Raw genomic sequence first — 62,069 nt, forward strand, 5'->3', positions numbered from 1 at the left:
TGATGGAATGTGTAAAAGGTTTTCAAAAATTATGTCTCAAGAATATGAGATGAGTTTAATGGGTGAATTAACATTTTTCTTAGGTTTACAAATTAAACAAACCATGGATGGTATTTTTATTAACCAAGAAAAATATGTCAGAGATTTGTTGAGAAAATACAAATTTGATTCAATCCCATCAAAAACCACACCTATTTCAGCTCCATTAAATTTGGACTCTGACCCAAATGGAAAACCAGTGGACCAAAAAGAATATCGTGGAATGGTTGGTTCACTGATGTATCTAACTGCCAGTCGACCAGATATAATGTTTGCAACATGTTTATGTGCCAGATTTCAGGCAAATCCAAAAGAATCACACTTGCATGCTGTTAAACGCATTTTCAGGTACCTGAAAGGGTGCCCTAGCCTTGGTCTTTGGTATCCCAAAGGCTCAGGGTTAGATCTAATGGGTTATTCAGATTCAGATCATGCAGGTTGTAAGATTGATAGAAAATCCACAACTGGTGGATGTCATTTCCTAGGGGAAAACTGGTGAGTTGGACAAGTAAGAAGCAGACTTCAGTCTCAATGTCTACTGCTGAGGCAGAATACATTTCTGCGGCCAGTTGCTGTGCCCAGATTCTCTGGATCAAAAACCAGTTACTTGATTATGGCATGAAATTTACAAGAACCCCAATCTTTTGTGACAACACCAGTGCTATTGCTATATCTCACAACCCAGTGATGCACTCAAAGACAAAGCATATTGATATCAGGTATCACTTCATTCGTGATCATGTTATGAAAGGAGATATTGAAATACATTTCATCCCCACTGATAAACAGTTAGCTGATGTTTTTACAAAACCTCTTGATGAAAGACTTTAAACATCTCATCAGTGAACTGGGTATGTTAAATCCTCATTAAACTGAAGAGGCCCTTCAGTTGAGGATGGTCCAGGTGATCCTTGATTGGTTGGAGATTGAACGCCTTGATGTACTCAAAGACTAGTCATTGATCAAATGGATCACATTTTTAGGGGGAAAAAGACTCAAAATATTTTTCAAATAAATTATTGAAAAATGCAACTGAAGGTTATCAGTTGAAACTGGCATCTAATTTTCTTTTGGTTGCTAGTTTGGTCTTGTCTCAAAATGGTGGTCAGCCAGATTTCATAACGTTGTGTTTTACTTGGTGGATACTTGTGACACGTGATGTTACTCGAGTACTAACCTCGCACTCACGAACGTCACCTGACATGTCTTACGTGTCAAGACTTTTGCCGAAATGTACTGCACTTTTTATGGGTATTGGTGAAGTTAGTGGGTAAATGTGAATACCAGCCGTCGTAGCATTAAATGCTTGATGGGAAGTATTAAATATTTTTGAATTCTCAAAATTTTGGAAAATAACTTTTTACAAATTATTTCAAACTTTTGGAGACTAAAATATCTTTTCGTATATATTTTGGCAATATTTTTACTGCCTATATATACCCCCCACCAATATATCCGTCTCATTTACTTCTCTCAAAATTCCTTCATTTACTCTTTCAATCATTCACAATTCGAGATCCTTTTCTCTCTTTCTTCTTTAAGTCCAAAACCCTAAATCTAAATTCACAAATGGCTCCTAAATCTTCTTCTTCTTCATCTCGTTCTCGTGATGTGAATCTACTCACTGCTGAGTACATTCCATCACAAAATGTTAATCGTGCCACTGGTGCTCCCATAAGCTCTAAGCTTATTAAACTAAATCCAAATAATCCAATGGCATCTCTTCAAGGGCTCCAGGCCGCTGACTCTCTTATCGGGAGAATCCAATCCTTTCTTCGGATTTCTCCCCTCAGCGATGCCTTCTCTTTGAATCCACACAAGCTATTCCATGATTACTTGTGTGAGTTCTGGTACACTGCCTCTCTTTCTGAGGACTGCTCATCCATCTCCTTTTCTCTAAAGGATGGGTCAGTCCCGTGTACCATCACCACTGGAACGTTGAGGGAAGCCCTTAACCTCAACTACTGGAGACATAATGAAACTCCAGTGGTGATTTCCTCCAATATCAATTTCCGCCAGGTCTTCCTTGATATGGGAAATAAGGAGATGGTGGAGGGGGATGTGTTGAAGACCAAGGGGTCCATTACAATGAAGGGGCTTTCACCATCCTGGAAGTTCTTTATGGTCCACTTGGTGGAAAGTTTGGGAGGGAGTTCTGGTGGATTGGACCAGATAAACTCCTTCCAGGCAGAAATGGCGTACTGCCTTTGGAATGGGCTGAGGGTGGATTTTGCAGGCATTTTGTTCAGAAGCCTGGTATTCAAGTTAAGGGTAACAGGGGTCCTTGTGTTCCCTTTTCAAGGTTTCTGTCCCTTTGTTTTATTCAGATTCTGGGCAGAGACGAGTACAACAACACGCAATCCTCGTTCTCTGTGCCAGAACTGTTGAGGAATCTGGACAACCTGGTGTCCACTTCTGATGAAGTCCAGATGTCCCCGAGAATGATTTTTGCATTCTCTAAAACTGATGCACCACAATCTGGTGAATCAGAAAGGCAACTGGGCGGGCCTCAAAATAATGAGGGACCCACCGGTTCGTCTACTGAAGTTGTAACTGTGGCAGAAGCAGGAGTCCAGGCAGTTCCTAAAGCAAGAAGATCCTCTAAAAGCAGGAGATCAAGATCTGGACTTGCTGCACCTGACCAGTCACAATCTGTGATAGTGGTCTCTGAAGCCGCTGCCGATGATATTGCAACTGAGGATAGAGCAGTTGTGGTTGAGGCACCAGTCACCTCTGTCCAGGGAGAAGATGCTTCGGCAACGGATCCTCAAACTGATGATACCATTGAGGCAACTCAAACTGGTCATCAGGAGTCTGAACAACTTGTTCAGCCACCCCCAACATTTATGGATCTTGGCATAAATGAGGGTGTGTTTCAGCTTGAGTCTTCGGACTCATCTGAGACAGAATCTGACCAGGAGATGGCTGATGCGACTATACTTGATCAGCTCCCTTCTCTCCTTGGTCAACCCCAAGAACCACATGTTTCAGTTTCCCCAACTCATGTACAAAGCTTAGAAATACCTCCAATATTCACCTCTCGCCAATCACCTTCTTCTATGGGTGTGCCTAGAAATAGACACATCCTAACCCCACCGTCGCCGTCGTTCACACCTGAGCATTCTCAGCATGAACGCCACATTGAATCTCTTCCTTTCATTTCTACAACCCCTCCTCTTCTCTCTACTGATGCTACTGCAACTGGAGAACCAGATATTGTCATACCTCGTCCAGTTGCACCTGTAGCTTTCTCAGCTGGTCCAGTGACACCTTCTCCTCCGTCATTGGACAGCCAGTTCGTGTCTTTTCAAACCGATCTCTCGAACCTTCTTGCGAGGGTGGAAGAGATTCAAAAGACACTGGAGAAGAACACCAAGTCCCTCTCCAGGTACCACAAGGATCATCTGCAAAATATTAAAGTGGTTGACCTGGGGATTAACAAGTTCTCTGCTAATGAGGACTTGGTGTTTGGCAAGCTGAACGAGTTAGTGGAATCCTCCAATCAATTGGCAATATCTTTAAGGGAGGCATTCGCACTGACTCAATCTGGAGTCACATCCTCAATATCCAACCTGCTGAACAATACTGTCAGATCTTCAGAGGTTGATATTAAGAATCTGGAAAGGCAGGTGCAAGAGCTGTGTAGCAAACCTGGCCTAGATGTGACAGAGCTTGGGAGTCGGTTGGCCTCTTCAGTGGGTCTCAAGATCGAAGAAACTTTGGCTGCCAGTGAGAGTAACTTGATAGAAAAGGTGATATCTGAGATCACCAAGATTGCAGTGCCCCAGGTCGATCTCACTCCAATAACATCTGAGATTGATCGGTTGAGGTGCAGTCTGGATACGCTGGCTAGCAAAGTGTCTGAACATTCAACTGCCATATCTGATCTGACCACTGAAGTTGGCAAAGGAAGGGCGGTTGAGCCTGACAGTGCTCAGGAAGTCCCTGCAACTGGGCTCTCTTCAGATGATCTCTCCATTCTCAAACAAATTTTAAAGAGTCAAGAGCAGACAAGTGGAAATGTAATGACTCAATCTCAAGAGATAAATCATCTTTGGAGGACAGTTCGCATGCTTTGTGGAGTCTTCAAAGAGTGTAAGACAATGCAATCATGGCAGCCTCTAGATCGCCTGCCCTCTAGTCATGCTGATTTTGAAGCCATCAGGCAGGGACTAGATGCTGCCAAGGGGAAAGGTCGGTACATGCCCCTCACACTCTTGTGAAGACTTCAAGTAAAGGGAAGGAGATTGTGATGGCTACCAGTACTGAGGCTGGTGAGCAAGGGTTTGAGGTGTTTGATGATGTGGTGGTAGGGAGTGTTGACAAGGGAAAGGCCATTGCTGATGAATCTTTGGAACCAGCCACCGATGCACCAATGTTGGAAACTGGCAATGTCGATTTGTTGCCTCCAGTTACTGAAAGCGAGAGCCAGAAATTAGCAAGAGTGGGATACCTGGTCAAGGAAAGGAAGAAACAAATGAAGGCAAACCAGTTTGAATCAAGAAAAAATCTTCCAACCCCTCTTGTTGATATCACTGATGCTCAACTCCTTGGCTTGACACTTGTTGAATACAAGAAGATCAAAGAAGATACAAGAATAGTCAATGCACTGAAGGAGATGCTTGAAGTAGAACTGGACAAACACTACCAGGATGATGAGGCTGAACTGGATGCAAAGTGTTTGAATGTATCGGTGGAAAAGGCCAGAGAGATCAGATCTGAAGGGATTCTCAAGAGAACTGAGCAGGTCAAGAAGGCGGTCACCAAAGTGTTGAATCCACCCAAGTCCAAAGGAAGAAAACAAAAGGCCTTACCAAGAGATGCAAATCTGAGGACTTGGGTAGAACCATGTGAACCCACAACAGATGATATTCGAGCTGCTACACAAAAGCTGAGCACGAGCAAAATCAAACTGACAAATGAATCTGAAGCTCGCACATATTTGTCAGATGTACAGCGTCGAAGGCACAATAGAGGCAGGATTACTGATGTTAAGGTTTCAATTAAGCCTGGTGCCAAGCATTTTGTTGTTGAGGTACAATACTTTGGTGGACCTAAAAGGACTACTGAGAACCCGGATGTCAATCAGTATGGTCATTCCGAGCATGTTGAGATGTTGAGGCTGTTGGAGGGGAGGCAGAGGAAGAATAAAGTTGAAAGAGGCTGGGAGTATGTATTGCAAAATCTCATCAAGTTCAAGGAAAACATTGAAGAAAGATTAGGCCTTGATCCTGAGGATACTCAGCCGATTTCATCAGTCTCAAAGAGAAGGAAAACTGGCGAAGGGCCATCTGTTTAAGTTTTCCTTCTAACTATTATCTGCTTGTAATTTTGTGTACTCTCTTGTAATTTATTTGAAATTGTATGTATATACAAGTTGCCAGATTGTAACCTACAAGTAAGATATCTGATAAGATCTACAAACACTTAAAACAAAATCCAAGACATTTGATGATCTATAAAAATGTCTTGGAAACTTAATAGGTCTTATCAAATTCAAGTATTTCAAACTTAAACTTGTATAGAAACAAGTTTGAAAATACTTGACAATATTTCAGGACAATTAGGGGGAATTTGTTAGGTCCAGTTTTAACTAAACTGGAGCTCTCCAGTGACATCTGGAGAGCATGAGGAATTGTCCGAAATATTAGAAGTCCAGTTGCATTGTACAGGTTTAGCAACTGATGACTTCCTCCAGTTGAGATCAGACGACTAGAATCTGAAGACCTTCCAGTTGAAGTCAAAGACAACAAATGGAAAATAGAGATTGGCAATGGCAGCGAAGCCCAGTTGACAATCTACCAGATCAATCAACTGGAGAATCCTCCAGTGTAAATGCTCTTACAAAGCTTTACACTGATTACGAGGAGGACCTTTTTTACTCTACATCCTTTTAACCGGACAATGATATTGTCTTTGGATAAAGATACAAAGATGTAGAGTGGTTGAATAAAGTAACCTTTTGTCTTACTTTATTTAACACACACAAAGGATTATTTAAACAATACTTTTGTGTGCTGTCAACCATATTTGTACATCGAAGTTGAGATCCCCATGCTCAATCTTCGACTATAAATAGAGGTCCTTGCACAAGCTGTTTCAATAACTTTGCAAATACAAATATTCTGCAATATTGGTGAACTTGTGCAATATTCTCTCAATCGCAAAAAGAAACATTTCACAACTCTAAGTGTTTCGATTGTTTAGGAGAATTTCCAAGTTTAGATCAATTGTAATTCATGGGTTGTTAGGATATTTACATTCTTGTATTATCTTGGTTCCGCAACAACCTTGTATTTTATTTAAACAGTAATAAATAAAATACACTTGAAAATTACATATTGTCTCACCAGTTTATATGCTCGTCATCTATATTATTGCATGTATTAACATTCTGTCACTTTAATACTTAATTCCAGTTAACCTGGTACACGATCAAACTAAACTGGTCACATCCAGATTAATTGATCGTGTTGCAAAGTTCACTCACCATCGACATAGAGGTGTCTTCAGCACCCATCTAGTGATAGTTGGGACTAATAAAGTGTATATTCAAAAGAAAACATAAGGAAAAACATAATCTTTTGATGAAACCTTTTTAATATGAACAAGAGCAAGATTAACCTAGTAAAGAGATGAAGGTATATACCCTCTTGAACACGTTTTTGAAGATGAAAATAGTGCAGAAAAATCGTGGCCTTTAACCTCCAATAAACCCTTATTCAAACCTTGAAACAACCCTTACTTTGTAGCTTAATGTAACCCTTGCTTAATCTAACCTAAATCCTTATTATTATTACAAGTTTAAGTTGATTTTTCTCCCCTCTTTCTTGGTATATGGCTGCCGAAATTTAGAAGAGAAAAGGGAGAGGAGAAGAGTTTCTTTGAGAGAGAATAAAGGCTAGTGTGTGTAAAGTGTGAGAAGTGTGTTTTGTATGAGTTTCAAGAGTAAATTGGAAGAAGTAAAATTCAAAATGTGGAGTGTGTATGTGTGTGAAGGGGGGACGGCCAAAAAGGGGGGTAATGAAGGGGTTTCTCTCTTTTTTTTTTATTTATATAAAAGTTGTGGGGATATATAAGTGTATAAGTATAAGTTGTATATAAAATATGGGTGCATGCTTATTATTTTTAACTAGCTTTAGTATCTTTAAACAATTTAGTGTTAGTGTATATGTGTATATATATGTCGTGTATATATATATATGTATGTATATATTTTTGGTGTTTTAATTTGTTACATGGCTCATTGGTTGTAAATCTTGTATTTATATTAAACATATATACATATACTTATTATTATTCAAGTATTTTATGTACATAAAGAACTTACAAATATTTCAAGATGTTCATACTATTTCCATGACCAAATATTAGTTATTTGGCTTGATGGTTAAATTGTTAGGTATTTACAAGTATTTTTAATCGCTAGCTCAACTTGTGAGACTTATATTATTATTTATAAGTTGGTTAAATATTAATTAAAATTTTTGTTCAATGGCATTTTTTTGAATTAAACTTAACACTAACAATCGCTTTAGATTATTAATTCTGGGGCATTATCTACTAGCTTCACGTATAACTATGGCTTGGGGGAACATAGACAACCTAACTAGCACGTATATAATATTTAAAAAGTAGGTTTGTTACAGGTTATGCTATCAATCATTGTTGTATGATGAATACGTTTCACATTTTCATCATAAGGGGGAGAAATGATTATATGTTTGATAGATGGAGTTCAAGGATATAGGTAGAATTTGATTGGTAGAATTTGTTCGAGGATGATTGTTGTGTTTGGATGTTCAAAGGATTGTTAGTTTAGGTGAAGAGAGTGAATATTTATCGTGCTAAGTTGAGAGATTGTTCATTTGAGGGGGAGCAAGAGTAAACTCATGAGTCGTTAAATATGCTCCGAAATGATTGTTTATTAGAGGGGGGGGGGGCAAGAGATTAAAGATTTGTTATTGAATAATTTGCTCTGAGATAGTTGTTTGATTGAGGGGGAGCAAATATTAATTGATCAAAGAATCAAGTGCTCCATGATGATTGTGATTCAGAGACAAGTCGATAAAGAAATGAAGTGTTAAAGTCAAACCAAGCTTCCGCAATGCCAAGAGAATTTAAAGATAACCAAGCTTTCGCATCCAAAAGAACTCCAAGAATTCAAAGTCAAAATCAAGCTTCCGTATGCTACTCATAGATTCAAGTTACTTCTCCAAGCAACATCAAATTGAAATCAACACTAAAAAGTTCAAGTTGTGAAAACTCAAATGCTACAAAGATTTCAAAGATGCTTTGATGTGACTAAATTATACCCATTTCCCACATTGTTATTGGCCATTTTACTATATGTTTTAAGTCATTTTTGTATCCATTTGGCGCGTTTATGGTGTTTGTTAGTGTTTACAGGCTCTAAACAGGATACGCGTTCATTTGGTACATTTTCGGATGATTATTGGCCCGGAAGTGCGTTATGATAATGAGAGTTGATTTGAGTGGAAGAGACGGCAGAGTTTGGCAAGTAATCGAGATCAAAAGAAGTTGGTTCTGTACAAGCATTGACTGCGCCGTAGTGGGGTTGCATTAGCCCACTTCGCCGCAGTCCTGATCGACGGAAAAATATGGAAAACACCCCACTGCGCCGCAGTGGGGGTCGCATTAGGATGACTGCGCCGCAGTCAGGGAAGGAAGAAATGAGGCTATGGATTCATACTGCGCCGCAATGGTGGTTGCTAAAGCCACTGCGCCGCAGTCCCCCTGAAGTCAAAGTCAACAACACCTCACTGCGCCGCAGTGGGTGCACCGCATTGTTATTGACCATTCCCTCACTGCGCCTTTAATCATAATTCCATACATCTTTCTCTCTAAAATTATAATTTCTTTCTCTAACTTCATCTTTAACCTCTCAACTCCCACACACACATAACCCTAATTCCACTATTAAACCTTCAATTAATCTCAAATCTATTCTTTACATACTTTTACTATCTCTATGCTAAATCACGAAGTTAGAAATTAATGTCTAAGTACAATCACCGATTTACATTACCTTTACAAAAAATTTATAAAAATCACATATTCAATAGTTGTTCAAACTTATACCACATAATTATGATGATTTCAAGTATATTGCACACTATCACTTATAACTAAAACTAATCACATTGCATATTGTATAATAAAAATAAATACTATAATCACATTGCATACTGTATAATAAAAATAAATACTTTTAATTATATTGCTACATCATATGATTTCAACTGTATACATGCATCAAATGCAAACTATTGAAAAATATATTTCAAACCAACATCAAGATATTCTTAATATAATATATGGAGGCTGACATTGTTGTGAATTGTTGTGAAGAATTCATGTTATATGTTGTCAGAGTATTTGTTTTTTATTCTATATTCTTTAGCAAATAATCTTTTATTGATGTTCATCATGAATCAAGAATGATAAATGATTATTTATTTGATGAAAATAATAAGGTGTGAGGGATTTCACACAAAAACTTAAATGTAGGATTAACCTTCTCCATTATATATTATATAACTAGATTATTGTCCCGCGTAATACGCGAAAAAAATACATAGTTAATGAGAAGTGAGAAGTTAGCATTTTATAAATGTATAAATTGATAAATATAAATAAAAGATGTTGAAGAATTATAATTATAAATACAAATTTTTCTCATGAAGTTTTTAAAACTTAGACCAGATCATAACGTTAATAAGTCTATTCTTTATAACTATATTAAAATTAAATTTTTGAGCAAATAGGAGTTGAAGGGTTTTGGAGTTATATTAAGTAAAGTGTTTAGAATTAGAATATTCTATTATTTTATTTTATTAATAAACTTGAACTTGTACATATAAAATAGATAGAAACATTAATATTTATTTGATATTGCTTCGCGTATGGAAACAAAGTTAATAATGTACAATTTAAAATTGGTAATAACTTAAATGTTGTATTTGTGGGAAGATACATCATGAATTCATTTAATTTATCAAGGTATAAAGATTCACGTTGTATTTTTTTAATAGTAAAGTTAGAAATAACACTATCATTTTAATCTAAGGTTTATGATTAATTTATCTAACGATTCTTGATTCTCCATAACATAATTTAAACAACACATGTTAGATTACACAATATAAACAAATATTGTGTATAAAAAAATTTTATAACAGATAAAATATGCGTTCAGTGCTATAAAATTATATTCTTTTAATTTAATTTTACCTATATCTTTTACATTTAAATTTACATATTTAACAATTCATCTTATGTTAAATATGTCATAAATAATTTGGGTATTTGACATAGACATAAAGTTAGTATATTCTATAAGACAAGTTAACCTCAATTACCAATTATAACTCTTGATTTTTTAAATTAAGTTATTAAACATGTGACTAAGTTATATTATTTTTAAAATAAATACAATCAAATAACTTTAATTATTAATTATAGTAATAGTTATAGTAAAAGTGTGTTAAAAATATCATTATGAAAAAAGTTTTTCTCGTATCAATTTATATTTTTTTTGTTTTTCATCATTAATTTATACGTTTGTGTTTTTTCCTCATTAATTTACAATTTTCATCACTAATGTTTAATTTAAAAGAGATATATTTTATCTAAAGTTAAAAAACTAATGTTGTGTTAATAAATAATAAATTTGGTAATGATACAATTATTTTGATATAAGGGTTGTAACTAAAAGCTTGAATTCATTTAACGGTCCTTGCTTTCTTATAAAAGAATTTAGGACTCTGTTATATATATTGTAGATTATATATCAATATATTAATTGAAACGATATACTATTTTAAAAGATATTTTTAATTATATAATTCTCAAAAAAATATTATCTTCGTATTTTATAAAAAAGATCAAATATGAAATTACTAATATAAACTACAATATATATCTATTCAATAAATAAACATAATATTACAATTACCAAACTACACCAAAATCATTAAATATTATCTCATCTATTTTAAAATAATAAAATTAGACACAATTGATGAAATTTATAATCACAATATATATTTATTAGTTGATAAATTTATCAATAAATTTTAAAGAGACTTTTAAAAATATTTGTTTGAAAAAAGTATCAGGGTCATTATAGTTTAACCAAATGAACATGCAGTAATATTGTTAATATAATCAAGTGAGCATTAAGGCGTTGTCAAGGTTCGAACCCGATATGGGCGTAACAAAACCGGCGATGTTAGTTATTTATCCATTTTGTTCTTCAAAAAGAAAAAAAAAACTTAAATAAGTTAAATTAAAAATGTAAAGATAACTTTGGGATTAGAGTGTGTATTTTTTTAATCTAAGAACAATGCTTAGTAGTAAAAATATTATGTATATCCATTATAAAGGCTTTAAGTTAGTTAGTGTATATTCTAAAATTCATTTTAAATGTGTGTATATTATTCATTTGAGTTTGGATACTTTTGGATTTTTAAATCTCATGATAATTATGTATAAACTTATGTGAATTTCAATAAAATTAAATTCCAAGTTTGAAGTTCATAAAGAAATATAATGATACAAAATACCCTTTTAATTCAGAATTAGAAAAAGATTAAAATGCTTAATGGCCTGTCAAACATCACGATAACTAAATAGAGGTAAAATCTTCTTCGTTTTAAGTTTGAACAAAAGTCTCTGTAGGCCAAACCTTTACTTGGGGACTTAGAATACCACTAGGGTATTGCCACAATGATAATTTTTTATGTTTATTTTTTGCGAAAAAATCTATCATTTTTTCACTAACATTACATTTTAAAATATTTAAATAATGTAGGTAATTAATTTTTACTCTTACAACTTTATGAGTGATTTAGTTGCTACCAAAGTTAGATGCTCATTGTATATGGTTCTAAATGTGAAAGTCACAATGGCCTCTAAGAACAATATGAAGTTATTTAAGTGATGTGATTCTTAAAATACTCTAGATGAAGGTTTACAACTCGTCACAAAATGATTTATTTGTTAGATAGTTTAATATAATTAACGTGATTTAAGGGTTATAAATTATTGATTCAAAAACATCTAATAGTCTTTATATTTTTAAGGATAACTTTAGAACCATATATATATATATATATATGAGATCCTTATTTTGAAAATCTATATTTTTGTAAGAACCGTAAGAACTCCTAAATTTCATATTGGATCACATGTTTTTTTTTGTTTATTCACATGTGAAACGTCATAAAAACAATCTTTTTTTAAATAATAAAATTAAACACAATTGTTGAAATATATAATCACAATAAATATTTATTAGTTGATAAATTTATCAATAAATTTTAAAGAGACTTTTAAAAATATTTATTTGAAAAAAGTATCATGGTCATTATAGTTTAACCAAATGAACATGTGGTAATATGGTTAATATAATCAAGTGAGCACTAAGGCTAAGGTTCGAATTCGATATGGGCGTACAAAACTGAGAGTGTTAGCCATTTATCCATTATGTTTTTCAAAAAGAAAAAAAAACTTAAATAAATTAAATTAAAAATGTAAAGATAACTTTGGGATGGATAGAGTATGTGTTTTTTAATCTAAGAACAATGCTTAATAGTAAAAATATTATGTATATCAATTTTAAAGGCTCAAAGTTAGTTAGTGTATATTTTAAAATCCATTTTAAATGTTTGTTTTATAATTATATAATTGTATATTATTCATTTGAGTTTGGATACTTTTGGATTTTCAAATCTCAAGATAATTATGTATAAACTTATGTGAATTTCAATAAAATTCACTTCCTAATTTGAAGTTCATAAAGAAATATAATGATACGAAATACCCTTTTAATTTAGAATTGGCAAAAGGTTAAAATGCTCAATGGCCCGTCAAACATCACGATAACTAAATAGAGGTAAAATCTTCTCCTTTTTAGGTTTGAAGCAAAGTCTCCGTAGGCCAAACCTTCACTTGGGGACTTAGAATACTATTAGGGTATTGCCACAATGATAATTTTTTACGTTTATTTTTTGCGAAAAAATCTATCATATTTTCACTAACATTACATTATATAATATTTAAATAATGTAGATAATTACTCTTTACTCTTACAATTTTATGAGTGATTTAGTTGCTACCAAAGTTCGATGCTCATTGTATATGGTTCTAAATGTGAAAGTCACAATGGCCTCTGAGAACAATATGAAGTTATTTAAGTGATATGATTTTTAAAATACTCTAAATGAAGGTTTACAACTCGTCACAAAATGATTTATTTGTTAGATAGTTTCATATAATTAACGTGATATAAGGGTTATAAATTATCTATACTATATTGTAAAATAAAAAGTCCTTGTCTAAATTTAAGTTTCAACATTTACTTCCCCAAAATGCCTCCTATATATTATATATTTACCTAAAATAACTATATTACCCTTTCTCTCTCTTCAAATTTCAACTAATCATTTTTTTTCTCTCTCCTCCATAAATCATTTATTCCTCTAATTCATTCAAAATCTTTTATCTCAAAAACCGTACATCGATAAATCATAAAAATTATATGGGTGTTCTTAAAATTTCATTCTCTTTCATTAGAGGTGTCATTCGATATACTTTTGACGAATTTTTAAATTTAAGGGCGGAACCCGTACGGTTAAAACATTTGGCTATCACACTCTATGACCTATCACACTATATGACCTATCATCCCACCATCTTACCGCCGCAACGCGCGGGTACTTGCTCTCGTTGATTAAAATATATCTAATAGTCTTTATATTTTTAAGGATAACTTTAGAACCCTATATATATATATATATATATATAGGGACTCTTATTTTGAGAACCCATATTTTTGTAAGAACTCCTAAATTTTATATTGGATTACATGTTTTTTTTGTTTATCCACATGTGAAACGTCATAAAAACATATGTTGTAGTAGAATTTTTTTTTTCAAAACCTTCACATGTGAACAAAAAACGTGAAAAAAAATTCTAACATCGAATTGGTATACGACATGAAGGAACTCTCATCGTATACTTGTTAGTGTTAGATATTATATAACTGATTGAGTAGATTTTTAAGCTTTTTAATATATTGTAGATTTCTATTATTATATTATTATTATTAATAAAAGTATAACTTGTCATAAAATTTTATTAAAAAATGATGGAAACTTAGATTTGAACATGTATGTAAGTATTAAAAAACCATAAATTGTAAATATCCGCAATATGATACGAACGTACGCAATTTTGTTTTAAACTACCATATCTTTTGATAAACTATTTCTAAATTTATTATTATATTTGACTAGTTATATAAAGTAAATGACTAATGTTGTGTAAACTTAATAATAAATTTAGTAATGATCTAATTATTTTGATCTAAAGGTTGGAATTAAAAGTTTGAATTTATTTAATGGTTCTTGTTTCTCCATAAAAGAATTTAGGACCTTGTTATATATATATTGATTGATTGATAGATTATATAATTATAATATTATACATTAAATAAACATGTTTTATTTATATTTAATTTAAATCAAAAAAATATATACAATCATATCCAATGAATTATACAATAAAATCATTTTCAAATAATAATTATAATCATTTTCCAGCGGGTACTAACCATTTTCAATACAAAATATCTTTGAATAATTTATTTCGTTATATCTTATTTATATTCATTAATTATGCTATTATGAAAAATTAATATATTTATCCTGCGTATTAAGTGGGAGAATAAGCTAGTCAATTATTAAGTGAATAATTAAAACATCTGGCTCATATGACATCGTACTTTATTAATTTTGCATTATTATAACTAAATAATGTAATGTAAATTCGGATTAAGGGAATACCATCAAATGAAAATCGCCTGGAAATAAAACAAGGATAGTTTTTCAAACGAAACTCGCTAAGTCGAGATTGTTAGTGTAATAGTGTGTAAAATTTTTACAGAGAAAACAAGGCACCAAATTCTTTCGAATCCAAATTCCTAAGGTTTCAATTTGGAAAAATTAGGTAATTGGGCTTCTACTTACAATTACAAACGGTTTACTTTCCAAGTAACAAGCCGATTACACAAGGAAATTGTGCAAGGATTTTTTTTAGTTTGGTTTCACGAAATAAAGAAAGCACGATTATAAGCTTACAAATTCAATTCAAAAATTTGTAAGAAATGTTTAATCTCACAATTCTAACTCTTTAATATTCTAGACTAAAATCGAAAGATTAGACCAGCAAATAACAATAATTATCTATTTCAAACCAAACTCTAACAACTAATTAAACAAATTTAGGGCACGTTTGGTTGTAGAAAATGTTTTATAGTTTTTCATTTCTATTTTTCTAGAAAATGAAAAGAGTTATTTATTTCTAGAAAACAAATAAAAATTTTGAAAACACGTTCTAATTAGAAAACTTAAAAATATGTTAGAAATGTGAGGGGAGGGGGATGAATGAAATGGAAAATGAAAATGAAAAATGGAAAATAAGAAAAAAAAAATTTCAAGTCATCTATGAAAAAATGAAAAACATTGTTTTGTGTTTTCTGTTTTTCATGTTTTCTTAGAAAACGAAAAGAAAAACAAAGGGTGTTTTCCGCAACCAAACACCCCCTTAATATTTTAAATAGAAATGGAACTCAAATCTTCATGTTTTTGTAACATGATTTCTTTCTTGCTAGCATATAGTGAAGCCACTTAACAAGTTCCTCTCTTTCTGAATATGTAAATAAAATTAAGATCAATAACACATATTAAGGGATTAAGTATTGTAAAATAAGTATTAAAGTAAAATAAATAGGACAACATTTTGACCATTATATCATGGTTAAATTGATGCACGAATGAATCAATTGATGCACGTTGGTTTTTAGTAGAAAGAACCCTATTGTTTTATATATTTTACTTTAATACTTGTTTTATTTGAACTAAAACCCACATAAATAACTAACAATTGCTTATAATCAGGATAAAGGATATGAGGTTTCCCCAACACCTATAGTTTTTCTTTACCCCCAACAGGCATGTTTGGAACCATTTTTTTTTCTTTTACAAAAGTCGTCGCCGAGCAAAAAAAAAAAGATAAAAGTTCAATAAACTAGCTGATGAAAACGGCTCTATTCTTGAAACCAACAACCAAATCGCCCGTCCTATGGAATACGCCCAAGCACCTCTCCGCCTAGGGGGTGCGATGTTGGTAGCAGAATGGGCTGACATTGCCATCTAGCCCGTCTCATACCCTTTAGCCTCAGTTTCTCAATATAGCCTTTGTTAAATTTTTTTTTGGGCTTATAGTTAATTTTTTTTGGGCTATAGTCTAGATTTGTTAAAAATTTTAAGGTGTTGTCCAAATTGATAAGGAAATTGATGAGGTTTAGCTGTTTAGTGATGAAGCTATTGAGATTGCTCTATGTGCTTTCGCAACGTGGAATCAAAAATGATGCTAGGATTTTGATATGGTTCTTTATGGTTCATACATTGTTTAGAACATGCTTTGACAAAGTAATTGTAACAACGCTATGAGAGGAAGTGAATTAACTTAATGGGTGTTTAGTAAGAGTGAATCAAAGAGAATGAAAATGTCATAGAGAATGAATATAGTGGGAAAGAGAATGGTGTTTGAAAAGAGAATAGATTCCGTCGTTTAGTGTAAGCAGAGAATGAATATATGAAAAATACAAAAATTTAAATAATAATTAAATTTAATACATATACCATAATTTTTTTTTTTACCATTCTCATTCCCATCCATTCTCTACAATTTATAGAGAATGGAGGGAATGAAATCGATTCCCACTTCTCGGTTTTCTTTTTCATTCTCCATTGGAACCAAACATGAGAAGTCTTTTTCATTCTTTTTCCACCATTTATATTCCATTGTACCAAATACCCCCTAAGTGTATTACTAAGTCTAACTTTTTTTTTATTTAACAACACAATGTGAATTTTATTGATAGTCGGTCGAAAAGTTATAAATCAAAATAAGTAAAGTTACATAAACAAAAGTGGATTTGAATTCACTCACTTCAACAAATACACTTCTTATTATCACAAGAACTGTACCAGGTTCAACCTCTATTTATTGAGATTGATTTATGTGTGCTTTCACAACGTGTAAACCAAAAACGATGTTAGGATTTTCATATGGTTTTTAATGGTTCATACATTGTTTTAGAGCATGATGTGACAAAGTGATTGTAACAACGTTGTGAAAGGAATCGATTAGTTTAATTATATTATCAAGTCTAACTTTTTTTTAACAACATAATATGACATTCGGTTGAAAAGTTATAAAAAAAAATAGAGTTACATAAACAAAAGGGGATTTGAATTCATCTACTTTAACAAACACACCTCTAATTATTACGGAAACTGTACCATAAAAGTGCAACTTTTAATATGATTATCACAATGAAAAAGGAAAATCTAACATTATTTCAATTCAGTATTGATGTAAGCACTTAAGTCGTTCATATTGATGTCTAGGTTTGAGACTTCAGGTTGGTATGGAGTGGCTGCTGCCTACAAGACGCCAGCCCCCTTAGGCATCATCTTCTCTTGCTTTCTCCAAATTCAAAGCCAACACCTTCTCTATGTCACCTACAAGATTCTTATAAATATCATCTTTTACTTCTAATTTTAATAAGTGTGATATGACGTCACATGGTACAAGTGTCCTCCCGTAAATACACCTTTCTTTTCGGCCAAGAACCCTTCCAATGGTTAGCTCGTCAACGGAAGACGTTACGTTCACGTCCTCTACTCCTCTTCTTATAAATGGCTCGACAAAGAAAAAAGGAGAAAATTGTTTTATTTTTGGCTCGGACCACTTTGACCCCCTCTAAATGTACTTTCTTTCAACGGTTATAGTAGGGTTTATCTAGGTAATTTCCTCCCCAAGATTCCCTTTCGTCATCCCCGCTCTCTCTCTCACTCTCTCCTACTAGTACTGTACTACCCTGTTTTCCTTTACTTTTTTAATTTTATTTTTTCGATCCAATCAACCACCTGCAAAAGTGCAAAACCAAACAAATGTACCACATTTCATCATCAACATCTTAACAGCCCACCCAACGCATTCTTCCAAATGGACCCACCAACCCGTACCAGAACCCGGGTCCGAACCCGTAACGCACCATGTCCCCGCCACCCAAACCAGCCTGTTACCGGATTATGTGCATTGTGTCTCCGAGATCGCTTAACATATCTAGATTCATCATCAACCCATCATCACATCAAACAAGAAAACATCATTTCTTTTCCTTTAAGTCGCCGTACTAGACGTCCCGGCGGTCCGGTGCCGGAACTTTGCCGGAGCAAATCTGTCGCCGGTGAGATTTCTGAGGTGGGTTTTGGTTTATCTGATCTGGGTCGAAAGTCTTGTGATGAAATATGTAGTGGATTTTATAAAGATTGTAGCTTTAATAATAGTAATAGTAGTAAAGTTGGGTCCAAGAATTTGGGGGTTTTGAGTATAAATGAGCCGGTTTTGGAGATTATTGAAGATAATGATGTTAGGGTTTCAAATGGGTTATTTGTTGGAAATGAAGTTGTTGATAATGGTGAGGATTTGAGGACAATGAAGGAACTTATCGAGATGGAATTTCGAAATAAGAAGAAGAAATTTTGGGAAGGAGGGTTTGTTTTAGGTCAAAAGTTGCGAAAATGGAGAGGAAAGAATAAAGAAAAGAAGGTAAATGAGGATAAGCGAAAGGAGGTTGATGATAAGGAAGTATTGAAATCGGTACAATTTAAGGATGTGGATTATGGGTTAGGAAGAAGATCATGTGATGCGGCACCAAGGTTTTTGATGGAGGATCCGAGGTTTTCGTTAGATGAACGTAGGGCGGATTGGGATGGATATATGATTGCTAGAACGATTCCTAGGTTAACACCGATGCTTCCCCTTGTTGACGATGATATGATTTTGCCGCCTTTGAATAAGAGGATTGTAGTGGATAAGCATCAAATGGGTCGGATAAAAGAGGATGGGTCGAGTTCTGGTGGTTCAGCTAAGTCTAATTCGGATTTGTTTACATCGAATGCGGGAAGTAGTTGTAGTTCAATGAAAAGTTCTAGTTCCAAAACTGTGAATGATAGTATTGGTCAAGAAACTAAGTTAGTAATAACCGAGAGAGAGTTAAAAGATTGGCATATGCGTTCTGTTAACGAACACAATGTCAAATCCGCTTCAAGTGCATTGATTTCCTCTCATGCAACAGTCAAGCGTTCAAATGGGCATAAGAAGGAAACGAATAGTAGATGGAGAAAGATGTCGAATCTATGGAGCTATAAGTACAAACATGGCGAGAAAAAGAATGGAGAATGTATTCAAGAAAGTCGACCTTCTCTGGATCGAAACAACGAGATCAGTGGAGTTGCTAAGCTAGTTAGAAATGGTAGTATGGTGGGAACTAGAAATAAAAGTGAATTACATCAAAATGGTGAAGAAGGTGGTAGGCATTCTATGAGTGATATAGACAATGGATTGATGAAGCTGTATTTGTCACCACTTAGGAAGTCTAAAAAGAGTTGGCTAAGGGAAGAAACCATCAATGGCTGAAGTGATATTTAGGTACTTTCACAACTTATTAAGTGTATTAGTGTAACTTTTGTAGAGTATGTTTAATTGTTATCTTTTCTTGTTCTGCACAAAAGCATAATAGCATTATTGTTTCAATTATCATGCTTAGTGCTTTCTTTGGGAGATGGTAATAATATAAGTTCAAGTTTTGCTCTCTTGATATGTTTTTGATTTGGTACTTAAGTTACTAACTATACTTGTTTTTTCAACATTTTTTGTTTATGATGGGAATGAGAATTGTTGTTTTTATTGTATTAACATTCTGCCAAAAGTTTTGAAGTATGTGAGAAATGAAATTGAGAGACAAGACACTATGATTATCATCGAAACTGGATTACTCTTAGAAGGTCTAGTGAACAGAGTACTATACTTGGGAAGATTAATCTAAACAATATGACTACTTTACAAATTGCTAAGATTTAGACTGAAATTAGAATATAACACATTTCATTCCTTGAGGTAACTCGCAATGTAAATTGCCTTTTTTGGGTTGCCAAGATTTTACAAGATCGAGTAAACAACTACACTACAGTTTTATAATAAACAAGGAATCTACTCAATTAACATTATCACATAATCATCCAACGACTCTCTTACTTGTATGCCATTTTGCAACGACCACAAAAACCCCAAGATTTATCAGACTTAAAACCGCCAAAAGCCAGAAAAAGTTCTGCAGTTTACCATAGTTCAGATTATCTGGTATCCACCCTGGCTTTCCATCTTTAGTCGTAACTTTTATAACAATGCTTACAAGCAAAGAGCTTGTATAGTTACCCATTGCAATAATCATGAGCCGTAAGGCTGAGCCCAAGCTTCTCATTGAGTCAGGCACTTGCTCATAGAAAAACTCCATCTGACCCACAAGTGTGAACACTTCTGCACACCCCATTAATAAAAATTGTGGGACTTGCCAAAATATGGAGATAGGTATGGGACTGATTTCATAGTAGTTGTGCCTTTTGACAATGTTCAGCCTAATTACTTCCAAGATCCCAGCAGATAACATTGAAAAAATTGAAATGAAATATCCTGTTCCAATTCGTTGGAGTTGAGTTAGCCCGTTTGGATGATTTGTGAGTTTTCGGGTAAGTGGGACAATTATCTGGTCATAGACTGGGACCCAGAATATGACACTAAGGATCCCAAAAGTACTGAGTGATGCTGGTGGGATATTGAAACTAGATTTGCCAACTTGAGTGTCCATGAAAGAGCCTTGTAAGACGACTAGATTGTCCATCTGGCTACGAGCAGTGCTGAATATGATCCCAGTGATCCATATTGGTAGCAAACGCAACATGGTTTTCAGTTCTTCCACTTGGGTAACTGTGCATAGGCTCCATGGGTTGATCGATCCCTTTGCACGATCTGATGGTGTCTCCACTGCTGCCTTGTCAAAGAACCTGAGATGAAGATCAAACAGAGCAAATATTAACTTCAAAATTGACACGAATCCTTGATTTGTTGACAAGATAAAGGATTGTCATGGATCTAAGAGATTGGTGAATATAACATATCCATACAGATTTTCAATCTAGATGGAAACATCTACAAATTGCACACTTTTTTATGGGATAAGCAGGACTGAAGTGAATTAAACTCGAGTCTATTATGCCAGTGCTATTGTCATTCACATGAAGATTGTAGAGTTAAAGAACCGGATGTGGCCATTTGGTTAATCAGTTTGAAAATCACTTTAATCGAATTTTTAGAGTTCCCAACTATTTTTTTAATTTTTCATACAATCATATTGATAATGTAGTATATAGTACCTATTGCACCAGTTATGTATAATAAAAGAAGCATGTTTAAGTGTTTTTGTTCAACCCTTCCCACCCCCATTTCATTAAATCCATGTTTTGACCCATTACCCAGCCCACCCATTTTGTCACCGCCTCTAGAGACTGACCTAAAGTTTGTTGTATGATCAAGTTTGCGACTTCCTGTGATGGTTGAATTGGCACCAGAAATCTCGTATAAAAGTAACGCATCAGTTGGTACGATGGTATTTTTCTTTTTTAATGAAGCAACAACCACTTGGAAGAAACTGGTCATCGGGCTGCCCCTGGGCTTATGGTTCCTGTAAAACCAGGTACCCGAGAAGAACAAAACTACTCCTGTTGCCATGGCTAAAGCAGGAATTCCAAACCCCCAATCCCAACCCACATTGTCTTGTACCCACACTACCAAAGAATGAGCAAGAAGGTTGCCAATGTTCATCATCTGATAATACCAGTTGAAGTAAGAACTTTTGAACTTTTTCTCGGCCTTATCATTATCATCAAATTGGTCTGCCCCATAGGCTGCGATACAAGCTTTGAGTCCTCCACTTGCCACTGCCACCAAGTAAAGCGCTGTGAAGCATATTATAGTCTGAGCATCGGTTACATTATAAGCATCTGTTGTAAAGAGGGTCGACATCCACTCAGGTGCTGAAGCTGATAACGTTAACAATGTGATTCCCTAAAGTCATAATAGAAGATGGAAATCAGAGGTATGTAACAGGAAAACCTGATTACTCTAACGGTCTAACTGTGTTGTGTCCTGGTGGTAACACTGTGAAATGATTGCATGATTTGAATTGTTTTTAATGTCTCATAGGTCAAATGAGTTAGGCTAAAAAGGAAACGGGTCAAATGGTTGAAAGTCATTCAAAATGTCTTTGAACTCGTTAAACCAATACTGCTATATCGCTTTTTCAAAGCTATATATAATTGATTTAATATATCACATGAGATCATGTTTTGAGCAGATCAATTGTTTATAGAGCAAAAAAGGAAAAACATGACCTGGATCTCAAAATTTGAAGCTAATATAGTATATTAAAAGACTAGATTTGAGTACCAAAAGATATGAAATAATGTCAAACAGTTTTATGGTATATATGAAACTAGTCTTCATGGCCAAAATGCATATGGACTTACAATGGCATACACAATTGAAGTACTAGCTATTGTCCAGTATTTCCCTACATAGCCATCCGCAACAAACGCTCCAAACAATGGGGCAATGTAGCATGCCCCAGTCCAATTTGATAGATTTCTTGAGGCTGTGGCACTGTGTTCATTGAGTTCATACTTGAAATACAGCAACAGATTGGCACTCATCCCAAAAAATGCCAGCCGTTCAAAACTTGCGGTTGCTGCAGTAAGCATTAAAGCTTAGAAACTATTTCCGAGTAAATTTTCCATGTATTGCAGGCATAACTATATATCAAAGCCACAGGCTGAAGAATATATGTACCAATTATGAAGAAGCAGGCCTTCCAACTTCCGGTTTTTAACCGGTTTGCAGGGCGGTTGCGATAATCCACTGTCCCATCCGTAGTGTATAAACAGTTATCAAGCAACACGTACATACTTTCATCTAATGTAGGGAAAACCAAACGTCAAAAGAAATACTTGGCGTAAAATTTATAGAACAGAGCTCTATACCATTCAAATGATCATTTGGACTTCATAGAGGTTACAGAACTATAACATACTCATTGTAATAAGCTAGAATAAACATAAAGAATGAACATCGATTTCTTGTCTTCACTCTTCACAACACAAAATATGAACATCAAGAATGAACATCATCTGTGTGGGCCACTAGGTGACCTTGATTTACGCAACACAAGAAGCCCACTCGAAAATGATGTTAACCGGCAATTACATAGGTGATATAATCCATAGGAAATGCAGTTGTATCTTAGCTCTATTTTCAAACAAAGAAATTAACAAATACTACATTTTCTGCTAAGTTAATTCTACAATAACATAGCAGTAATTCACTCAGAAGGAAGAAGGAACCTGCATTTTGTACTAAAAGCCTATAATTTTTATACTTTACCAAGAAAAGTTCACCTACTCCATAAAACCCTATAGGACATTATAGTACTTTCTGCAATTTCTATATAAATACACCAAAGATCACAAAATTTTAATGATTAAACTCCAAATTTGCACCAAATCAACATCTAAACATATCAGGTTTAAAAATGCACAGTAAATTAACACAAATCTGTACATGCAAATCAAGTAGAGACATTTGCAAATCAGTACCATGTCAAGGCAAACAAAAAAAGTTTTTTTTTATTTTTATAAATCCATTTTATATATGTTTTTTGTACAGAAAAACAGTAGCAAGAGTTGAAAGACCTGAAGAGAGGATCAAGTGAGGAGAGTTTTGTTCCATGAGTGTGATGTATCTGCTGGTAATGTAGTAATGTTGAGTTATGAAATATGGACAATGTATTTGCTGAAAATAGAATAACTCATTACTGGGTGACATAGTACAAGTGTTCAATTATTATGTATGGTTTCTTTTTATTTTTTACATTTGTAACTCTTGTATAGATTCAGACTGTGAACTTTTAAGACTCTGAAAAAGTTAGTCACTTTACATTCAAGTAATATATCAAAATAAGGATTTTGCTGAGTATATCCTTAATTAACATGCAATCCATTAAGTAGTGTATAAAAATTCATAGAAAATAATTATGAACCACTTTACACAACAATCTTATAAAATCCTAAATATAAAACATACTATATATTTCAATATCCCACCTGTTCATAATTTATAAACAATGATCCTTCTTTGAACCACAAATGTAGAATCCTAGTTTATACTATATATTTTTAAGTACAGCCCATATTGCTCTATGTACAAGTTTCTTATGCGTGTATCCGAAATCATGCTGATTTTAGCAAACAACTGCAACAGATTTTTTATACGTATACCGCTGAGCCAACACGATGAAAACTCCCAAGTTCACAACACTAAGACCAGCCAAAAGCCAGAAGAAATAGTCGAGGTGCCCGTAGTTGAGATTGTCTGTTATCCACCCTGGGTTACCATCACGAGTGGTGATGAACGTGACAATGGTCACAAGTAAAGCACTTACATAGCTCCCGAGGGCAGTTATTGTTAGTTGGAGAGCAGCACATAAACTTCGCATCGATTCAGGAGCTTGCTCATAAAAAAACTCCAATTGTCCGATATTTGCGAAGACTTCAGCACACCCCATAAAAAAGTATTGAGGTACCTGCCAAAATATCGACATGGGAATCTGCTCAATCTCATAGAAATTGTTTTTAGACACCATATTGAGCCTAATGACTTCCAGAATCCCAGCACAGAGCATGCTGAATATGGAAATGAAGAGGCCTGTCCCGATACGTTGGAGTTGGGTCAACCCGTTAGGTTGACCAGTGACCCTCCTGGCTACATTAACAATAACACGGTCGTATAAGGGAACCCAGAATATTACACTAAGTGTGTCGAAAATCCCAAGTGAAGCTGGTGGAATCTTGAAACTGGACAGGCCTATGTGAGTGTCCAGAGTGGACCCTTGCAATACAAATAGGTTACCAATTTGTGTGTAAACTGTGGCGAACATGACGCCGGTTGCCCAAATTGGAAGCAACCGTAGTACCGCTTTCAATTCCTGGACCTGGCTTACTGAGCATAGCTTCCACGGATCGATCGACCCGTTTGTATGATCAGAGGTTGTAGCCACAGCTGCTTTATCGAGAAAACTGAAAATCAACACGGTAATGCAATCATGAGTCAAGAGTTGGTTAAAATATCAATATAAAACATGGGGTTGGGTATTGTAAAACAAGTATTAAAGTAAAACAAATAAGACAAGATCTTGACCCTTAGATTATGAAAAAATTGATGCATGGTGATTATCAACAAAGATAAACCTATTGTTTTATTTGTTTTACTTTATTAGTTGTATTATTTTACCTAAAACCTTAATATAAAACATTGAATATAAGACTTTTAGAGGTCAGAGCTTACACAAAATCTAATGTGCGTTCAATCTTGCAGTTTTCTGCACTAGAACAACCAAAATATGAAGTCTCATATAAGAGCGAACTATCTGATGGAAATTGGATCTTTTTCTTTCTAAAAGAGGCAACCACCACCTGGCATATACGGGTAAGAGGGCTGCCACCAGGTATCTGGTTCCGATACAACTTAGTACCCGAAAAGAATGAAGCAATGGCAATGACCATAGCAATGGTAGGAACAAAGAACCCCCAACCCCACCCCACATTGTCTTGGATCCAAACTAAGACGGAATGAGCAATAAGTGCACCAATGTTTATAACAAAATAAAACCAGTTAAAGAAAGAACTCTTTTGTTTTTCTTCATCTTCATCATGACTGTCAAACTGATCCGCACCATAAGATGATACACACGGCTTGATTCCTCCAGTTCCTAGTGCCACGAGGTAAAGAGATGTGAAGCACAGGGCAATTTGAGCTTTTGTTGCACTGCAAACATCGTTCTCATCACATGTAGGTTTTAGGCCAGGCACTGATGCCGATACTGTTAACATGCCCATGCCCTATAACCATGATCTTTGTTACTAATGAGTCGAATCTCAAATGGGTTAAATCACAAAAAAGTTAGCGAAAAAAGGAGAGTGGTCAAACAGTGTATAAGTATTAAAAGTCACCCAAGGTGTGTTGTCCATGCATATAGCGTCCTAAACTGTTAGGTTCATAAGATTTTAAAAGTTATCCTAATAACATAAGCTTTTAGTACATTAATGTTTAAAGAAAAAACCATTTTAATTATTTTAATAAGTGTTTTGTAGGTCAACCCAACCAGATCTTTTCAATCCGCACTGGATATAAAAATTCCAACCCGAATCCATTTAGAGAGCAAGAATTTCAATATAAAACAGTCTGAGATGAGACTTTATTAATTCAGATTATACTTACAATCGCATAAATAATCGAGAAGGTGGCGATCGTCCAATATCGTCCAAGATAAGTATCAGCAATGAATGCTCCGATCAATGGTGTGAGATAACAAGTCCCAGTCCAAGTTGAAAGATTTCTTGAAGCAGTTGCACTATGCTCATTCAAATGATACTTAAAATACCGTACCAAATTGGAGCTCATTCCATAATATGCCAATCTTTCACAACATTCATTTCCTATAATTTCAACATGATAAATGGATAAATCAGCATGTACATCTACCTGCTAAGGATGGGCAACGTACGCACCTAAGATGAAGCCACAGGCCTTCCAAGTTCCGGTTTTTTTCTTATTAGCGGGATTCTTAAGGTAATCCACAGTCCCATCTTTTGTGTAGGTGTCATCTTCTTTCTTCGATTCATACGTACTTGATTCAGTATCAACTTGTTGATAGTCACCTAAAGACAGGAAATTTTATTTAATAGCCTTATACACAAAAAGATAAATTTGAGTATGCTAACTTACTGATGTAAAATGCGTAAACCAGAAAGGGGGTAAACAGGATATTAACACCCCAGGAGATACGATCAAATATTATTCGAGTTACAAATTTGACACTCACATACAGTGGCGAAGCTTGAAAATTTTCAGTGGGGGGTCGGGATCTTCTTTTCCCTAACGCTAAAATGGGGGGTCAAAATCGAGTATATCGAAATTTTTCTACACGAAAACAACATACCCCCTACATCGCAAAAAAAAATTCAGGGGTCGCCCCCCCTTAAAAGCTGCGCCATTGCTCACATAACAAGTACATGCCATTATAACATTAGCTGAATTTACTTGAAGAATGTTTGACTAGTAACTAAACATCTAAATTGCCATCAATAAATAGTATTATTTGTTGGTATCTTAGTGTAATTGGGTTAATTGTTTATATAAGTCATAATAATACATCATATAAGTATGGTGGTGCGGAGTGCATGCTTATATGAATTTATTATGATCTTAGGGGTGAAGCTCCTAAGGGACGGGGGTCCAGGGGCAGCACCCCCGGGAGCGGGGTCCAAGGGGCAGAGCCCCTGGCTGGGGTCGAGCTTGTAAAGTTAAATTTTCGATAATTGAGGGACTTATTTTGCCATTCTTGTAAAGTCGAATTTAACTGCCATAAAGGCAGTTAAGGGCCTGAGCCTGACATTCTCTGATTCTGCACATACGAATTCTCTTAGAATTCTCTCTCGTTTTCACACACATTCTCAAACACAAAACATACAAAAAATTCTCTAATCTTTGATTGTATCCGATTGAGTAATTTGGGGTGAACCACCGAATTGATTCAATCTGATAGTGATCACACGCCTTCGGAGATTGAATAATATATCTGGTTTTGTTCGTTATTGACTGTATATCCCCAACATTATTTGTAAAAATGATGGCGGGCTATCGGATAAATCTACTAGGGAACTTCCTTCAAAAGAGACACGATGCAATTCAGCAGATCAGTTAAGCTGATAATAGATTTGGAATACAAGGTCAATTTAGTAGAAACATTTATAGGAAAAAAAGAAAAAGGGAACAAATCATTCAACTTATGATTATTTCACTTACTTACAAGATATATCATAATAAGGCAAAAAATGACATAAACCAAAAATTTTAAGAAAGATAATTAACTCACATAAACAAGAATCCCTTTAGGTAATGATGATGTCACATAAATATTACAATTTTTATCAAATATATTTTGTATAAAAAGGAAAACTTCAACAAGTCAAGCAAGATTTTAAACATTTGTCCCCTTCAGCTAGGCTACAAGTTTGGTTTCACCAATTAACTACAAAAGAATTTTACTAAAAAAAGGCAAACACATCACATGACATGATATATACTTTCAAGTAATTGACATAAAACAAATAACAATAACTAATGAAGAAATAAAAAGATCACACAAAAGCTTAAAAAGGTTATAAATTGAGAGTACCCAGATGAGAAGTTTGACCCATTTCAAGATAGAAGATATCAAAAATGTCACAAGCTCCACTGTGATTGTTACTGTTAATTTTTCAACAAAAACTTTAAAGTCAAACTTTGAATCCCATATGGAATCTTTGGGGATGCATTGTTTTTACTCTTTGGATTCTATAACTGGAACTAATTGTGGAGACTTCTGTTGCAGGATGGAAATTGATAGAAAAAGATTGAGGGACCTACTTGGTAAATTAAATAAACGGAAATAATTAATCCCCTTCATAGTCACATGGAAAAGCAGAGGAGAAGATTAAAAAAATAATTACTGTAAATCTGTAATTGTTAAGTGTTAACACATGTCAACTTTTTATAATTTAAAAAAAAAAAAAAAATTTAACTAGATTTTAATTTTTTCAAAATCATTTTATTTATATAAATACTCCTTATGTAGGTAGTGGCGTAGTTCATGGTTATATTTATCGTGAACTAGTGGCATTCGCTTTAAATAAAGTTTTAAGCTTTATATTTGCAAAAAGCTGATTTGAATTTAAAATATACCCACATTATCATAATAATAATTATTTTTTTAATTTTTATGACCATATGTTTATTATCGTTTAGCATAAAAAATTTACATTCTTCGTCCCTTAATTTGACATGTTTTACACTTTTCACACTTAAAGTATAAAAAAATAGCAAATGTTTTTTTTAAAAGTTGGCACTTCTTTCAATTTTCATCCTCGTAACTAACAGTGTCAGTTCTTCTCCGTTAGGGTTGTCCACATTCGTTAATTTTTTTGTTAACTTTTCATCCTTCCCACCTTTTTTTCCACATTTTTTCATTTTGAAAATTCAAAACTGTTCAACAGTATATAAGTTGTATTCAAAAGAAGAGTAAGAGATATATTACAATTTTTTTTCATATTTTTACTTACCAAAATATATCCATTAAAAATTTTAAACAAAATAAAATAAAATAATTAATTGTGTATTAGTTTAGATAAACAGTATACTTAACAAAAGTATTATAGTATAGCTATAGGTTGGTTTGATAATAATCAAAAATATTAGAAAAAATAACTGGGGATATGTTTAATTATATATATTAATAACAAATTTACTTTTTAACTTTAGTAATACTATTAGATGATGACATAATTTGACATGTTTTGCACTTTTCGTCCTTATAATGAAAAACTAGCAAAACAAATCTTAAACTTGACACTTTTTTACCTTTTTGTCCCCGCGACTAATGTGTTAATTTTTTTTTCGTGAAGGTTGCCCATGGTCGTTAGTTTTTTAGTTCACTTTTTATCCTTCCCACTTTTTTTTTTCATTTTGATAATTTTAAAACTGTTCAGCAATGCACAAATCATATTTGGAAGAAGAGTAAGAGACATATTACAAATTTTTTTCATATTTTTACTTACCAAAATATATCCATTAAATTTTAAAGAAATTAAAATAAAATAGTTAATTGTGTATTAGTTTAGATAAACAGTATACTTAACAAAAGTAGTATAGTATAATGGTGGGTTGGTTTGATAATTTATAAAGTTCGATAATCAAAAATGTTAGAAAAAATAACCGTGTATATTCTTAATTAGAAATATTAATAACAAATATAATTTAAATTTTAATAATATTAAAAGTATGAATTTATTGTTTATTAATATTATTTTAAAAGGAAAAAATGTTTAATTAAGTATCATCTATAGAGATGACATGTTGTAACATCCCAAAATATTTAATGTAAATATATCAACCATTTTTTGTTGTTCTAACATTAAATTAATTTCTTAGTATTTTATTTTTGGTTATAGGGTTAATTTAGTTAGAATTTTAGTAGATAGCAAGTAAAATACCCACAAAAATTAGCATGCGGTGTGACACTCAGGACAACCATTCTCTTCACTTGGTTGCTCATTTTCCACTCACTCTTTCTTTTCTTCTTGTATCTTCTTGACAATACCATTCTCAAACAAAATCCAATATTCCTTTCAACCAAGAAATTGAAATTATTCAATTTGAAAATCTTAATAATTATATTATAGTAAGAAGTTAAATTTGGGAAAATTGGGTGTGTGTAGACCTTAACAATAGGGAAGGTGTGAGATTTTGTAATCACAACCATAAATTCTAACTCTTTCCGTGGAGGTAAGGATTCCATTAATATAATTTTATTATCTTTGTGAATTAGGGTTCTTGAATTGAAAATTTGAGGATTTTGCTAAGCATTGAGTTTACATATGATTTTTTCCAAAATTCTTGTATATTATAATCTATTATTGAGGTGTTTGGACAATTTAATTAAGAATATAAGTGTTGGCATTGAAATCCATATTATGGAAGAATAATAATTTTACTAGTTGAGTAAAATGGTGGTGATGATGATGATGATTTAAAGTCACCAAATAATATATTGAAAGAAAAATAATTCAATGACAAAATGGATAATCATGGGTTAGAAATGATGGTGAGTATAGTTGTATGGATAAGTTGAGTTAGCCAAGAATGTGAATGTTGCCTTATGTGCATATTGTGTTGATATGATAAGTTGAAAGCTTGTTCTATTGCATTTGCGGTTATTTTGAGTTATTGGTTTTGTCACGAAGGAAGTGAGTATTCTTACATATCCTTGCGGATTTCGTGTATGGTAATCGATTTGGCGTTAAGCCTAAGTAGGGCCTCTATTTGATTACGGGCCTGAGTAGTGGCCATAGCCCATGTAAGGCAGTGTTATTGTTTATATTTGATTGAGATTGAAATCATTTGCTTATATAGATTCATGTAATCCTTTAAGTGCAAAGGTGAACATGTATATATGGTATGTAGTGCCATAGGCTACATGTGATAGTCCTTTGTACATTGGCCCTTCTTCGTATATATAATGATATGCAAGTTTATTCACTAAACATTCGTTTATATTGTATATGTTTACCTTTTTTATAGGTGGTTCCGGAAGAAAAAACTAAGTTCTTGTGGATTGAAGTTGTTAAGTAGAAGATTTAACTAGAAGTTGTTGAAGGTATTGTCTATTCGCGGAAGAATGGAGTTTTTGTGTAGATACTTAGTTCATCCCACCTCGTATGGATCTTGGTACAAATTTATGTTTTGAAAATGTTTAATGTGTAAGAATTTTAGCAATATGATGTGTCTTAAGTCATTTGAAACTCAAGAAAAAGTTGACTTTGGTTGTTTGGCAAAATGGGTAAATGACTCATTTCGTTGTGGACTCGCCTTTGCACATTTGAAAACTTTTGGAATGTTAAGTTGTGTGTTTTCGATTATTTTGAATCTCCAAAGGGTGTTGGGAAGGTTTGGAAATGAGTCAAGTAAGTTTGCAAGTAATAAGTAGGATTTTTTTGCTAGTGTACCCGTTAGTGCCGCCCACCACAAATTTGGTGAGGCTCACTAACTGAAGGATTAAGATTAGTGGGGTTTTAGTACTATCCATCAGGTGAGGCTCACTAGCTAAAATTCTGGTCAGAAGCGTTTTTTGGTGTTGACCACCACATATGAGGTGATGAAGCCCGCTAGTTATTAAAAAGAAAAAAAAATCTTATTTTTCTAAAATCGAATCATGTCGTTTCACCTATAATGTGTTTGATTTTATTTATACATCGTGATGATACCTTTATGTCATTCTAGTTCTATAAAAGTGAACCAAAAAACTAATGAATATGGACAATCTTAACGGAGAAAAACTTAACGAACATGGGCAACCTTAACGGAAAAAAACTAACTCTGTTAGTCTTGGGGACGAAAAGTGAAAAGTGTCAAGTTTAGAATTTTTTTGCTATTTTTTTTGCTTTGAGGATGAAAAGTGCAAAATGTGCCAAGTTAAGGGACGAATAAAGTAATTTTCTCTTTAAAATATATATATTACTTATTTACATTATTTTCCTATATAATTTGTCGCCACCACTCGACCATGTCATCATCACATCACCCCGATTACCGCTACCTCATTGTGCGGGTACCCTTTAATAATGACCAGAAATGTGTTAGTGTGTAATGTACAACAACTGAATGCATTTTGAATATATTAGCAACGATGCACGGCTAAAAGGGCGGCGTCCGTGCTAATTATATACTTTACTAATGCAATTGAATGTGAATAATAACCCAAAAAACATAAGATAAATATTTAATTTTTACAAATTAAAAATCATAATAGCTTTTAGATGAGATGGTTAGCTCTACACTTTCTTTATTAAAAGTTTGGAGTTTGACTCACACATCCCATGTTTAGATTTTAAAACTTTTTTTTGATAAAATATTACTCGTATGATTTTACATTTTGCCCCCTGCATTTTTGTTTGTTTCTTGATTTTCAATGTAACATTTTAAATTAAAGATTTGTTCCAAAATTTTAATGACATTTTTGGTTTTGTATTTATTATTATTTTTTTTTGTATTTTTAATTTTTTATATACTTTTAATAAAATAAATTACATATTTTTAAACATCATTATGTTTAAAACAAACTTTTGATAACAAACTATTTAAAACATATTGATAACAGACTTTTGAGCATGACTATTTTATTGCTCTTAGGTGTATTTTTATTTTTTTTTTGTTTTTTACATAAATAATATATTTATTCAATATGACAAACTTTTTAACATTACAAACTAATGAAGAGACATGTCGCTGAATTCAATCACTTCTGCTGATTAAAAAATTTTTTTTATTAAATTTATGATCAAAATATTATAGAGTTTATATGATTTTTACTTATGTCGTAGTATTTCTTTTCAGTTTTTTATGGAAACATAACAAAAATGGTGTGGTTTTGGGAACAAATGGAATTAACGGGGTAGTATGTTGATAGTTAATCTTTTATTTAGCGTGGGATTATGCTTAAAATAAAACCTTTTATATGTAATTATATTTGCTCGACATTTATTGTCAACACTTTTGCTAAAAAAAGTCAACGTCATTGGACCAAACCTATTGATGGTGCTCAAAAATCAAAGATCAAAACCGTCGTTTTTATGAAAGGTGAAGATGAAACTTGTAATTCTTGACACAAGCATGATCTTCATAATTAACTCAACCTTTTTAATGTGAAGTTAAAAAGAACTACATTCATAGAACAAAAAAACCTCTTGAAAATATTTAATCATAATACTCGTAACTTAATATTCTTTCCATATACGCCCTATCACTCGTAACTTGAGTTTCTAATCATCCCCACACGAAAACAAGAAAGCTAAGTTGTGTGGTATCACTAGTCTCTCTGTATTATCACTAACTTTTTGATGGTTGTCAGTTTGTCACATATGCTTCTCAGAACACCTTCCCATGTCAATTCTCTACCATTTCCTCAAAATTTTATACAAAACATATATTTCTTGGCTTTCGACTTCTCACACATGAAACGCAACGATAACCTGGAACATGGGAGAGATGCCCATTTAGGTACTAGCATAAATGCCATCTAAAGCAATTGAATACCTAAGGAAACATGTACATTAATATATAATTTTAAATGTTTATAAACAATTGTACATTGTAGTTTAATTTTATGGATTAAAACACTCTCAAGTAGAATTGGATGAGGATCCACTAAAAATGAAGATATTGACTATTGAATCAAAATCATAGGTTAAGATTTAAAATTGATTTTTAAATCTTGACCCTTAATTTTGATTTAAGAGTTAAGATACTTCTAACTTTACCTTTCAATTTTTAAAAATCTCAATCCAGTTAAGGCTAGGCAATCTTTAGAGACGTTCTCAAAAAGGAATCAATAGTGGATCCGTTTTCATCATGAGTCCTATTTTTCAATTCACAAAGTGGCCAACATTTCCAATCATGTTGATTTCAATTTTGAAAGAATCTTAATCCATTTTGTTCATATATTGATGACTTGTAAGAAAGAAACCAAAACATACTTTCAACATCCATGTGACATCTTTCATTTGATGTGAATTTGATATAATATCGGTGGTTGAACATGGACTAAGATGGATGATCGTCCTTTAGATGAGCCACAAAATGTGGAATATTGCGTGTGATCGAGCATTTATAGCCTGGGTAAGGCCATCTCTAATGGAGTATACAGTTTGCCCAAGCAAACTGTCCATCTTAGTAAAACGTCAGCAAACTGTTTCAAGCATACTGAACCAATAAGCTGAACTTATTATATTTCTATCCCAACATACTGAAACGCAGTTTGTTTATGCCACATCATCATTTATATTAATTTATAAAACACATTTTTGGAGAAAAAAAACAAAGATGGCCCACATGTTTAGAGTAGCCACCAACTATCCACGGTCAAATCTTGGAGAGAAAAAAAAACATGACCAAATTTGTATTTGCTCACAATTTGCCTACAAACACGATCGAATTCTGATCATGATGATGGTTTCAATGTTTTGATCGGTTGATTTTTGTTTATGATTACACTTTTTTGACGAAGTCAAGTTTTTCCGGCGAACTGTAATTCGGATCTCTTTTGGCTAGGGTTTCTACGCGATTCGAAAAAACGTGCGAGTAACCGCCATTTTTATTTTTCTGGCGATCATTAAAACAGAAATATGTTAGTTAGGATTTGTTTGGGCTTCTATTGTGACCTTTTTCATACCGGTTTCATGTTTTGAATCAAAGAAAAGAAAGAGATATTGCGATTTAACTTTTCCGGCGTACCAGTTTCATTTACCAAAGTGATTACTTAGAAAATCTGGGTTTGTGTTTGAGCGTAGAAGAAGAAGAAGAATGGATTATGGTGAAATGACGAATTTGCCCCTCATTTAATGGACCTAATAGACGGCTGTTAGGCTGGGGGAGGCTTCCCCACTCCTCCATTCCCTTCCCCAATTTTTCTTCTCCTCCCCTCCCCTCCCCTCCCCACCCTTTTCTATTTAATTTCTTTTCTATTTATTTTAAAAACTAAAACTTTTTATTTAATAAATTAAAACTAATACAATATGAAATAAAACAACAAATTAAAACACCAAACTACAATATTAAACGAAACGACAACACAATACATAAATAAACTAGCGATCGATGCCCGGGATGAATTTGCGATGAATATGGTCAATGAGATCCATCCGAAGATCTTCGTGAACGCTTGAGTCCTGTATCTCTGCCAGTCGATCATCTGATGGCTGTGGCGCAACCGGAGGATCTGGAATATAATCAGAACATAATAATGCGTGATCCTCGTCTTTTAAAATCATGTTGTAAAGAATACAACATGCATACATCTCACGGATGGGGGTTTCTTCCATTTGTCGTGCAGGTTCTCTAAGTATTTTCCTTTTTTTTTTTATAATACCAAAAGCTCGCTCCACATCCTTTCTTGCAGCCTCCTGTGCCTTAGCATATCGAATCCTTTTCTCACCGGTTGGATGAGGAATCGTTTTCACAAACATCGCATATCTTGGGTAGATCCCATCCACGAGATAATATGGGTACTTATATTCGGTTCCATTTACAGTGAAAGGAACCAACGGTGCTGTGCCGTCTTCAAAGCCATTGAACAAAGGAGATTGGTTCAACACATTAATGTCGTTGTTTGAACCGGCAACACCAAAGTATGCGTGCCAAATCCAACAATCCTGTGACGCAACTGCTTCAAGCGATATCGTCGGCCCATGATGGTCACCTCGCGTGTACTGGCCATGCCAAGCTACTGGGTAATTATCCTAAGCCTAGTGTGTACAATCAAGACTCCCTATATACACATTTATTAAACTGAAAGTATTAACTAAACTACGTAATATATATATATACACATTATTAACTAAAATACATAAAATATGTATAGTGAAAAGTTATTTTGAGAACCTTTTTTTTTGCGAGAACCTTTGAGAACTTTTCAAATCAAGCCCAACCGATAATTATTCTTTACATGAAAATTGCTCTTTGATTGTTTTATGAATAACTTATGTGTAATTTCGAAGTTTATAATTATGAATAACTTTGATTGTAGAGGCATGAACTATCATCAATTATACAATTATGTGGAGATTTGGATTCTTGATCACATGTGCACGAATATTGCTATGATTACATGTGATCGACTTGCATACATGTAATCATAGCAATATTCGTGCATATGTGATCAAGAATCCAAATCTCCACATAAGTGTATAACGGATGATAATCCATGCTCCATACAATTATAAACTTCAAAATTACACAGAAGTTATTCGGAAAACAATCAAAAAACAATTTTCATGTAAAGAACAATCATCGGTTGGGCTTTATTTGAAAAGTTCTCAAAGGTTCTCGCAAAAAAAAAAGAGTTCTCAAAATAACTTTACCATATATATATATATACACACACACATAACCGTGATATAAGTAAATATATACCTAACATGCCGGGAAAACCATGATAAGACGCATGATGATCAAGAATGCGTTGCATATCATTACACGTTGGCCTACGCAAATATTCATGCCGGTATAACCTTATGACTACGTCACAAAAAGCATTAAGGGTGTCATGTGACGATCTTTCTGACATATTTAAGTAATCATCTAAACTGTCGGGATTCGTATGCTAACTGGCGAACTGCAGATGTGCATCTCTGTAAAGCCGAAAACCCCCATTTACCACGAGCGTCTTCCTTTGAAAAAATCGAAAATCGTTTTCCAAATCTGAAGCTATCTTCATAAACAACCGTGTACTCATCCGAAACCGTTGTCTAAAAAAAGCCTCATCAAGTTTCGGTTCCTCGGCAAAGTAATCTCGAAAAAGACGGTTGTGCGACTCAATACGATTGTCTCTGTGTTGTATACTTTCTTGAGGAGGAGGCAATATCACGAACATCTTGTTCAATCGCATAATGCGCCATTGTGGATAGATTAATATACCGTTCCATCTCGTCGGATGAACTCGAGTCCGATTGCATATTTGGGGGTGTTGGGCCGTTTTCCGAAAATATAGGATTGTTGAAGAAAGGGTTCATGATTGTTGTTTGATATATTATATGTGTATATATGATATATGTGTGTGTAATTTGTGTGGTGTTTGAAAGAAAAAAAAAAAAGAAAAGGCACAGCCTGTGAAAAAAAAAAGAAGAAAAGAGAAGGAAAAAGAAAAGAGAAAGAAGAAGATGTAACCGTTGATTATGGGCCCCCCTTATTTATTTATTTTTGTTAAAGGTTGTAATGGTTGAATCTCAGGTACCAACACCGGCACCACTGTGCCCAACTCGCTCCCCACCCAACCGCTACCGGGGGGGTCAGCGCGGTGTGTCAACCTGTACCGGCTCGGTACCGGTTCCCTCCCCTACCCACTCCGTCCAACCTTAGTCGCAGAGTGAATAGTGAAAAAATTAACCAACTTCAGGGTTTTTTCTGTAATTAATTCACTTAAGAGCAATAACTGAAAATCCTGACTAACTTTAGGGAAAGAAATGTAATTTTCTCAAGTATATATTCACATGTATAGGAAAGCCTAATCCATGAATTATTAAATAAATTATTCAATAGAAGAGCAAACATTACTTGTTACATCCATGTCCAAAATTACAATACAATACCCTAAATAAGTTTGATGATATACGGTTAAAAGTGGTAACGTATAGATAGATCGATGTTTTGTTGAATCTATGTGAACATCTATTTCATCATACTAAATGGATGTTTGCGCGATACAACTAAAAACAATAATGGTAGCAACGGTGGTGTGATAGCGGCGAGTTGTATATATTATTGATGCAAATGTAATTTATAGATCATGTTTGTTAATGGTTAGTTATGGTAATTATATAGGGTTATAATTGAATTTTCAACTCTGTGGCTTAAAAGATAGATAGATAGCATAACTATTCATCTCAAGCTCTATGATTATTTTTTAACACAAGTATTAAATATAAAAACAACTCATTCATTTTAAGCGTTACGATCTTTGAATCTTTGCCCTTGATTTTCATTCAAGGGTCAAGATGATCCCAACTTGACTCAAGTTAAAGAATTAACTTGAGGGAATCTATTCTTGATAAATAATAAATTGTTTTAAAGTTTATATACAAAATAAGCTCCCAAATTCTAAAATACTTTTAAAAATTTAAAAAAGTAGCTGGAGCATATAAGAGTGGTGCCTATAAAGCGTCGTGGGAGCGTCCACTAGCTAAGAAGACGCAGACGATATCATATCTAGGCCAAGGCGTCTAGCAAAATCATCCTCGGAAAGTCGGAAGTCATCAATGCGGAGAATGTGGGCCACGAGGAGAGGTTCGGTGCAAAATATGAAGAAAAAAAGCACAAACTTTTAAAATTTTATTAAGAGTTGGCTAAACAAGTATTAAAGTATAAAACATATAAAAAAAATCTTCACCATTAAATCATTAATAAAACTACTGCACGAAATTCAAATAACACAAATATAGAATGATGCAAGAAAATTTCATGACGTTTACAATGAATTTTCAATCCAAAGAAAAGGATTGTTTCATTTAATTTATTTAGTACTTGATTTATTTATATATATATCGCTCGATCTACAAATTCTCAATATATGTGTTTGAGACCATGCTGACTTTAGTAAACACCCGCAACAGGTTTTTTATACGTTTGTCGACAAGCCAACACGATAAAAACTCCCAAGTTCAAAGCACCAAGACCTGCCAAAAGCCAGAAGTAATAGTCAAGGTGCCCGTAATTGAGATTGTCTGTTATCCACCCTGGGTTACCATCGTTCGTGGTGATGAACGTGACAATGATCACGAGCAAAGCACTTGTATAGTTCCCTAGCGCAGTTATTGTTAGATGGAGAGCAGAACATAAACTTCTCATAGAATCGGGAGCCTGCTCATAAAAGAATTCCAATTGCCCGATAAATGTGAAGACGTCAGCACACCCAATAAGTAAGAATTGTGGTACCTGCCATAATATCGACATGGGAACCTGCTCAAGCTCATAGTAATCGTTTTTTGCCACGATATTGAGCCTAATGAATTCCAGAACGCCAGCACAGACCATGCTGAATATGGAAAAGAAAAAGCCTGCCCCGATACGTTGGAGTTGGGTCAGCCCGTTAGGCTGACCAGTGACCCTCCTGGCTAAATTGACGATTATAAGGTCGTAGACGGGGACCCAGAATACTACACTAAATGTGAAGCACATGCCAAGCGAAGCTGGTGGGATCTCAAAATTGGACAGGCCTATACGAGTGTCCAGAGTTGACCCTTGCAATAGAAATAAGTTATTAATTTGTGAGAAAATCGTGGAATACATGATGCCGGTTGCCCAAATCGGAAGCAACCGTAGTACCGCTTTCAGTTCCTCGACCTGGCTTACAGAGCATAGCTTCCACCGATCGATTGACCCGTTTGTATGATCAGAGGTTGTAGCCACAGCTGCCTTATCCAAAAAACTGAAAAACAACATGGTAATGCAATCATGGTCAAGAGTTTGTTAAAACATTGTATAAAAGACTTTTAGAGGCTATAACTTACACAAAATCTAACGTGTGTTCAATCTTGCAGTTTTCCAAACTAGAAAAACCAGAATCTGAAGTCTTGTACAAGAGCGAACTATCTGATGGGAGTTGAATATTTTTCTTTCTAAAAGAAGCAACTACCACCTGGCATATACGGGTAAGAGGGCTGCCGCCAGGTATCTGGTTCCGATACAGCTTAGTACCAGAAAAGAATGAAGCAATGGCAATCACCATAGCAATCGTAGGAACAGAGAACCCCCAACCCCACCCCACATTGTCTTGGATCCAAACTATTACGGAATGAGCAAAGAGTGCACCAATGTTTATAACAAAATAAAACCAGTTAAAGAAAGAACTCTTCTGTTTTTCCTCAACCTCATCATGACTGTCAAACTGATCCGCACCATAAGATGATACACACGGCTTGATTCCTCCAGTTCCTAGTGCCACGAGGTAAAGGGACGTAAAGCACAAGGTAATTTGAGCCTTTGTTGCACTGCAAACATCTTTCTCATAACATGTAGGTTTTAGGCCAGGCACTGATGCCGATATTGTTAACATTCCCGTGCCCTATAACCATAAGCTTTGTCACTAATGAGTTAAATCTCAAATGGGATTAATTATAAAAAGTTGGTGAAAAAGGAGTGGTCAACTGGGTCAAACAGAGTATACGTATCAAAAGTCACCCAAGGGGTTGTCAATGCATATAGCATCCTGAACTGGTTTACTCATAAGATTTAAATAGTTATCGTAGTAACATACGCTTTTAGTACACTAATGATTAAAGCAAAAACCATTTAAACTCTTTTTAAAAATGTTTGTACGTCAACCCAACCAGATCTTTTCGATCAACACTAGAAATACAATTTATAACCTGAACCCTTTTTGAGTGTAAGAATTTCAATATCAAACAGTCTATAAGGGGCTGTTTGTTTTTAAACCATTAAGTGGTTAGTGGATAAAGTGACTGTATGGTTAAAAAAATGTTTGTATAGATTATGTCAATAGAGTTGTTTTGTGTTTATCAAGTCATAAAAAACAAACGTTTGTGATTGACTTAATGGATTAAGTATGACAGTAACTATCCAGACAAAACTTAATGGAAAAAAAAAAAAAACAAGCCGAAACTTTATTGATTTAGATTATACTTACAACTGCATAAATGATCGAGAAGGTGGCGATCGTCCAATATCGTCCAAGATAAGTATCAGCCATGAATGCTCCGATCAATGGTGTGAGATAACAAGTTCCAGCCCAAGTTGAACTATTTCTCGAAGCCGTTGCACTATGCTCATTCAACTGATACTTAAAGTACCGTACTAAATTGGAGCTCATTCCATAAAATGCCAATCTTTCACAACATTCAGTGCCTATAAATACCATAAGATAAATGGATATTAGTCTACATGCACATGTACTTTTTATGATACACATAGGACACACCTAAAATGAAGCCACAGGCGTTCCAAGTTCCAGTGTTTTTCTTATTAGCCGGATTCAAAAGGTAATCCACAGTCCCATCTTTTGTGTAGGTGTCATCTTCTTTCTTCGATTCATACGTACTTGATTCAGTATCAACTTGTTGATAGTCACCTAAAGACAGGAAGCTTTATTTAATGGCCTTATTCACAAAAGATAAAATTGAGTATGCTAACTTACTTATGTATAATGCTAGTATAATGCTTTATTAATGCATACCAGGAAAAAGGTTTGTAAACAGAATATCAACATCCAGGAGAATATGACAGTACATAAAGAGTACATGTTTTTGTAAGCAAAAATTGAAGAAAAATTATATATCATTAGCTAAATTAACTTGAAGAATGTTTGACTACTTGTCAAGATCTAAAATGCCCTCAAGAGAATCAATGATACTAACATTATTAGTACAAATGCAATTTAAGTCAATGCAATTTAATTTATCAGTTTAGCAAGGTTAAGTAAAGAAACATTTTTTTTTTTAAAAAAAGGATCACTCTATTCAACTTAAAAAAGGATTACAATCTTACAAATTAGTTTTTCATAGTACTATTTTAATCAATTAACAAGAACCCCTTCAGGTGATGTCAAATAGTTATCACTATTTTAATCATTTGACTTTTTTAGAAAGGAAATTTCCAACAAGTCCTATACTCCTATTTCACACATTTGTCCCCTTCAGGACTTAAAACCCACAACCTCATAGATTTGACTAAAAAATACTTACAAGTAATTGACATTGAACAAAAAAGAAAAATAAAGGAATTATAATGAAAGATTACAAAAAGCTAAAAAGGTGATAAACTGAGAATACCCAGATAAGAATCTTGACCCATTTTAAGGGAAAATATATCAAATAGTCAAAAGCTTCACTCTGATTCTTCCTGTCAATTCTTCAACAAAAACTTCAATTTAAACTCAAACTTTGAACCCCAGATGGAATCTTTACTTTTTAGTCATTCATTTGATTTTACTCTTTGGGGATTGTATTCACAATACAATGTACAACAGATTGTGAATAATTTGTTCGAATTGATATTGAGGGACCTAGTAATAAATGGGGTAATTTTTGGAAGAGCAGAGATGTCCTCACATTCCCGCCACGTGCCCAAATTGCGGAGAGGATAAAAATAGGACTTTCTTTGAAAAATGAAATATAACTAGAAACATTAATACATTACGAAAAGCAAGGTTACGCCTGTTGCGACGGTAAGATGGTGAGTATGATATGTCATATAGGTCATAAGATGTGATATGTCAAAGAGTGTATAGTTAAATGCTTTAGTCGTACGCTCTTTGCCTTTGGATTTATAAATTCATCGAAAGTATATCTAATGACATCTCTAATGAAAGAGCATGAAATTTTAAGAACATCCATATAATTTTTATAATTTTATTGATGTACGGTTTTTCAGATAAAAAATTTTGAAAGAATCAGAGGAATAAAATGATTTATGCAGAAGAGTGAAAGTTGTAGGACATTCATATATATATGCTACATCATACATTATCATGTGTATATTGTTGAAATTGAAAATTAAAAGTTAAAACTTTATTTGATTTATAATATAATATAGATATGTGTTTTGCTGCATTTTTATCATATTTAACTTTTATTACTAGATATTTAGCATATACGCATTTTATTGAATATAAATAACAAAACTTGATATGTATTATATTTTATTTAGAAGATGTAATATTTCCTCTGTCCTACTAAGTGTCTATATTCCCTTTTTTATTTGTTCAATCTCATGAGTCCACTTTTAAAATTTACTAACCAATTTCCAGATTTACCCTTACATACACCACCAACATAGATGAACAATAATTATGGACCCACATGGATAACAACACAAAAGGTTCCTTCTTTTATTTATGAAAATGCACTACATACATTTTGAACTTGAGAATTTTACATAGCTGAGCGAAGACGGAAAAAAAATTACATGTTGAACTAGAGATTTTTACATAGCCATGACAAAAAGACAAAAAAACAAAAAAACATCCTTCTTAATTTTTTAGACATGCATGCATTCATAACAAAAGTTTGTTTTCTTCATTTGTTTCGTTTTTTTTCCACTTCTTACTTATTTAAACACGAAATAACTCCATTGATCAAATTGTTATCACACTCCACTGTCCTTGATTTTCCAATCTACCTTTACCAATATGTGGTGTTTGATAGTGGTTGCTTTCATGTGCCTTCATGATTTCATGCATGTTTATAGATTCAAAAAGACATTGTTAAGCTCACGTGATGATGACATTTATTAAAAAGAAGTTTGAACCGCATTAACCAATTCATCGATTGATCCCAAAACTTCTTGCTCTTGAAGCGACTGAATCGCGCGAAAGAACCCAAGATCTAACACATTTAAATCTGGGATATTTGGAGGTTGAAAACGAAGTCGAATATCAAACCCATCTCGGGATGCTTCTTGCATAAATTGTTCATCGTCAGTACTTATATGTGGCTTCGCATTGTCTTGTTGAATAAAAAATGGACCCGTATGATCTTGTGGCCATTTCTCCCGTGTAGCCGGTAGTACTTTATCAATTAACCATGACCTCGTTACTTCTTTGGTCCCCGATAAAATAAGCTTAGTCACCAAAGTTTTAGCAACAAGATTCTTACTTGAACGTTTTGCGGGTTCTAATGTTGTGAAAGGAAAGATGTCAATCTTTCCTGAAAAAGTTTCATTACCCGACATATCAAATGTTGGTCACGCAACAGCAGCTAGAAACATGACCTTTGTAATAAACGTTTTAGATTTGCATGTTCGTAATGGCTCATCTTCACCGGGTACAAAGTAGTAATGTTTTGATGGTTTTGACATGTAAAACAATTTTTTATCAATGTGAACAACGTTAAACATATCATAAAATGAAGGAGTTGATAAAGATGGAGAAATCATAGATAAACAAAATTCTAACCTTTCTTTTTTATTCTAGTTTGTCAAACTCGGTTTAATAGTAGATCAGCTGCCAACCAGACCCAGATTGAACAGAAAGCATAAACAACAGCAACAATAGTAATCCAGCAAAACAGGGGTGATAAAACCCCAAACACGGCAACTGGTGGTGGTCTTGAAGAGCTGTGATAAACCAACGAACAAGGGTGGGCAGAACCGAACCCTAATCGACAAAAAACACAGCCACACAACAAGACTTAAGCCGGATCAGACCTGGAACAGCAACAACAACCGCGAATCAGCAGCGAGCAACTGCAGAAAACAATTGCACAACAACTGCAGCAAACCAGATCTGATCAACCAATTTGAACCGCAACAGAATTGAATCAATTCGAACAACAACAACAACCAAATCAATTCGAGCAGCAACAATCGAATTATAACAACCTTAGCTCTAATACCACTTGTTAGGAACAACCTTAGGCTTCGCATAGTGGAAGCAATTAAACAAGAAGATAAAAACAAGAAAATAAATAAATAATACACGAGATTTAACGTAGTTCGGCCCCAGTGGGGGGCCTAGTCCAACGGCTGCAAGTAGGTTATTTTATTAAGCTCTGAACTATAAGATTACAAGTACAATGAGCAGATATATATTGGACAACAACTAGGGTTAGAAACTTGGTCCCCAAGGAAACCTAAATAGGCCTCCTTAATAGATCAGGCCTTTTGGCCAGCAAGCCTTCAAACTCAACACGTTCCTCATTTTACTTTCATAAAACCTCGTCATATTTTACTTATTAAAACATAATCACATTACATATAATCCACAAAAATCATAGATCAATCCATACTTCCCTTTTCCAACATTGCATCACATTTCATTTCATATCAACATATACATCATATCATCATATACTCACACCTTAATCAATATCTCATATCATATCAACATAGACTTACCACTTAAACGTAACTTGATATCATATCTTGACATATCCCACATAAACTTGTCACATGTATTCATATTAGCACATGTAGAGTAATTACTCATAATTGTGCCTATCAACGATATCATACTTGTAAACAACTTCATTAACATAAGCAACTTTATCAACTTTTAGTCAACATATCAACTTTATCAACTTTTAGTCAACGTACCAACTTTATCAACTTTAATCAACATATCAACTTTAATCAACGTATTAACTTTAATCAACGTATCAACTTTAATCAACTTATTCTCACGCCTTACATCTTTACGCACTTGCATTACACCTAGCATGATTTCCCACATATTCTTATAATTATCTTAATCAACTTATTCTCACGTCTTACATCTTTACATATTAAGCACTAGCTTTACAGCTAGCACGATTTCCCACGTATTATCTTTTAGGAAAGGTAATGCCATTTCCATAGTTTCCCGTTATTCTTTTAACATTGGTGGTTAGTCACTACACCCGAAAATACTAGTCCCACGTAACTATGCCGCAAGGAGTCACTCAAGCAACCACATAGGCACTAGCTTTTCAACTAGCACGGGTTAAGCTTAATACTTCCCACGTCATTTTTCACATATTTAGCTATAGCATTTCCCACGTATTTATATCTTTCTTACTTTTTACGCACTAACACTAAGGCTAGAACGGTTTCCCACATCTCACATTTTACTTTAACATTAGCTACAATCGGATTGTTACCTAATTAGTCCTACGTCTACTTTTTCATTTAATCCCACTAACATGCACAACTCATAGCAATTCACACGTGTATCTAGTGAACTAGAGATATCATACTTAAGTCTCACATACAAGCCATCACATATCAACATTAAGGCATATTAACGACATTACCAACAACACATATCTTAAAATATCATGGCAATGTAATTATGAGCATCATACTTGATATGCACATATTTACTTCTACTTCAAACATCATATCAACATATATTATTTCAAAATGTATACATTCCCACATAACCTCCCGCATAACCCAACACATATAAAATAATCTGATTAAAAGGTTAATTATAGAAAATTACATTTTGTTATGCTACCAGCGTGAGAAAAGTCATGTATCTTACCTCAAAGAAGAGCACACCAATTGATAACTTAAGTTACCAAGATTGCAAGTATTCCCGACTACCTATAACCATTAAACGTGTGACATCCGGCAAATTCGGGGTCCGTTTGACTTGGGAGAAACCACTTTCCTTGACCATACTATATGATGATTAATAATGAATATGTATATACTCATATATATAAATATATCTAGACTCATACGTGAAACTATGTGTTAGTTGATTTTTTTTTTATTTATTTTATTTTTGCGTATAAGTAAGTTATCGGCAAAACGTTAACTAGTATACATGCTTTCACTCGATCACCTTTGCATGAGATGGATTTCAAATGAAAAATTAGATAAAAGAAAATGATTATTTTGTCTAATAAATATATTGATAATCTTATGTTATAATAATAATAAACCTAAAGTTAAAATACTATACCTTAAATTAACCTACTAATTAAATAATTCTACTACTAACTAAACTAATAAAAATAATTAAAATAAATTACACTCCAAGCCCTCCAAAACCTTGTAAATCCCAGCCTTAACCCCCTCCCCAAACCCTAATCTCATGCTTATAAATAGACTAACTTGTTTCTAATCAAAAGGTTAAACTCTTAAGCAAACTAAGCCACTCTTTCTCCTCATCCTCTTCACCACCTACGGCCACCACCACTGCCACTTAGGGCAGCCGTGAACCACCCTCAAACAGCCCTTAATCTCTTCTAAAACATCATCTAATAACATCTAGTAATAATCCATGGTTGTTTGAGTGATCAAAGCCTTGAAATCTAAGTCTAACAATAAGATTTAATATGAAAAACCTTCATCTCTTCTTCTCTTTTCTTGGCTGATTTTGAACAGCCCCAAGACCTCTAAAAATCATCTTTAATCATCACACACTCTTGTATATCATTAGATCTAAATCCTTGGAGCAAGAACAAGGTATATGGAAGCCGAAAAGACCACCCTTCTTCTCCATGAAGGGCTGGTCGAAATTTAAATGGGTGAAAACCCATATATTTTCTATTCATTTCATCTTCTAAATCCTCTTCATTGATTTGTCTATGCATCCTTGATGTTTGGCCTTTGGGTTCAAACCTTTAATCATTGTTTAAGACAAAAGAATAATGGATTTAGTTACTATTAAATTACTAGTATATTTTAAATTATTTTCATTGTGATTCATCACCAAAAAGTTTATTCTTTTATTCTTTATTAGATCCAAGTTAATTTATTCTCTTGTTTGTATATTCTTTGCTCTTTGTTTGTATGTGATAAAGAATGTTGGATCTAATGATTGGTGTAGATGCAATTTATGAGCATCTATTGTTGTCCGTCGCAATGCAATTCTATGGGTTGATTATGAAGAAAAAAGGATGTCTTCAAGGTCGTGATGACGTCATCATGAGGTAATGATGACATCATCACGAGGCATCTGGTTCGTGCGAAGAAAGTCGAAGCCCATGAACAAGATAGAAGCCCAGCCCGTGAAGCAACCTATATATACTAGAATTAGGTTAGAATTTCGAGTTAATGGTTTAGGTCTAGACAAAAACTATTCATTTCACACGGGGTAGAGATGTATACCCCGTGCCTGTCAGATGTATACTGATTTGGTGTAATATCCATATGATTAATGATATTCACGAGTTATGCATCTGTTCTTATCTCTTATTCTTCATGTAATTCGTGTTTATATGTCCATTAATTATACAGAAACCTCAAAGTCGATTATGAATGGATTCCGCACTTTCATAGTCGAATTGGTCACGATTTGAACGATCCGACGTGTTTAAACATGGTATCAGAGCAGGGGAACAATCTCGTTCTCAATCATGATCTTTATTGAGGATTTTCTGTTGAATTCGTGTTCATATTCGTGAAGATGATGAATTTCGCGTGTTACTTCGTGCTTACGTCAGCACGAAGAGAGTTCTGCTTAGTGCTTACATCAGCACGAACCATCTGCTTCGCGTGTAATTCACGACTTCGTGCTTACGTCAGCACGAAGTGAATCAAGTTCATGATGACGTCACCACGAAGATGTTTGTTTCGTTCTTATGTCACCACGAGTTCATGGTCAAGTTGTCACGAATTGTTGGTTAAGTTCATGCGTATGTCAACACGAGTCATTATTTCGTGCTTCTGACATTCACCACGAAGGTAACCACGACTTTATGATTAAGTTCGTGCATACATCACCACGAAGAGGTTCTCCTTCGTGCTGACATCACCACGAAGAGGACTTTCCCTCGTGCTGACATCACCATGAAGATAGTCATTAATATATCAAGTTCGTGCTTATGTCATGCCTTAGTATCCTTTACTTCGCGCTGACATCATGCTGAAGGTGATATATCGATCTGAAACAAGTTCGTGTTTACATTAATACAAAGATGTCTACTTCCTTGTTTAAATCTTATAACTAGAAATAGATCGAGTAAAGAGGTTCCAAGTTTGTGTGCAGACATATCCCTGAAGCACACAAAACAGGGTAGTAGAAAAACCAACAAAAATAAAAAATAAAAAAAGAGTATTTTGGCGGGAAAAATAATTTTTGCCCATGGTCTTAAAATGGCATGATTCATGGAGATTTGAAGTTTGGTAGCGGTTGAAATATTTTCGGTCCGTTTTTGTGCGTTTTCGGCACGTTTTGGATGAAAATTTTCGGCAATTATCAAAATTTTTCCCCAACCTTATTAATAAAAATTTACGTGAATACCAATGTTTCAAGTAAATAGGTTTTCCCATGAAAATTTGGAGGGAAAACGGGTATACCCTGTTTGGCGAAGAGCTTTATACTAAGCATTTTGAAGAACCTCAAGAATGAGAGATACCGTAATCTATTATAGGCTGATTTTCAGAGTATTTACAGAGAAAAGGGGGGAATAAAAATTTCAAGGTTGTTCTTTGATGAGATTTCTTCGGTTTTCTTAGCAAAACTCTGCAGGTTGTAGAATTTACGCAGAAATAAGGGGGAATATAACGATTCCTTCGAATTTCTCAGAATAATTCTGCAATTACTCGAGTTATATTAACAGCAAGGGTGTTACTCAAAGTGTTACTCAGCTCAGAATAGTGATCTAAGAGTTATTTTGTTCGGCTTAACAAATTGATAGTGTCATTTTCAAAATACTAGAGTATTGAAGATCATAGTGTTTTCAGTTTTGACTGACACTGTTCAACAAATGATCTTTTATATAGTAGTTATGGAAGCTTTTGTCGAAATATTGGAGCAATGAAGTTGATCACTTGTGGTTGAAGTACATGCAGATTGTACCTTAGTGAGATCTCAGATAGAAAAGACTTCGAGTGGTTGATAAAATTGTGAAGATACGAGACATAGTTAAAACTTTGTTGAAGTATTGAAATAAGGAAGCTGGTTATTTGTTGTTTGAGTATTTGAAGATTGAACCTATCTATATTCCATGATGTAAGGATAATAATCAGGCGATATATAAGTTTCATTGCGAGATTAAGGTCTTTATGTGATTGGCGGTTTATATAACTTAAGGGGAGATCTGATAAGAAAGACTTCAGGTGATTAGTAGAGTTGTGGAGATACAAAACGGAGTTTGATGCTGCTATAGCTGAGATAGGGTCTATGGTATTACATTTTGTGATGTAGGTTGTAGAGTTTCTTATCTTTGTGATAGCTGGTTGATTTGATGCTGATTGTTGGAAATTCAACTTCTCTATTATATGCCGATTAAGCAAGGAGAGCGACAATCCTAAGTGGAAGGTGGCAATGCTTAATTCGGAGGTGGTTAACTGTTGGTTGTCATAGAGGGACAGGGGCTTTGCAGTTTGAAGATCAGGATGCGATGTCAGAAGATCAAGTTTCAACAAGAAGACTCGATGTCATCAGCTAAGGGGAGCCAGTGGATTCAGGTGATTCAGGTTTTTCAGTAGCTATTGATTATCGGAGGTCATCTAGAATTGATTGCAACGGAAAAAGGGGAGTCTATAGATGCAATTTATGAGCATCTATTGTTGTCCATCGCAATGCAATTCTATGGGTTGATTATGAAGAAGAAAGGATGTCTTCAAGGTCGTGATGATGTCATCATGAGGTAATGATGACGTCAGCACGAGGCATATGGTTCGTGCGAAGGAAGTCGAAGCCCATGAACAAGATAGAAGCCCAGCCCGTGAAGCAGCCTATATATACTAGAATTAGGTTACAATTTCGAGTTAATGGTTTAGGTCTAGACATAAACTATTCATCTCGCACGGGGTAGAGATGTATACCCCGTGCCTGTCAGATGTATACTGATTTGGTGTAATTTGATTAATGATATTCACGAGTTATGCATCTGTTCTTATCTCTTATTCTTCATGTAATTCGTGTTTATATGTCCATTAATTATACAGAAACCTCAAAGTCGATTATGAATGAATTCCGCACTTTCATAGTCGAATTGGTCACGATTTGAACGATCCGACGTGTTTAAACAATTGGATAACATAAGAAAATTAAGAAATGTAAAGTAAACATTTGGACTCATTTACATGAGTGGTGATGTGTTGATTGTGCACTTTTGTTTGGATCTATACATGTGAAAGAAATTCCAACAAATTGTATGGTTTTACATGTTAAATTCTTACACTAGTATATAGTTAATATGTCCATCAATCATGTTATATTATAACACTCTTATATTAATACATACTTGTGCGCTTTAACTACAAGTGTACAGCACACGCGTGAGTATGAGCACAAGTATGTAATGATCCAAAAGATTCATATGTGTATATAGATGTTTATACTTATATGTTTTCTCTAGTGCACTTGGGAAAACACCTACCGATTGTATGGTCTTGGGTGCACTAGTGTGTCCATGCAAACGATTATACCTACCCGAAACACCACATCCTTGAATTGATGGGAATCGGTGTCATGTATGGTCTCGCCGACATCAACACGTACATATAAATATAAAGTATATATAAGTATATGTTTAATTTGGAAATAATACAAGACACTTTTATAAGATCTACATTTATTTGTCATCTTAAATGAAAAACTCAACAACCAACTAAATAAACTTTGAACCGTATATTGAATAAAGCTTTGGGGTGATGAAAACCTTTAAAAATAATCAACGCCAATATTCTATACTAAAATAAATTATATTTTCTTCTATAGGTCATACTTAATCCACTCATTCATTCTCATCATCTATACTCTCTTAAGGTGAGATCTCCTTAGCCCCATCTTACTTATATATATTTTGGGCTGCAATACATACTCTTACTTTTATGAACACAAGTACATGCACAACGGTATACAAGGCTATTATAAGTTACTATGTTCACAACAAGTCCTCACACATGACACGTTAATTATGGATTTAAACGTGGATATGTTGAATAGCGCTATTTGGGTTAACACACCCTACCCGGCATAAACATGGCGGGGAGCCGAACAGGTGACACATATTTGTAAACATTCGGTACCTTGAACAAGTACCGGGAGGCAAACTAGAACAACGTGTCAGTTTCGTATCATGAGCTTATATAGATGTATACTTCTTACACTCCTAGCATTGTTATTTAACAATGGCTACATTCATTGTGGTAAAGCAATGGTTAACTTATGTCTTGTGGTTCATGGCCAATCGTTTTATTAAAACCTAAGGAACTCACCAACTTTATGTTAGGTGATTAGATGTTGTCATGCTCGGATTGCTACTTGTTGTTCATTTGCTCTTGTTGAATAAAGACCCTACCCACCATGCTTTCTAGTGCTCCGTCTTTTATTAAAGGATATGGATTTGAATTTCGATGTGTTTTCTTAATGTATTCAAATCAAGACTATTTCAACTTCATGTATTACCTTTAAATCTTTTAATAAATATTGTTTTATAAAATGCATCTTTTCCAAACGACTACGTTTTAAGTCGTTCATTATACTCTTGTGCTGTGATATTATGAAAGTCACGCCCCACCCGTTGACCCGTATTTTGGGGGTGTGACAAAACGGTTATTAACAAACTAAACAAACACGCGCTTAAGTCTGGTAATCTTATGCACCTTCAATCGTTATTTCAATCATCTGCACACTTTCAGTTTTGATTCATATTTAAAGGACATTACCATTGGAAAATAAACTCTCTCACGATTTCGTGGATAACTTATCAAAAATGGATTTATCGTTTGTAAGTTATAACTTTTCAAAAACTAAGTAGTTTGCATTCTGGACTCGTGATGCGACATGACCACCATGGTCACGACATGACCTCTAACCAAAAAACCATTTTTCCAACTTTTGTAATTCAGATGCAAAATGACCATATTGGTCATGTCATGACCACCTGCGGGTTTGTTCGATTTTGCATGTTTTTCACTTCTAAACGATTCCAAACTCACCAAAAGTTATTCCCACGACTTATACACTTAAAACTGACATTAAAAACATATGTTTCCAATGACCAATTGATTTCACTAAAGGATCCGGAAATCAATTGCATCAAATCAATTACCGATGGATTACTAGAAAACCTAATAAACGATAATAAACTGAAATCCTTGATGCTCAACCTTAAGATCTGAATTGATTGGACAAACCTTACTAAAGAACTTAATTAACAATCAAAGAATGATGTTATACCTGTAGGGTTGATAAACGAATAAAAAACCTATGGAAATCACCACCGAAATCACCTGAATCCTTGAAAATCACCAACGCTGTATTGTTTAGTTAACTTAAGAGAGGAAAGGAGAAGAGAGGGAAAGAAAGTTTTCCTTCCCAATCACCTCAAAAATGAGAGAAAAACTTTTTAAACACAAAACAACTACACTCCCCCTCCTAATCCTTTCCACTCCTTCCCTTTCCACACTTCAAAAAATCTAAAGAATGTATTTTATAATTTTCCCCTCTTTTCTCCTTTCCTTTCCACCTCTAAATAAACTAAACAATACAGTGCAAGGGTTTTGTGTGTGAGAATATTTTAGGGTTTTGATCTGTTTCTCCAGCCTTTAGGTCGACCAAGAGGACATATATATACTGGGGCAACTTTAAAAACTTTACATCTAGGCCCTCGCACTTCGTTACAACTCGTTTCGGCCCTTAACGACTCATTTAACGCAACTGGAAACACTTAACAACTCTTATATCTTATCGGGAACACTAATTAACGTTATAAATTGTTATCAACATTAAATTCATTACTTTAAATAACTTTAACACATATCTCACGTTAATAATTTAATTCACATAAGCACATATAAAGCACATAGTAACTAATGGTCACTAACGACAAGTTAACGCTCAACGTCAAAAAGTTTTGGTTTGTTACATTTACTAATTTGTGTAAAATGTTTAAGTATGGAGGAAACATCACCGATGACGATGTGAAGCTTAGCTTATTTCCTTCGTCATTCTTGGTTTGAGGAGCTCGAAGAAGGTACCATCACTACATGGAATCAATTTCGCGAAAGGTTTGCTCGTGATTTTTTCCTCCCGATTTAGCAAGGAAAATGCTTATAGATTTTAAAGCATTCAAGCAAGATGGGCATAATCACTAGTTGATGCATGAAAAAGGCTTCATGAGATGATTAGGAATTTCCATGGGAATGGACCACAAAAGGATGAAATCATAGAAATCTTCTTCTATGGTTTAACAAAGAATTCCCAAAAGGATCTCAACTTAATCGGAGGTCGTAACTTTTTGTACAAATCTACCAATGATACGTACAAAATGATGGAGGATATGGTGCAATCTAGTGTAGCTCGTGACATAGAAAACAAGGATCTAGAAAGGAGACATAAGAGAACTGTGGCTAGCATTAAAAGCAGTTCCGACTCTAAGGTAATCCAAAAAATTAAAGCTTAACTAACCGATTTTCTGTTTTTGAGGATAGGTTAGGAATTTTAGACAAGGTCCTCAAGGTGATTGCACACAGGTGCAAAAATTGCGAAGGAATGCACTATACTGAAGATTGTGAGGAGAAGGCTACAGAAGAAGTAATATATATTCAGATGCAATACCAAGGAGGCTATTAATCCGGCTTATTCCAAAGAAATCTTGGTAATTCTAATTTCAATTCAAATAATAGTTTTGGTTCTTTTTAAAATAGGTGGCAAAGTAGCAATGGTAAACAAGAGTAACCAAAAGCCGAAAGTGACTCCAAGGAGGACCCAATCGCGAAGCTTACTACCATGATGGAGTAGTACATGCAAATGAATGATAAGAGGCATGAATCCCTAGATAAATATACGAGGTTTCTAAATGAGAAGATAGGTAATGTCAACTACAAGGTGGATGAAGGAGTGAGAAATCAATAAGCTGCAATCAAGGATTTGGAGAAGAGGCTAGAAAGATGGATTGATCAGCATGCTAGGAAGGAAAATGGTCAACTTTCAAGCAATGCACATGTCAATCCAAAGCCAAACATCCAAAGCGGCTCAAGCTCAAGTCCAGGGACGAGGTAAAAGTACCAATCACCACCCGCACGCAATGAAAATGTGAATGCAATATTCGCATCAGGTAATGACTCAACTGAGCTTGTAAATGATTTTAAGTTTCCAATCAGGTACAGGTCATACAGGAGCCAAACGGAAAATAAACCGACAAAATCGAAAAATCTGCTTTAGTTTCGGATAAACCAGCGTTGCTGGCGGGCATTCCAAGCGCCGCTGGGATGCTTTTGTTTCAAACAGAACCAAACCAACACCGCTGGAAGTTTCAACAGACCAGATTGGCACGAAACTTCATTTTTAATCGATTTTCGAGGTACTATCGAGACCCAACTCACTTCTAAGTGCAAAATCAAAGATGGGGACGACTCGAGCAGTAAGGATGAAGTTGCATCTCTGAATGCACCATATGAAATGAAAGAGTTAACCCGATCGACTGAGGATCCGAGAAGTTTTCTTATTCCTTGCACTATCAATAATGGATATTTTTCTTGTGCATTAGCTGAGTTAGGGTGAAGTATCAATGACATGCCTACTGCTATTTTTGAAAAACTAACCCTTTGTTTGCTAGAACTTGTTTACATGAGTATTCGGGTAGCTGATCAAACTTACAGACATCCCAAGGGGATTGTCAAACAAGTTGTTATGCCCGTTATTTTTTTTTTATTTATTTTTTTTGATATAAAGAAAACTTCTTTTAACTTTCTATAGATAAATATGTATTCAGTAAATACATATTTATTCGACAATGCCGAATACTAGTTTATTTCAAACGACACATGGAAAAATTAGAAATTTCAGCATGATCTCATTGTAATATCAACAATCCATACCTGCTAAATTTTTAATCCAAACAAGCTGCCTATAAAGAACCACCTTTGACATGACTCAGTTTAACGACCACATTACCAATTTAAAGTAATCGACACATTAAGTTCATAAAATATGGTCTAGTAATGTAACAAGCATAATATACTCGACTGTAATTTAAAGATAACACTTGCGTAAACCTTCTGCAAGTGCTCATCCATGGCTATGGCTTCTCAGGGCTCATCCTTTATGGTTGCTTGTCACTAACGCCAAATCCATTTGCACCTACGACATTTATAATTAAGGAATAAGCACATTGCTTAGTGAATATATAGAAAGTAAACATACGAATGTTCTGCATTATATAAACTGCGTGTATATCATACTGCGTGAGATAAACTGCATGATTTTCTGCAAATATATTCTGCCAGTTGTTCAATTTTATGGACCAGGCTACACTTATATAGCCAACCTCCATATAATCTTATATGTCTGCTAAACATAATATGGACACCATACCATTCTGAAGTATTATACTGCTCATAACATAGACTACAAGTACAATCTGCCAACTGCTCAATTATATGGACCAGATTACACGTATATAGTCAATCTCCATATAATCAAATCTGCCTGCTAAATATGATAAGGTCATTGTATCAAACTATAAGAAAGTAAATAATACAACTATATGCAAAAAAGGGTTAACTGTTATTCTTTAATGGTTCTCTTCTACAACGTCAATCCACATACCTCCACAAAATTTTGCACATTAGCCACGACCAATACCACGGCCTCCACTCTGTCCAGTTCCTCCGCCAATACCACGACCTTGACCAGAGTCTTCGTTTTCACCACGGCCTCTTCCACGACCACCGCTAGTTCCAGCACTAGATCTTGTTCTTGCCATTATCCTATAACCACGTATCGTTAGTCGGCGAAGAATACACTCGACGATGTTAATATCACAAGATACTGTCAGTAAGCTCTCTCGTCTTACGGTCTAAGGAATGCTATCTAGAACCTTAACTATTCACGCAATTCATATCAATGCAATACATATATATATATATATATAAACCTAAAATCGCAGTTAAAATGTTTTCCGAATCTAACACCTACATCCGTTGCACTAGTGGTGTATGTATACAGGGTGTACCGGCGGCTAACCCTCCACACCCCTAGTACATCTAATGCAAGGTCGGATCACGGTACTGGCATGCTCTCTAGGTATTGGTCGGGTATGTATACAGGGTGTACCAGCGGCTAACCCTCCACCTAACCAACACCCATTAAGTAGCCCAGAGTAGCTACCACACTCTCACTACAAGTGCAATCACTGATGTCAATAACTGTTGCAAGGCATGGCGGTAATCATAGAACAGTTGATCAGGCTTTTCTATGATTATCGCTATGCGATACTAGTTAGCGCCATCACTTCATCTTGCTCTAATACACATAAATAATCACAATAACACCGAAAGCACACAGTCACAAAATGATAGCCATAGTCAAAATAAACACAGGGACAATAAGTCTCAATAGGATATGAACTCAAAATATAAGCGACGTTAGCATGTCTAGAATGCATCTATGATTCCTATCGTAAATGCTATACGGGGTTCTTAGATTATAGTCTAGGCTTTTCCACCTAATTCTCTACATACACGACTCTGATACCATTCTGTAACACCCCACCATTGGCGAAAACATGAGGTGTTATGAAAAGTACAGCACGATATGGAATTACATAGATACTGCTAAATGAATCAGAATATAGTAAATATATTCCTAAAAACATGAGTTCAAAGTCAAAACAATGCTAAAATAGCTTATTACAACCAAGTCCATAAAGAAATAATCCAAGGCATGTAGCCTTAAAGTCTGACAATAAATAAAGGAGCACTAATCTCCGAAGTTCAAGCCTAGCATAGCAGTCTTTATCCCTGATTAGCTTGAGTACCTGAAAAGTATACTAAAATGTGTCAACACGAAGGTTGGTGAGTTCGTAGGTTTTAGTTAAAAAGTACAGTAATAAATAAGTCTTATGTCGATTCTTTAGAAACAAAATAGATGAATGTTCAATATATAGTGAGCAGAGCTACGCCATAGTCCAAGTACTCAAAGTGTGACCTTACGGTACCTGCCTTAGATAATGATATGTGGCCTTACAGTTCAACAACTTGCCTTGGTGGCCTTACAGTTAAACAACTTGCCTTAATATAAGTCTCCAATGCACACAATAAGTACGTCTCAATAAGCACAATCATTAAGCACATAATCAAGTTTAAGAACCGAATAAGCGCGTATGGACACGATAGGCTAATGAAATCGACTATATGAGTAGGGAAGTGGTTGAACTCGACCATGGCAGGTTTAGTTTGACATGGACAGATGTCAAAATGATTCTTTTCTAAGTCTTAAAGCTCTGAGAGTTAAAACAAGTCATTTCGGGTCAAGCTAGGAACCTTACGAGCCGTTTAAGCGACAAAAGTCAACAGAGGGTCAACCTAGATACCAGAGGTCGAGCTTGACCAGGTAGAGGTCGAGCTAGACCTGCCTAGGTTGAGCTAGACCAACCTAGGTCGAGCTAGACCTGGCCGGGTTAGGATTCATACGCGATTTGAGCAAAACGAACGATTTTGACGTGATTTTGTTAAAATAACGAGATCTAAGGCTAGCCAATTCATACCCATGAGTCTTGATTGCACAAAAGTGTCACAAATCAGTACAAAAAGGGTGAAGTTCGACCGATTTCATACATCATGTGATCGACAACTGTACAACCTTAATCTTGGATATGAAATCGACTAGTTTTAGAGTCTTTTAACCAAGTAAATGATATCTTCAATTCTTGTAGTTGCACAAAATCCAAATTACATGAGTGCATAATGTATCAAATCAAATCCTTAATCAAGGTTCAATTCGTTTCTTACACACAATTGTAACCGAAATTGCACAATCAACAATCAAAGACATGTTTCGCTTAGCTTTTGATAAGAACCGAAAGAGTAAACATATATATACATATAAAAACCAATTGGAGAGATTAAGAACAGAAATTACACAAGTTTTTTATGAAGAGAATGATAATATTCACTTGTTTCTTGATTAAAGATTGAAGCCTTGATTGATTGAAAGCGTTTAGAACCGAAATCGAGAGAATGATTTAAGAGAGGATTTGAAAGACAAACTCTTTTCTCTTCTTGTCTATGAAATCTGAATTTTTTTTGTGAAGAAAGGGTGTTTTTCAAAGAAAACCTTAGAGAGAAATCTTATTTGTGTAAACCCTTTTGATGAAATGAAAGATCAAGTTTATATAGGCATGTATATGGTTGAATTCAACCATGGTCGAACTCAACCAGGTTGACCTCGACCAAGTCGACCTCAACCAGGTCAAGCTCGACCAAAATCTGGAAAATAGACTCTTTTACGAAAACGTGGCCGCTTGAATCATCAAAAACGGAGTTACGGTTTGAAAGTTATGACCAAAACAAAATCAATACATTTTTCTGTTGTCGACTCGTTTAATTAATTAAAACGACGCCATATACGGCAAAGGTAAATGATATCCGTTGATTCGCTTAATGTTTTGAAAGTTCATTTTAACTTTATTTGGCATTTCTATGAGGCAACTAGTCTTCTTCAATCATTTGCTCCAAGTCTTAAAAAAGATAAAGGCACTAGTACTCAATAAACATGTCTTGTCTTATTCATACTCTAATCCATATAGCCACACGTCTAAAGACTTAAATTGATAGTTAATGACCTTCTACAAATGAAAAAGTATAGTCAGACGAACGCTTAGGTGACGGTTGTCACAATATAACTGCATATAAATATTTGTTATATCATTATTGACTGCACCCAACTGCTCAACTCCCATCAATATATCACGACTACTAAAACTCATACATATAACAATTAAACAAAAACTGCAATATTCAACCATATTATCATATGAAACCCCTTATATGTAATCTGATTTCATATAATTATCTGCTAGTTTAAGTTCTATATACTGCTACAGTATACACCTGTATTCTTTAAAATCCTTGGTTATCTATTAACCAAATTCATATAACCCATCAACATCTATACATATTGTCTTTTCTAACTTTTTGTTACCTAATACTTCCCAGGTCAATTATTTTCACTTCTTTATCATTATCTCATCATTACCTTATAAAATAATAATTTTTCTTAAACTTTTTATGTCACATAACATGACACAAAAACTATCTCCAAATCTTACTAAAATTTAATATATGTTTCATAGCTAAGCCTAAATACTAAGAAATTAATATGGACCCAAACAACCACCTTTTCTTGATCTAGGATATTTTTATATAACTATTAATTATACTTGAAAACTAAAAAATTGTACCTTAAAAAGATGATAATCAAAGCCTATAATCGATTAGGAATGATTTGACATATTTAGTTTGACTTGGAACCCACTATTCCTTCTCCTCTTCTTCTTCTTTCCTTCATGGCCGACTTCGTTCTCTCTTCTCTGCCGACTTATGTTTTTCTTTTAGTTTGGTTTGTCTTGAACATGACCACTGGTCATTATATATTATGATAATGTTTGGAATTAATTTCCAAAGTTTCATATAAGCCCTCTCTTTATAACTATCTTGCACTTTTTGTCCTTTTAATAAACGTCGTTTAAAATACTAGGCCCGACATTTGATTTATGCGGTTTTTTAAATAACTCGGCATTTATTCATTTAACAGATATTACTTTTAGTAATTAAGTTTGTTGTACTTGATTTTGTGGATGAGATGGTGACACCCCCAATTCTTGGTTGACCATTTCAATATTTTGCGGATGCTATAATCCATTTTCTAAAAAGGGAAATTTCTTTGTCAAATGGTGAAACTAGGATTAACGTGTCCGATCTAGAAGAGGGTAGTGACTACATTAAAAGAATAATGTCTTAGGATAAATGTGATACATTGTGACCAAAACTTTAGTGAAAAATCAAACATGTCACTAGGAGTTGAGAATGTATAAAACAAGCCTAAAATGAGATATTGTTATGAAAGTTTTGTGGAGTTAAAAAGAATTAAAAGATAAGGTAGAAGAGCAAGTAAGAAATGGTAGAGAAGTTGCAAGTAGGATTAGAAATACCTTAAGAAACATTAAATAGGAAGAGCGAGTAGCCGACTTAGAAAGGGATAAGATGAATGTAATAATAGCTAGAGAACCTAATGGTAATTTTTATGTTGAGCCAAACATTTTTTAAGATCTCATGCTACATTAGGTCGAACTGTTTAGAGAACACCTATATAGACCTTATAGCAACATCTAACATCTTACCCATGAGTGTGTATCGTAACAATGTGAAGAAAAATAAGAATCAAAGTAAAATGGGAAGATGTAGAGATTAGGTTGGTAGGAAGGGCTAAAGTTATGACTAAAGGGTTCTAACCAATTTGGTCATTCAAATAGGAGGATTAGACAGTCCTATTTATTTCTTTTTAATTAGTTGAAGCTGATTCGATTACTGGAGATTATGTGATTTTACGACAACCAATTTTGCTGTCAGTAAGTTCATCACTTAACTTAAAAGCAAAGAATGTTAATTTAAGAATGGGGTTTAATCAGATTATCTTGACTAAGGAACATATTAGTAAGTCAAACCTCTTTGGAACTAAATGTAATGTTAGGAGTTTTGCATGGGAAGTTTATAAGAGGAAAATTGAATCGCAATTAAAGGATACATCTGACCTCTACATTCGACTTTGTTTAATAGGTTAGAAAAGACAAGATTAACATAAGAATAAATTTTGAAAACTAACTCATTTAACACTCGACTTTGGTGGTTTGATCAGGACAGTTATATCTCTAAATATATATAAAAGATGAAGTTCAACTTTTAATTACAGTCATTAGATCAAATGATGATGTCATATACCTTATTTAACTATTTTAGATTTAATTTTATTTTAATAAATTTAAATTATTATTATTATCTTATTTAAGTTTTTAGACATTAATAATTAATGTTTTTAATGATATAATTATTAAAACTAATATTTTTATATTTTACATCACTTTTTATCTTTCAAATTTATTTTAAATTTTTTTACAATAAAACTTTCTTTTTAGTTGTAATACGGTTTTATTGAATTATATTTTCATATAGGATTTTTATCATATATCGGATAAAATTTGGTTGTAAAGATTTTTATCATATAACGTTTTTATCAAATCAATATTTTGAAAACCGAACAGGATGTCAAACCACCTTCTTAATTAAAGACTAAAAACGTATATGGAGTCTATAGTAAGCTATCACAGTTATATATCAGAAAAATAAATGTAAGAAAATTGCAGTGATATTATGCATAATTTTAACTTAGATTAATACAATATGCGATAAATGATGTATCCATTTTTCAACTGTCTGATCACTGTTAACCGAAATTTAAACGACCATTAATGTAGCTTCATGTTTTTTAGTGGTTTAATTATTATTTGGTTATATATTTTGTCATGATATTATAAAATTAAATTTAACATGTCATTAATTATATATGTGTCCCACATATTACGCGGGTAATAATCTCGTATACTATATATATATATATGTATAGGGTAAAGTTATTTTGGAAACCCTTTTTTTGCGAG

The 62,069-nt window shown here is 34.0% G+C and overlaps 4 protein-coding genes and 1 long non-coding RNA gene across 5 annotated transcripts; 1 reads left to right on the forward strand and 4 right to left on the reverse strand.

Annotated features, from left to right (window-relative positions):
* The first annotated feature begins 17,981 nt into the window (after window positions 1-17,981).
* On the forward strand, window positions 17,982-19,793 carry LOC122593766 (protein OCTOPUS-like). The gene has a single exon (XM_043766211.1). The coding sequence runs from the start codon at window positions 18,142-18,144 to the stop codon at window positions 19,615-19,617; it is 1,476 nt and encodes a 491-aa protein (XP_043622146.1). The 5' UTR covers window positions 17,982-18,141; the 3' UTR covers window positions 19,618-19,793.
* A 422-nt stretch (window positions 19,794-20,215) lies between these two features.
* Window positions 20,216-23,862, reverse strand: LOC122591387 (protein NRT1/ PTR FAMILY 8.2-like). The gene is made up of 5 exons (XM_043763659.1): window positions 23,781-23,862; window positions 22,882-23,004; window positions 22,563-22,780; window positions 21,548-22,101; window positions 20,216-21,041 (listed from the first exon to the last, which is right to left on the reverse strand). Exons 1-5 carry the CDS (start codon window positions 23,815-23,817, stop codon window positions 20,216-20,218), a joined length of 1,758 nt encoding a protein of 585 aa, XP_043619594.1. The 5' UTR covers window positions 23,818-23,862.
* Window positions 23,863-24,144: 282 nt separating this feature from the next.
* LOC122593755 (protein NRT1/ PTR FAMILY 8.2-like) lies at window positions 24,145-28,493 on the reverse strand. The gene is made up of 5 exons (XM_043766202.1): window positions 28,325-28,493; window positions 26,655-26,804; window positions 26,365-26,582; window positions 25,432-25,985; window positions 24,145-25,163 (listed from the first exon to the last, which is right to left on the reverse strand). Exons 1-5 carry the CDS (start codon window positions 28,344-28,346, stop codon window positions 24,329-24,331), a joined length of 1,779 nt encoding a protein of 592 aa, XP_043622137.1. The 5' UTR covers window positions 28,347-28,493; the 3' UTR covers window positions 24,145-24,328.
* A 10,159-nt stretch (window positions 28,494-38,652) lies between these two features.
* Window positions 38,653-42,282, reverse strand: LOC122592975 (protein NRT1/ PTR FAMILY 8.2-like). The gene is made up of 5 exons (XM_043765309.1): window positions 42,018-42,282; window positions 41,168-41,317; window positions 40,877-41,094; window positions 39,741-40,294; window positions 38,653-39,658 (listed from the first exon to the last, which is right to left on the reverse strand). The coding sequence occupies exons 1-5, from the start codon at window positions 42,037-42,039 to the stop codon at window positions 38,824-38,826; spliced, it is 1,779 nt and encodes a 592-aa protein (XP_043621244.1). The 5' UTR covers window positions 42,040-42,282; the 3' UTR covers window positions 38,653-38,823.
* Window positions 42,283-55,427: 13,145 nt separating this feature from the next.
* On the reverse strand, window positions 55,428-60,002 carry LOC122592976. The gene is made up of 2 exons (XR_006322777.1): window positions 59,817-60,002; window positions 55,428-55,714 (listed from the first exon to the last, which is right to left on the reverse strand). It is a non-coding gene; the product is annotated as an uncharacterized LOC122592976 (long non-coding RNA).
* Between the last annotated feature and the right edge of the window lie 2,067 nt (window positions 60,003-62,069).

Source organism: Erigeron canadensis, chromosome 3 (assembly GCF_010389155.1).
Source record: "Erigeron canadensis isolate Cc75 chromosome 3, C_canadensis_v1, whole genome shotgun sequence".
Taxonomy (NCBI): Eukaryota; Viridiplantae; Streptophyta; class Magnoliopsida; order Asterales; family Asteraceae; genus Erigeron; species Erigeron canadensis.

Excerpts from the sequence above, each read along its gene's own strand:
- LOC122593755 (XM_043766202.1), bottom strand. The coding sequence starts at position 28,346 with ATGGGTCAAACTTCTCATCTGG. Across the intron at positions 26,805-28,324 it reads GGGTCAAACTTCTCATCTGG|GTGACTATCAACAAGTTGAT; the intron begins GTACTCTCAATT and ends TCCTGTCTTTAG. Across the intron at positions 26,583-26,654 it reads GGCCTGTGGCTTCATCTTAG|GAAATGAATGTTGTGAAAGA; the intron begins GTGCGTACGTTG and ends TTGAAATTATAG.
- LOC122593766 (XM_043766211.1), top strand. The coding sequence starts at position 18,142 with ATGGACCCACCAACCCGTACCAGAACCCGGGTCCGAACCCGTAACGCA.
- LOC122591387 (XM_043763659.1), bottom strand. The coding sequence starts at position 23,817 with ATGGAACAAAACTCTCCTCACTTGATCCTCTCTTCAG. Across the intron at positions 22,781-22,881 it reads GGCCTGCTTCTTCATAATTG|CAACCGCAAGTTTTGAACGG; the intron begins GTACATATATTC and ends TGCTTACTGCAG. Across the intron at positions 21,042-21,547 it reads GATCATACAACAAACTTTAG|GTTCTTTGACAAGGCAGCAG; the intron begins GTCAGTCTCTAG and ends TCTTCATCTCAG.
- LOC122592975 (XM_043765309.1), bottom strand. The coding sequence starts at position 42,039 with ATGGGTCAAGATTCTTATCTGG. Across the intron at positions 41,318-42,017 it reads GGGTCAAGATTCTTATCTGG|GTGACTATCAACAAGTTGAT; the intron begins GTATTCTCAGTT and ends TCCTGTCTTTAG. Across the intron at positions 39,659-39,740 it reads GAACACACGTTAGATTTTGT|TTTTTTGGATAAGGCAGCTG; the intron begins GTAAGTTATAGC and ends GTTGTTTTTCAG.